We start from the raw sequence: 71,155 nt of genomic DNA, 5'->3' as shown, positions 1-71,155 counted from the left end.
GGAGAAGGTCTCAGAGACTTGACCAGGGAAGAGAATCCAGCTGGAAATTAATTGTGTTATTTTGTTTATATTCATTATATTCATTTCACTCATTATATTCATTTTCTATTCATTCATATATTCATTTTCATAGTAACCTTTTATTTACAGCAAGGGACATGCATTTCCATTTATAAAGTTTCCTTTCCCTTCTTATTTTTTTCAACTTTTACAAAAAATTTCAAACAGTAAAGATATAGGGGAATATCATAACCATAGAACTACTGCTTAGATTCAGTGATCGTCACCATTTTGCCACATGTGCCTGCCCTCTCTGGTTTCTTCTCCTTGAGCTGAGAGTACACTGCAGACATCATGACATTCTCCCCCTAAATTCTTTAATGTCTGTCCCCTAAGAGCATTTCCCTATATAACCATAAGACCATTAACAAATCTAATTAATAATTCCCTAATAGCATTTAAAGTCAATTTCCTCCACCTGTCTCCCAAAGGTCTTTGAGGCTCTCCCCACCCCCAAACTAGTATCCAATCACAATTTACACTTTGCATTTAGTTGTTATGGCCCTTTACTCTTTCTTTTTAATTCTAGAAGCTGTTATCTTCTGTCCCCATATCATTTGTTGCTATAAAGCTTTCCTATTTTAAACTATGTTTTATTTTTAAACATTTCTTTTTAGAGACAGGGGCTTGCTCTGTTGCCCAGGCTGGAGCACAGTGTGCAATCACAGCTCACTGCAGTCTCAAACTTCTGGGTTCACACGATCCTCCTGCCTCAACCTCCCCAGTAGTTAGGATGGCAGCTATGCCACCATGCTTGGCATTCAATTTTTTTTTTTTTTTGTAGAGACGAGGGTCTCACTATGTTTCCCAGGCTGGTCTCAAATCCTTGGACTCAAGCGATCCTCTCACCTCAGCTTCCCAAAGTGCTGGGGTTACAAGCGTGAGCCATCATGCCTGGCCTAAAGCTCTGCTACTGAATTTAAAAAGGTGAATGGAATTAGCCGGGTGCGGTGGAGAACGCCGGTAGTCCCAGCTACTTGGGGGGCTGAGGTGGGAGGATTACCTGAGTCCAAAAGGCGGGCGTTGCAGTGAGCCGAGAATGTGCCACTGCAGTCTGTAGTCCAGCCTGGGTGACAGAGCAAGACCCTCTCTCAAAAACAAATTTAAAAAAAAAAAAAAGGGAGTGGATTTAAAGGAAAAGTAATTAAGGGAATCACTACACAGGTGATACACAGATATAGAAAAATTATGCAGGTGATACATTAATAACTAAAACTTGGAAAACCATGGTTGAGGCAAAGTTGTCAAAAACGGGGGATCTCCCTCCAAACACATGTTTCATCTCGTGGAAAACTATCATCAAACAGCAGTAGTCTGATGGGCTTTCAAACTGGACAGACCAGGTGGGGATCCCTGGTCTCTCACCTCCTAGCCATGTGATCTCAGGAAAATACTTCACCTCTCTGCCTCTGTTTCTTCAGCCACAATCTCATGCAGTGTTACTGGGTGGGTAAAGTGCTGAGCAGAGTCCTGGGCTCACAGTAGGTGTTAATAAAACACCAGCAACCTCCTTGTCCTGGGGTTGGTTTCAGGTATTTGACCCAAACCTGCCTGTAACCCCTGACTGCCTACAGAAGCTGTTCCTACCTGGGTAGATGTGTTCCCTAGGCATGTCATGAAATCTCGCCAGGCCCCCGTTTCTTCAACTGCAAAAAGAGGTCATCATGACTCAGGGTGTCCTAACTATCCCAGTACACTGCCGGAGTTCCTACATTTAAGTGCTTGCTGTGGAGTAACAAAAGCTGTACCAACAAAAAATTTTTTTAGGAAAAAGATGATTCCTTATTGGTCTCCATGCTAGCTTTCCCACTCAACACTATAAAGCCATCAAAATGCAAGTGGGTTGTGAAGAAAGCATGTGAATCTGGCAAATCAATGCAGAATTTCATGGTGTCATTGAAAGTGCTGGACCTTCAGGCAAACACTGTTAATCAATGGGACTGGCAAAATTAGATCAGATTCCAGAAGAGAAAATACAGCTTCTACCTACCACTTATTTCAAAGGCAGATCAAGCTCTCTCAGGACTTAGAGATATCCTGGGGGAAAACTGAGAACTTTCACATATAGTTTCTGTTTTTAATATTGCTGTAAAAATAAAAAATCAAAAGCCATTTCTTTTAAAATGGAACCAAAGGATGCTATTTCTTTTTTCGCCACAGTGCATTTTTTTTTTTTTCCTGAGACGAGTCTCACTCTGTTGCTCACGTTAGAGTGCAGTGGTGCCATCTCAGCTCACTACAACCTCCGCCCCCTGGGCTCAAGTGATCCTATCTCAGTGTCCCGAGTAACTGGGACTACAGGCACACATCACCATGCCCAGCTAATTTTTGTATTTTTAGTAGAGATAGGGTTTTGCCACGTTGGCCAGGCTAGTCTTGAACTCCTGACCTCAGGTGATCTATCTACCTTGGCCTCCCAAAGTGCTGGGATCACAGGCATGAGCCACCACACATGGCCTATTGTTGGAAAACTTACATCCCAGAAAAATCACTGTTCTTTGCTTTTTCCAAAAGTGAGCATAACATTACACACTAAATTTTAAGTATAGACAAAAAAGAAACTCAAATTCTTAATCTCTAATTGAATTTTCCATTTTTAAATTGAATCCAACCGGGCTTCCCAAGAAATGCACACTGCAATGTAAGTCCCAGGTGAAGGAGACTCCCTTTAAGTGGTTTTCCCTAGAATCAGCTCTCTAGGAATAAGAAGGCCCTCTTGAACCTACCTCAGGGCCTGTGGTAGGAGTAAATGAGACAATGATCACTTTTAGGGTTCACGACATATAATAAACGTTCAATAAGGAACAACAGTGAGTACTATCATTATAGCAATATGATGATTAAAGTGAATGCTGGGAAGAAAGAAAAAAGGTAACAGTTTCTCTAGTCAGGAAAAGTCCCCCTCCGGGAATGCAGGGTCTGTATGGATTTGGGGCTCCTCTCTTCACTGGGCAGAGGTGAGAAAGGAGCCCCAGGTTGCAGATGGGGACCCGCCCCGCCACCTCTCCATAGGGCTGCAAGCTCATCCCTGCAGCAGGAGCTAACGTGTTCTTGGCTCTTCTAAGGCTGTGGGGACTAGACTGAGACGCTGCCAGCCTTCCTCTCCTATAGGTCCCCAGTCAGTTGTCCCAAATAAGCAGTTTGCTGGGATCACGGTGTTGAAATAACTTCCCTCCTCTTTCTTTCTGATAAGTGCAACTCACTCAACAATCAGAAATTTGGCGCGATCCCATAACGATTTAGGCCAGGAGCTGGATAACGGAGGGTAGGGTGTGAACGCCTGTGTTGGGGGTGGGAAAAACGTAGCCTGGCCACGTCGCGCAGAGTCGTAGTGAGGGGCTCCGGGGACGTCCCTCGTGGGGCTCCTCGTCCTCTTTGTCTTGTCGCCTTCCTAACGCCACCCTTTTGGGTTAACTGTTGCCCTCTCAAAAGACAGTCACAGGTCGGGCACTGCCCTCCCTTCCTAATCTGGAACCGAAGGAGAGGTGCCTGGACCCAGGACGGAAACTCAGGTGAGGACGTGGACTTCTTCCCCCAACACCTGTGTTCAGAAGGGGAAACAGGCTAAGAGTGCGGTCGGGCCTCAGGGATCTGGGCCTCAGATCCGTGGGAGCTCGGATTTCAAAGTCAGGCTTGGCGCCAGAAGGTTCCCTGCACCCTACCCTGTCCCGCCTCTTCTCCCAGTCACTTACCCGCCGCGGGGCTCAGCCTGGGGTCCCATCCGACCCCGCTGTCGGTGGGTGGGACTCAGGCGGCCGCCATAACAGGCGGTCTGCGCAGGCGGGGCCCCGCCCCCGCGTGCAACCATCTGACCGCAGCGCACCGTGGCTCCACCTACCTGCCCGGGCCGCGCATGCGTGCGGGGGTTGCCGGCAGTGTAGGCTTCACTGTGGTCGCAGGTGAGACGTGTTTGCTGAGGGGACCCGCCTAGGTGGGAACATCTCCTCACATGTGTGGCTAAACTCATTCCTCTAAAGGAGTTAAATAGAAGTTAAATAACTCGCCCAGCTACTAAATGGTAAAGCCTGGATTCACCCGGGGTGTGGGATCCAGAGCCTGTGCTATTTAACCAGCATGCTACTGCATTTATTATCACGAGTGTAATCGTTATCCATGCTCTTAGTACCCATTTGTTTGTTTGTTTGTTTATTTTTCTAAGATGGTCTTGCTCTGTCACCCAGGCTGGAGTGCAGTGGCGCAGTTTTAGCTCACTGCGGCCTTGAATGCCTGGGCTCAAGGAATCCTTCCGTTTCAGCCTCTCTAGTAGCTGGGACTACAGTTGCGTGGCACCTTTTTTTTTTTTTTTTCTGGTAGAGACTGTGTCTTGTTATGTTGCCCAGGCTGGCCTCGAACTCCTGGCTTCAAGCAGTCCTCCTGCATCGGCCTCCCAAAGCTCCTAAATTACAGGCATGAGCCACCACGCCCAGCCAGTACTCGTTGTTATTAATAGGTGGTAGTGATTTCATTAATTCATACGCTTATCAAGTTTCCAACACCAAGGGGGTGGAACAAAGTGGCAAACATAAGAATCCATGTTTGCTCGTTTTTTCTTGCCTGCAGAATTTCACAAAGCCTCTGAGTTGGTGACTGAGCACAGCCCTCCGAAGAATGCCCTGAAGAGGATGAGCAGGAGAGAGCACAGGTTCTCACATCTCTTGCCTGAGTCACTGCATTTTTAGAAAAAGTACAGTCAGTGATATTGGCCCTTTTCTCATGTGTTCAGTGACATCATGGAAGTCAGCCTGGCCACAATGGAGTAAGCCAGGGGATGGGCCGTAGGAAACGAGGGTACATAGGTAGCCAGGGTTAGAACTTTTGTGACATTGTAAGAACTTCGGATTTTATTGTGCGTGAGATGGGGAGCTGCCAGGGGTATACACCACACTGATGTGTTCACAGACGTGCCCAGACACACACAGTGGTGTCCACTCTCAGACATGTCAGTGAGCACACAAATACACAGGAACATGTGTAAAGTCCACATATGTAAAATCTATATCCCTGTGTGCTCATGTGTACACACATGCACACACATGGCCTCAGCTGGCAACCTTTGTCTAAATTACTTTTTTTTTGTCTTTGCAAAACAGAATTAAATCAACATCAATTTCACGGTTACTGATAATAAAACGTGGAGAGTTGATAGGGTGACTAAGCAACACAAATAAGACTTTTTTTTTTTTTTTTTAAGACACAGATTATGTTTCCTGAAATCCCCCAGGACAGTACACAGAGAGTCAGTTGGGTGTCTTGGGACCAGATTCTATTCATAGTTTTCTCTCTAGTTCACTGAGGGTTCTCTCAGTTATGCCCAGAGGATGTTGGGTGGTGGAGAGGGCACTAGGAAGGCATTGTTCTCATCCTTGGGAGTTTTGTCTTCAAATTTAAACCAGGGGGAATGACCCTTTAAAATAAAAAGTCAGATTGCATCCCTCCTCTTGTCAAACCTATAATATTTTATAGGGCATTAGTGCCCCTACAGAAGAGGCCCCAAACAGCTGCCTCACCCCTTCTATCACGTGAGGACACAGGAAAAAGACAGCCATCTATGACCAAGAATTGGACACAGAACCTGCCAGTGCCTTGATTTTGGACTTTCCAGCCCCTAGAACCATGAGAAATGAATGTGTTTGTTTATCAGCCACCCTATGGTATTCTGTTATAGCAGCCCACATGGCCCCAAAGGGTTATTATTTGTGCCACAAATTTTGAGGTGGTTTGCAACACAGTAATAGGTCACTAGATAAGGGGAAAGAAAGCCAGCCCTTCTTGGCAGGGCTGCAAAGAGATGGTAGCTGGGGGAGTGTGGGAGGGGGCCCTCTGTTCCTGAGCCTCAGTTATGAACAAGGCACACTGCTGGCCCATTCATCTTGTGGTTTTCCTTCATTCTCACACCCACTCCGAAGCTCAGAGAGGCGAAATGCCTTGCTCAGCGTTACCTAGCTAGTGAGATGCAGAGTCACATTTTCTTTCCCTCCCTGCCTCCCTCCCTCCCTACCTCCCTTCCTCCCTTCCTTCCTTCCTTCCTTCCTTCTTTTGACAGAGTCTCCCTTTGGCACCGAGGCTGAAGTGCAGTGACACCATCTCAGCTCACTGCTACCTCTGCCTCCCGGGTTCAAGCAATTCTCCTGCCTCAGCCTCCTGAGTAGCTGGGATTACAGGCACCCGCCACCACACCCAGCTAATTTTTGTATTTTTAGTAGGGACGGGGTTTCACCGTGTTGGCCAGGCTGGTCTCAAACTCCTGACCTCACGTGATCTGCCCTCTTTGGCCTCCCAAAGTGCTGGGATTACAGGCATGAGCCACCGCACCTGGCCTCAGAATCACATTTTCAGAATGTCCCAGTGAGCCCGTTGAGTGGAGCCTTAGGGTTAAATGCCCTTCCTGGTGTCCCAGGCAGGTCTTTTGCTGTGAGAGTCTCCCCCAGACTTAGCGAAGCAAGGGTTAAAGTGCATGCTTACACACGCTGGAGTGTCCATCACTCCTGCCACCTGGACTGATGACAAACCACGTGTGCAGCAGAGGGGAAGGCGGATGAACTGCCAGATGTGTGTTAAGAAACCAGCTTGCAGGAAATTGCTGTCGGGTGATTATTATTAGCTTAGTTATTCAGAACAGTCCTTTCTCCAAAGGTCGTGCATTTACCAAATGCTTGATGTGTTTTCCCAGTCAGCCCTAGAAAATTTTGTCCTCCTGGAGAGAGAGCTTGTCCTCCAGGACTACTGAAAGTGGGTGATTATTATTCTGCCCCCGCCTCCCATCAGCATATAACAGCAGCTGCTTTAAATGCACTGCGGTCTGTTTCCTGGTTCTGTGTGCAGAGGCAGGAGGTTGACCTTCAAGTAAGTGCACAGAGCTGAGTTCAAATCCCCAGCTCGGCCACTGATAATTATATTCATCCATTCAATACCTAATTTTGAAGAGCTTTTCATATGCTTGGTACTCAGCCAATTGCTTTACTTCTTTGAAACTTAATTTCCTAGTGTCTCGAATACTGATAATACCTTTCCTGGCGTGTTGTGAGAATGAGTGGCGTATCACCCATGGAGCGTTCCGCACAATAACCCGCTTCCATTTCTTGACATAATCTGACAGCATCTGTTATATTTTAAAGAACCCACCAATTTTACTCACTTCACCAAGTCGCATTGATAGATGGAAAAAAAAAAAAAAAACCAACAAAAAACAAAGTAAATTACAGTGCCATTCATATTGTATAAGATCAATTATGAATTTAAAAAAACCCTCACAATTATATGTTTTCTCAAGCTAGACAGAATGTGGTCTATCCATACCATTGTATTGTTATTCAGCCATAAAAGGAATGAAGCAAAATAAACAAAAAAGCTTTAAAAAATTAGCTGGGGATGGTAGTGCGTGCCTGTGTTCCCAGTTACTTGGGAGACAGAGGAGGGAAGATCACTTGAGCCCAGGAGGTTGAGGGTGCAGTGAGTGGTGTTTGCGTCACTGCTCTCCAGCCTGGGCGACAGAGAGACCCTGTATTTAAAAAGAAAAAAAGAAAAGAAAAAGGGAAAAGAAATAGGGCCATTGTAGATGCAAGTAGTTAAGGATCTTGAAATGAAATCATCCTGGATTTAGGGCAGGCCCTCAGTCCAGTGATGGCTGTCCTTATCAGAAGAGGAGAGGACGCAGAAAGAAGACAATGTGGAGACAGGCAGAGATTGGGGTGAGGCATGTAAGAGCCAAGGATCGCCCAGGATTGCCGGCAGCCTCCAGGTGGCAGGACCGAGGCGCAGAACAGATTCTCCCTCAGAGCCTCCAGAAGGACCCAGCCATGCTGGTACTTTGATTTTGGACTCATGGCCTCCAGAACTGTGCGGGAATGCAGGTCTGTTGGTTGAAGTCACCCAGTTTGTATATAGTTAAGAGACTAATACAAGGTTTTAGCTAATTTGTGCCTAAGGTCTTTTTATTTGCATTCCCCTTGGCTCAGAAAGCCCACCCTCAGCCCAGTTTCCATCGTCACAACTGGCTCCTTCTCGTCCAACATAGCTTAAATTATTTTTATTTTTAATTTTATAATTTTTTTTTTTTATTTTGTGAGAGTCTCACTGTCACCCAGGCTGGAGTGCAGTGACACGATCGTGGCTTACTGCAACCTCTGCCTCCTGGATTCAAACAATTCTCCTGCCTCAGCCTCCCAAGTAGCTGGAATTACAGGTGCCCGCCACCATGCCTGGCTAATTTTTGTATTTTTAGTAGAAATGGGGTTTCGCTATGTTGGCCAGGGTGGTCTCTGACTCCTGACCTCAGGTGATCCACCTACCTTGACCTCCCAGAGTACTGGGATTACAGGCGTGAGCCACTGTGCCTGACCCATAGCTTAAATATTATCTGCTCAGTTGGCCCTTCCCTGTCCATCCCATCATGTGTTGCCCCCTACTATCTGCCCAAGTAGCTCTCCTTTACACACCCTTTAATTTTCTTTCTTATTTCTTTTTTTTTTTAAAGTAGAAATGAAGTCTTGCTGTGTTGTCCAAGCTGGTCTCAAACTCCTGGGCTCAGTCAATCCTCCCACCTTGGCCTCCCAAGTTTCTGGGATGACAAGCATGAGCCACTGCAACTGGCAACTTATATTTTCTTTTTAGGTCTGTCACTCTCTGGAATGACCTTTTATTTATTTATTTATTTATTTTGAGACAGTGTCTCTCTGTCGCCCAGGCTGGAGTACAGTGATGCGATCTCAGCTCACTGCAACCTCTGCCTCCTGGGTTCAAGCGATTCTCCTGCCTCAGCCTCCTGAGTAGCTGGAAATACAGGCGCGTGCTACCACGCCTGGTTAATTTTTTTCATTTTTAGTAGAGACGGGGTTTCACCATGTTAGCCAGGATGGTCTTGATCTCCTGACCTCATGATCCGCCTGCCTCGGCTTCCCAAAGTGCTGGGATTACAGATGTGAGCCACCGCGCCTGGCCTATTTGTTGTATTTTATTTGAGCTACAATGTTAGCTGCTTGAGAGCAGAGCCTTGCCTGGCTGCTATAATGCCAGCACCTGGCACATCACAGGGGCTGGAGCTGGAGGTTGGGGTTATTTGCAGAATGAATGAGAGACTGAAGACATTTGGAACACTGCTGGGGGCACTGTTGGTCTGGGCTGTTGACATTCCACCCACTCAGCAGGGAGAGGAGAGTTTAGTGATCCATTAGACCTGGATCAAAGTGTTCCCTTGAGATGAGCTGAAGTAGTCACCCTGTTCCTTCTTGTGTCTGGCTTTGGGAGAAAAATAGATATTTTCAATTCTTACAAGCCCGCTCTGTTTATCTTCTTTCTAGGTTACCCCCAGGACCCTGGGGAGGCCACAAATGTGGTAGAGGATTGTGGGCAGTGTCTCTTCCTGACCAGTCTCTCCTCCCCGAAACCTAGCACTGACTGTAGAATCCCAGCAGACTGCAGTCCTCAGCCTCAAATATACAGAGCAACCAGAGTGTGAGATGAGGGGTGGGGAGGCTCAGGCACCTTTGCCCCCAGGGAAGGACTAGCCACTTTTCAACATGTCACTGTCCGACAGCCTTTGGGTCTGTCATTTTATTTCTGTTTCTATTTAATTAATTATTTATCCTATTTTATTTAAACTACATCTTGGCCAGGCGCAGTGGCTCACTCCTGCAATCCCAGCACTTTGGAAGGCCAAGGTGGGAGGATTTCATGAGGCCAGGAGTTTGAGACCAGCCTGGGCAACATAGTGAGATCCTCTCTCTACAAAAATTAAAAAAATTAGCTGAGCGTGGTGGCGTGCACCTGTAGTCCTAGCTACTGGGGAGGGTGAAGTGGGAGGATCACTTGAGCCTGGGAGATAAATGTGCAGTGAGCTGCAATTATGCCACTGCACCCCAGTCTGGGTGACAGAGTGAGACCTTGTCTCAATAAATAAATAAACAAACAAATGAACGAACGAATGAACAAACTACATCTGTTTCCTTCAAGTTAGTGGGCATTTGGTTACATCCCATCACCCAGGCTGGATTGCATGGCAAGATCATAGCTCACTGCAGTCTGGATCTCCGGGGCTCAAGCCATCCTCCCTCCTCAGCCTCCTGAGTAGCTGGATTAAAGGCATGTGCCACTGAAATGAGGTCTTACTATGTTCCCAAGGTTGATCTCAAATTCCTGGGCTCAAGTGATCCTCCTGCTGTGGCCTTCCAAAGTGCTAGGATTATAGGCCTGAGCCACTGCTCCTGGCCAGTTGGTTTTTTTCTAGCTGGTAAGAGGGCAGTGGCTCAGGAATATGAACTCGTGTCCTGGTCAGTAACTCCCAGATGAATGGAAGATACGCTCGACAGCTTACACATTTTCTCACTTTTTGTCCTCACAAGTCTGTGAGTGAGGTGTTGTTTTTTCCTATTTTATAGACGAGGTGCCGAGAGTAAGTTATGTGCCCAAGATCCCTTTTCCTTTTCTTTTCTTCCTTTGCCTTTTCTTTATTTCTTAAAACTTAAAAATAATAATAAACCTTATTTTTAGAGCGGTTTTACGTTCACAGCAAAACTGAGTGGAAAATACAGAGATTCCTTGTGCGTGGACCATATTCTCCCTGACCCCTGCCCTTAACCTCCCTCACTAGCAACATCCTCCCTCCCTACCCCCCAAAAGTGGTGCATGGATTACAATCTGTGAACCTACATTAATACATGATCATTGTAGTGGTCTGTTCTCACACTGTGAATAAAGACATACCTGAGACTGGGTAGTTTATAAAGGAAAGAGGTTTAGTTGACTCAGTTGCACATGGCTGGGGAGGCCTCATGATCATGGTGGAAGGCACGTGAGGAGCAAAGTCACATCTTACATGGCGGCAGGCAAGAGAGCTTGTGCAAGGGAACTCCCATTTATAAAACCATCAGATCTCATGAGACTTACTCACTACCACGAGAACAGTATGGGAGAAACTGCCCCCATGATTCAGTTATCTCCACCTGACCCCGCTTTTGACACATGGGGATTATTATAATTCAGGGTAAGAGTTGGTTGGGGATGCAGCCAAACCATGTCAATCATCTATCACCCAAGTCCATAGTTTATATTAGGGCTTACTCTTGGTGTTGTACCTTCTGTAGGTTTGGACCAAGGTGTAATGACGTGTAGCCACCATTAAAGTATCATAAAGAATAATTTCACTGCCTTACAAATCCTCTGCTCTGCCTGTTCATCCGTTCTTTCTCCCCAACCCTTGGCTACCACTGATCTTTTCACTGTCTCCATAGTTTTACCTTTGAATGTCATTCAGCTGAATGTCATACAATTGGAATCATCCTGTATGTACCCTCTTCAGGCTGACTTCTTTCACTTGGTAATATGCATTTAAAGTTTGTCCATATCTTTTCATGGCTTGATAGCTCATTTCTTTTTAGCACTGAATAATTTTCCACTGTTAGAGGTACTTCAGTTTTTATCCATTCACCTGCGGAAGAATATTTTGGTTGCTCCCAAATTCTGGCAATCTTGAGTAAAGCCTGCTAGAAACATCTATGTGCAGGTTTTTATGTGGACATAAATTTTCACTTCATTTGGGTAAATATCAAGGAGTATAATTGCTGAATCATATAATAAGAGTAGGTTTAGCTTTGTAAGAAACTCCCAAACTGTCTCCCAAAGTTGCTGTACCATTTTTCATTCATATGCTTGCCAGCATTTGGGGTTGTCAGTATTCTGGATTTGGCCATGCTAATAGGTCCCGTTGTTGTTTATAATTTGTAATTCCATAATGACATTCTTTAATTTTTTTTTTTTGAAACAGCGTTTTGTGCTGTCACCCAGGCTGAAGTGCAGTGGTACAATCATAGCTCACTGCAGCCTCCAACTCCAGGACTTAAGCCATCCTTTCACATCTTTCTCCTGAATAGGTGGGACTACAGGTGCATGCCTTCATGCCCGGCTAATTTTTTAAACTTTATTTTCAGTAGAGTCAGGGTCTCACTATGTTGTCCAGGTTGGTCTCAAGCTCCTGGGTTCAAGTGATCCTCCTACCTTGGCCTCCCAAAGTGCTGGGATTACAGGCATTAGCCTCCATACCTGCCCCGAATGACATTCTTAAAACATTTTTATTGTGATATATAGCATCCATATAACACATCTGTGCAACATATACAGTACACAAAATATAACAAATAGTTATAAAGGAAACACCCATGTAATTACCAACCAGTTCAAGATATAGATACTGCCAGAACCCAGAAGCTTCTGTTTATTTCCCCTTCACTCCCTTAGAAATACTCACCATCCTTTCTTCTGTGGTTCTCAGTCGTTTGCTTGTTTTTATAGTTTTACTGCCTAAGCATGCACCCTCACAACGTAGTTTAGCTTTGCTTGCTTTGAACTGTAAATAGAATCACACTGTATTGTATTCTTTGGTGTTTGATTTTTGTGTTTACTCAGTACTATGAGATGAATTGGCTGGGCGTGGTGGCTCACGCCTGTAATCCCAACACTTTGGGAGGCCAAGGTGAGTGGATCACGAGGTCAGGAGATCGAGACTATCCTCGCCAACATGGTGAAACCCTGTCTATACTAAAAATACAAAAATTAGCTGGGTGTGGTGGTGCACCTGTAGTCCCAGCTGCTTGGGAGACTGAGGCAGGAGAATGGCTTAAACCCGGGAGGCAGAGGTTGTAGTGAGCCAAGATCGCGCCACTGCACTATAGGCTGGAGACAAAGCGAGACTCTGTCTCAAAGAAACAAAAAATCAAAAACAAAAAGATAAAATCAAAAAACAAAAAGTAGCCGGGTGTGGTGGTTCACTCCTGTAATGCCAGCTATTCGGGAGGCTGAGGCAGGAGAATTGCTTGAACCTAGAAGGCAGAGGTTGCAGTGAGCCGAGTTCATGCCACCGTACTCCAGTCTGGGTGACAGAGTGAGGCTCCACCTCAAAAAAAACAAAACAAAACAAAATATATAAATATATATATATATGAGATGAAATATATGTAGATGAAATATATATGATGAAATATATATATGTATATGTATGATGAATCTATGCTGTGTCCCATATGGTTTGTTCATTTTCATGGCAGTATATTTCAAGGAATGAATGTAATATGATGGTTTATTCAAACCACTGAGATGGACATTGGGTTGATTCCATTTTAGCTATTTCATCGCTGTTCTTGCCACAGTATTAGGCTGGGTTGACCCCACATGGAGCAAAAATGACACAGTTAATTTGCTCAGGCAACTTCCACCTCTCTTTCAGTGGTATAGTAGCACACAGAGCAAATAGCATTCTAAACTCTACCCAGTCCTATCTGGGTGGAAATGACTCATGTAATTATAAAGCATTGAGGCATCTCAGATTATCCCACCGGGTCTCTTCTTTACAGAGAATGTCCAAACTAGCTCCAGAGAACATTCTGTGCTGAGTGTTAGTTACCTATTTCTTAGTGGCATCTTGAAATCTCCAGTGCGGGTGTGCAGGTGTGGTCTTGACATTTAGTAACATGGTGCCATGATGGATGACTATGGATCCATGATCATGATGGGATGGGTGGTTCTGCTCATAGAGAGGCTTTCTTGTTTGTTTCTGAGACTCCTCTGGGTGTCATAGCTGCATTGAGTAAAAACCTCTAAGAACATGTTGTGGTTTGAAATGCTGGACTTGGTGGATGGGGACTAGGCTGGAGGGTGAAGGAAAGAATGGAATCAGATCAGGACAGACCTCAGACAGCTTAAGGGAGGCTAGGGTCGAGAGTCTGGCCTCTGGATTTGAGCAAACCTGGATTCAACCCCACCTGTGAGACCCTGGGCAACGTCTCTGAAGGTCAGTTTCCTCATGGGTGAAATGGGACAGTCTTAGTCAATGCCTCCCTGACTGAAATGCCTTTCCTATCAGAACCATCCCCCAAGAACAAGAGTGGGGCTGCTGTTAGAGTTTCAGAACACAGACTGCCCTTTTCATTGTGTTCCTGGCCTTTGTGATTTTTCCCTTTCCCCTCCAACTTGCATTTTTCTCTTTTTCAGCTGATGATATACCACGAGCCTTCAGATCTAACAGATATGCTTTGATAAGATGGCTCGCCATTAGCTCCTTTCATCTTGGGAACGTTGTGCAAACCAAATCTAATCAATACAGGACATTGAGGGCTCGTGGAAGGTCCACATCTTCCAGAGCACTGCCTGGGGGCGAGATTGCATCACCTGAGTCCACACACCTGGCTAGACGTGTCTGCCCCATACCTACCCAGTGGTTCAGAACACAGTGCCCAAGGCCTGGGCTCCCGCTGCATCCTTACATACACCATCTCGAATTATCCTGGCTACCCTGAGAGGGAGATAGCAAGACTGGCCCCATCTTGCAGATCAGGAAGCTGAGGCTCAGAGATGCTAAGCCACTTACCTATGGTCACTCAGCTCCTAGGGGGCTGGCCCAGGTAGGTCTGATTCTGAAATAAATTACATGAGTCTTCTAACTTTCTGGGGTTAGATAGCCTTGGTGCAAATCTTGGCCCCGCCCCTTATTACCTGTCTTAAGTCAGATTGCCCCAGAACCGACTGAAAATGGGAATTGATATGCAAATGATTTATTGAGGAAGGCTCCCAGGAGAAACTGGAAGTTGAGTGAGGAAAGCAGACTAGGGAAGGGCAAGTTCAAGTTCAAGTGGGATTCTAGCCTCAGCCTGATTCTGTGGGTTTCTGGAGCATAAATTACATTTTAGCATTTGTCCTGCCTTGAAGCAAGTGTGGTAGTTTCCTAGACCTGTCTAAAAAATTACCACCACTGTGTGGCTTAAAACAACAGGAATTGGCCGGGCGCAGTGGCTCACGCCTGTAATCCCAGCACTTTGAGAGGCTGAGGCGAGTGGATCACCTGAGGTCAGGAGTTCAAGACCAGCCTGGCCAATGTGGTGAAACCCTGTCTCTACTAAAAATACAAACATTAGCCAGGCGTGGTGGCATATGCCTGTAATCCCAGCTACTTGGGAGGCTGAGACAGGAGAATCGCTTGAACCCAGGAGGTGGAGGTTGCAGTGAGCTGAGATCACACCACTGCGCTCCAGCCTGGGTAACAAAGCGAGACTCCATAAAAAAAAAAAAAAAAAAAAAAAAAAGAAAGAAAGAAAGAAAAAATCAACAGGAATTTATTCTCTCACGATTCTGGAGACCAGAAGTCTGAAATGAAGGTGTTGGCAGGGTCGGCTTCCTCTACGAGCTCTAGGGGAGGATCTGTTCCATGCCTTTCTTCCAGCTTCTGGTAGCCCTGCAATCCTGGGAGTCCCCTGGCTTGTAGACACATCCGTTCCATGTGTACCTCCATCATCATATGGCCTTCTCTTATCTTCTGTGTCTGTGTCTTTTTCTGTTCTTATAAAGACAGTTGCCATTGGCTCATTGACCTGGATAATCCAGGGCTATCTCATCTCAAGATCCTTAACTTAATTACATCTACGAAGACTATTTTTCCAAATAAGGCCAGAGGCACAGTTTCTGTGTGGACCTATTTTTGTTTATTTATTTATTTTTGTGAGATGGAGTCTCACACTGCCTCCTGGGCTGGAGTCCGATAGCGCTGTCTCACCTCACTGCAACCTCTGCCTCCCGGGTTTGCACAGTTCTCCTGCCTCAGCCTCTCGAGTAGCTGGGATTACAGGCACACACCACCACACCTGGCTAATTTTTTGTAGAGACGGGATTTTACCATGTTGGCCAGACTGGTGTCGAACCCTCCTCGTGATCTGCCCGCCTTGGCCTCCCAAAGTGCTGGGATTACAGGCATAAGCCACCATGCCCGGCCATGAGTGGCACCATTTAACCCACGAGAGCAAGGAAATTGGGCTTTCACACTCCTACTCTAGTCAGTGATTGGCTAAGGGGCACCATGGGAGGATGTGAACCCCCAGGCACTACCAGCTTTCTGCTAGTGTAGACAGAGTAATCCAGTACCTCCAGTCCCCTCGAGAAAGTCTGTTAGAAGAAGTCAAGCTTATAGACCCTGTGGATAGATGCAAAAAATGGTAATAGGGATTCAAAAATATGTTTGCATTATATAATGTTGAGTAAAAAACTACTCTAGGCTGGGTGCAGTGGCTCATGCCTATAATCCCAGCACTTTGGGAGGCCTAGGCAGGCAGATCACTTGAGGTTAGGAGTTCAAGACCAGCCTGGCCCATATGGTGAAACCCTGTCTCTACTAAAAATACAAAAATTAGCCAGGTGTGGTGGCGAGCACCTGTAATCTCAGCTACTTGGGAGGCTGAGGCATTAGCATCGCTTGAACCTGGGAGGCAGAGGTTGCAGTGAGCCAAGATTGCACCACTGCATTCCAGTCTGTGCAAAAGAGTGAGACTCTGTCGCAAAAAAACAACAAACAAGCAAGCAAACAAAAAAAACTACTCTATAATGTAGTGTCTTGATGCAACTGTTTTATTTTGCTTCTAGATCCATGGGGCAGGAATTTAGGAAGGGTTTGGCTGGGCTGTTTCTCTCTGATGCACATGGTATAGACCAGAATAGCTGGGGCTGTAGGATCCACTCGCGGGCTAGATTCTTCACTCATGTGTCTACTATATCGATGGCCCCTGGCCTCTCTCCCCACATGGCTGGTCATGCTCCAGGCCCTTTCCTGGAGGTGGTGTTCTCCTCACCACCCCTTGGCAGCAATCAGAAACTTGCCAGCCCTATGAGGGAGCCACCTTGGGAACAAATCCTCCAGTCCCAGTCAAGCCTTCAAGTGATGGCAGCCCTGGCTGACATCTTGACTGTAACCTCATGAGACCACCCAAGACTGTCTTGAATTTTTGACCCACAGAAGACAATGGACCGTCATTATAGTTATGATTTTATGCCAGTAAGTTTTGGGGTAATGTATTATGCAGCAATAGGTAGCTGATCCAGGAGACAAGCGACAGATGACAAAGAAACAGGCAGGTGGCCACAAAGATGGGCAAATGTTGACCACATTTTAGGTGCTTAAGAAATGCTTGCGATTGAATGAGTGATACATGCGTCTACTCTTTGGGTTGGTCCATGAGCCCTTCTCTGTATTCCACAGGTCATTGTCACAGTTTGGGCCACCTAGTTTCTCACCTGTATGTCTGCAGTCACCACCTACCTGGCATTTCTGATCCCAAACTCACTCCTTATAGTGTCTGATCCATTCCCTACTCTCCCCATGGCCATGTGACTGAGTCCTCACACCAGCTGGATGTATTTCTGTGTCTGTTTATATGGCTTGATTGGAAGCCCCTGAAACCAGCAATGGCTAATTTATGCTAAAAAATGTAATGATGTGTATCTCACACCAAATGGAAAGAAAAGCTGGAAAACCCAGCCTTGAAAAAGAAAGGGTCCAGAAAGGCTCGGGAAATTTAGGACAAAAGCAGAGACCTTCTTCAAGGCATTGTCTCAGAAACGAGTAAACCTTATGCCCCAAATACTTTCCATCATTATATTTCCTATTTATGATGCAAATTCCAGGGAGAAAGCATCTGGCCTACCTTGGCTGTAGGTGGGTGGGTCAACCTGATTGGCAGTCCCGCTAAGACCGTGCAGTGGGAAGGGATGGTTCCCCTAAGGAAAATTGGGGTACCATTACCTGAAGAAGGAAGAATAGGTGCTGGGCAGCTCCAATCCTCAGATGCCTACCTCACAGCCCCTGGTCACTCCTGGTGTGACTGCCACACTGGGCTGTTGCTTGCTTTCCAGAGACCATGCTCTACCTCTGGATCTCTGTATCTGAAATGCTCTCCCTCCTGACTTGCCCACTGATTAATTTCTGCACATCCTTCAAGCTCTCCATCCTTTGGATAGTTTTGTCCATTGCCTGAGCAGGCCAAATTAAGAGGACTCTGTTCTATGGGGGACCTGTGCTTGTTTCTATCAGCTGCCCGAGGAGGCTTGGTTTTCTTCCTCCTCATCTCTCCAGCCCCCAGGCATCTGCTGGCCATGGTGCAAGCTCAGGGAATATTCCTGAAGGAGGGCCAAGTTGCCAGCTTCCCTTTTGTATGACTTTGGTTGTTATTCCTGTTCTGTGGGGGGAATTTTAGCCACAGGCAAAAAGGGCAGCTTGTACAAAAACAAAATTTTTGACTTTTTCTTTCTCTCTTGGGAAAATGTGTGCAGACAGAGCAATGCTGTTGAGCTCTGTGGAGAAGAGGGGGAGAGAGCTGGCGTGGGCTGGGAGGGAGGGAGCCTGGGGGAGCTGGATGTGGGAGGCTAGGATGCCTGGGAGCAACAGGGGCTGAAAGACCTGTAATGGGATGTCCCGGGGAGGCAGCATGACGTGGGTACAAAAGCCTGGGCTCTGGAGTCTTGGATTCAAGCTCTGCCCCTTTCCCTAACAAGCTACATGACTTTGGACAAGTTATTGGTATCTGGGTTAAGGTCCTTGACTCACTGCACCAAATCACTCTCCAGAATCATAGCAGTTGTGTTAGTTTCTTGTTGCTGTGGGTCAAATCACCATAAACTTTGTCACTTGAAACAATGCACATTAATTATCTCACTGTTTCTGTGGGTCAGGAGCAGCTTGTCTGGGTCCTTTGCTTTTCCATCTTTCATGAGGCTGCAGTCAGGTTGTCAGCTGGGGCCAGGGTCTTATTTGAAAGCTCAACTGGGGAAGGAGCTTTCTGTACCTTTTGAATTTTCTGTACCTTTTGAATTCCAAGTCACTCAGGTTGTTGCTGAATTAAGTTCCTCCAGGCTGCTTACAGAGGATCTCAGTTCCTTGCTGGCCAGCCTCGGTTTCTATCCCTGTTGGCCTGTCCAACATGAAGTGAGCAAGCTTAGAAGGCACATAGACAGAGACCGCTAGCAAGATGACAATTCCAAGCCCATGTAACATAATCACAGAAATGAAATCTCATCAACTTTGCTGCATTCTACTCATAGAATCAAGTCACAGAGCTCAACTACATTCACAAAGAGGGGGTGAATACCAGGATGAGCGATCACGGGGGGTTACCACTTTTTTTTTTTTTTAAATGAATTATGCTCTTTGTGTCCTAGCTAAGAAATTCTTGCTAACTCAAGTCACACAGATTTTCTCCTTTTTTTTTTTTTTTTTTTTTTTTTAGCTCTATAGCTTTAGTTTTTACATTTAGGTCTGGCATCCATTTACGGTTAATTTTTCTATATGGTACAAGGTAAGAATAGACATTTATTTTTACATTTATTTTGATATCCAATGAGGTGACATAATTTTAGTCCTAAAGCACAAAATGGAAAACTCTACATGCAGGATGATGAAAATTCTAATAATCATATCTTACATGTGAGTACTTACTATGTAACAGGCTCTGGGTAAGTGTTTTACCTGCATTATTTTATTTACTTCTCACAATGACCCAAATGGAGGTGGAACTCGTTAAATATCCTCTCAACACCATGCAACTGATAAATTAGAAACCACTCTTGACTGACATGTAATGACCTGTGAGACGTTTTGTTATATTAACAAAGCAAAGCGTAGACTATACGCTTCACCTGTGTGAAGAGAAAGGTATGCACAGATACACACACACACACACACACACACACACCTCTCCAAAGCTATATTTGCCTGTGTAAAACAACTCTGGAAAGATAAAAAGAAATTGCTAAATGTGGTTGCCTCTGAGTAGCTGGGCTCAGGAGAGGGAAGGGGACTTTTCAAAGTATGACGTTCTGTACCTTTTGAATTTTAAAACACATGCATTTTACGACTTGTGTCAATATTACCGTATAAGGAATATATAAAATTAGGGAAAAATAGGAAGTGGTCTTCTTCCAAAGACTATACTCTTACTCACCATCCTGGCTTCCATTTCCATTCATATATATTTACATCTATTCATCCTTTTATAGTTTCATCTCTCTTTGCCTCTGTATTTTCAGCTGTTAACTAAGATGATAATAGTCCCTGCCTGGAAGGATGGCAGTGAGGATTGGGACCATGCACACAAACATTTAAAACAGGGCCCCTTGGCGAGGTGATGAAACAAGCCTATAATCCAGCACTTGGGAGGCCGGGCAAGGGTAGATCATGAGGTCAGGAGATGAGACCATCCTGCGAACGCGAGGTGAAACCCGTCTCTACTAAAATACAAAAGGCAGCGGGCAGGATAAGGCGAGCCTGTAGTCCCAGCTACCAGGAGGCTTCTGAGGCAGAGAATGGCGTAGACAGGAGGCCCAGAGCTTGCAGTGACTGAGATCAAGCACTGCACTCCAGCCTAAGAAGCGGCAAATGAGACTCCGACAAAAAATAAAAATAAAAATAAATAAATAAATAAAACAGGGCCCTGCACTCAGAATAAGCTCAGTAGATGCTATTATCTTTATTTTATTCATAGAAAAAGCATTATACAAAAGAAATCACATACAACCGTCAATAAATTCTCTAGTTTGAGAGATCTGGGCTGACTTTATTTTCATGGCACCTAGAAGTTTAAAAAGAGATTACATACTATTTTTTATAATAAGCATGTGTTTGCGGCTTGGTAGCAGTGGCTCAAGCCTGTAATCCCAGCACTTTGGGAGGCGAGGCAGGTGGATCCGAGGTCAGGAGATCAGAGACCATCTAGCTAGCTGCGGTGAAACCCGTCTCTACTAAAAATACAAAACTAGCCGGTAGCGGTGGCTGAGGCGCCTGTAGTCCCAGCTACTCAGGAGGGGCTAGGAGGCAGAGGAGAATGGTGTGAACCCAGGAGTGGGGCTTACGGTAAGGCTGGGGACCAAGCCATTGCACTCCAGCCTGGTGGCGAATGAGACCTCCGTCTCAAGCATGTTGCTCCTTCCCAGCCCTGGATGGCCCCAGGAGTCTCTACTCTGCACCGAGTTCTCTGGGGATTCTGGCTAAGGCTTTAAGTAATGAAACAAGGAGTTGGAAAGGCCCAGGGCTAGTCCCCTGGCCTGTGTCTAGACAGTTTACTTCCCTCGCCTGCTGTAGAAACGAGATGCTTCTTAATACTGGAAAATGTTTTTGAACAAAACCCCAGGCTCTGGGAGATCATAATATATCAGTGTGGGTTCATCAGTTGCAACAGATGGTGGTAGATGCTGATAATGGGGGGAGGCTATGCAGGGATGGGAAGCAGGTACACAGGAAGTCTGGGTATCTTTTGCTCAGTTTTTCTCTGAAACTAAAGTTTCTCTAAAACAAACAGTTTATGTATTTATTTATTTTTTAGATAGGGTCACACTATATTTCCCAGGCTGGTCTTGAACTCCTAGACTCAAGTGATCCTCCCAAGTAGCTGGGATTATAGAAGGCCATTATTTTAAGTGAAACAAAATTCAGAAACAGAACGTCAAATAGTGCATGTTCTTTCTCATAAGTGGGAGCTAACTAGTATGTACACATGGACATAAAGTATGGAATTACAGACATTGGAGACTTGGAAGATTGGAGGTGGAAGGGGAGTGGATGATGGCAAATTGCTTAATGGATCAAATGTTCATTACCTGGGTGATGAATATACTGAAAGCCAAGACTTCACCACTAGGCAATACATGCATGTAACAAAATTGCACTTGGATCCCTTACATTTATACAAATTTAAAAAAATCTGTTAAAAAACAAACAAGTGATGGGCGCTGTGGCTCATGCCTGTAATCCCAACACTGTGGGAGGCTGAGGTGAGCAGATCACCTGAGGTCAGGTGTTTGAGACCAGGCTGGCAAACATGGTGATACTCCGTCACTACTAAAACACAAAAATTAGTGGGGCATGGTGGCGCATGCCTGTAATCCCAGCTACTCAGGAGGCTGAGGCAGGAGAGTTGCTTGAACCCTGGAGGTGGAGGTTGCAGTGAGCCAAGATCGCACCACTGCACTCCAGCCTGGGCGACAGAGAGGGACTCCATCTCAAAAACAAACAAACAAACAACAACAACAAAAAACAAGGCCAGGTGAGATAGTGCACACCTGTAATCCCAGCAGTTTGGGAGGTCAAGGTGGAAGGATTGCTTGAGCCCAGGAGTTCAAGACCAGCCTGGGTAACATAGTGAGACCCTGTCTCTACAAAAGTATAAAAATTAGCCGGGTGTGGTTGTGAGCCTGTCGTCCCAGCTATTCAAGGGGCCTGAAATGGGAGGGTTGCTTGAGCCCTGGGGAGAGAAGTTACAGTGAGCCAAGATTACACCACTGCACTCCAGCCTGGGTAACAGAGTAAGACCTTGTCTCAAACATCAACAACAACAAAACAACAACAACAACAAAAACCCTCTCTAGGGTTAGGGAGAAGAAGGAAAGCAGGTAGAGGAGGATGGCTAATGTGCTTGGGTTAACAGGCATTAATAATGCCCATTTTTCAGACGGGAGGCTGATCTTCAAGAAACATCCCAAACATTAAAGTGAATTCTGGAATGGAGATCACCAGCTGAACTGTTGAAGTCCTTACTGAGCTACTGTTTTTGCCTTGACATTATAGAATTATAGGGGAACCTGGCCTGGTGTGTTTTGGGGACGTCACCTGCATAGATGTCACTCTGGCGGGCAGTGTATAGCACTGCCACCCTGGAATGCCCTATTTATCTTGCACAGCTTGTCTCGGTTCCCTCTCTTTCTGGAAGCCTTCTTCTCTGGCCTGCTCTTGACTTCTGCATTGCCTTTTGTAGCACAGTGGAAACCAGACCCAACTCCCACAGCTCAGATAAACCTGGTTTCCAATCCCAGCTGCTTTTGTGACTTTGCACGCCACATTACCTCCCTAGGCCTCAGTTTCCTCATCTCTAGTGCAGAAGTGATCGACAGTCCCTAACTTATTAGGGTTTGTGGAAGGCACAGTCATGGCCCACCAAAGATGTCCACATTTTCATCCCCCAAACCTGTGACTATGTTCCCTTATATGGCAATGGTGACTTTAAGGTGGGATTGAGTTAAGGATCTCGAGGTGGGGAAATTATTCTGGACTCTCTAGGTGGGCTTGGTGTAATCACAAGGTACCTTGTAAGAGGCAGGTAAGAGGGTCAGAAAAAGAAGATGGAAGGGTGGAAGCAGAGATCAGCTTTGCAGATGAGGGAGAAGCCACAAGCCAAGGAATGCAGGTGGCCTCTAAAAGTCAGAAATGGCAAGGAAACAGTTTCTCCCCTAGAGCCTCCAGATGAAGCAGAGCCCTGCCCACACCTTCACTTTAGCCCAGGGAGCCTGATTTCAGACTCCCAAGCTCTGGAATTCTAAGAATACATTTGTGTTATTTTAAGCCACAAAATTTGTGATAATCTGACACAGCAGCCATGAGAAACTAATATAGGGTTGCTGTGAAGATGAAATCTCACAGGTTATGCGGGAGAGTCACTGGGATGAAGGCAGGAGTGGGGGCTATGTGAACACACTGGCATAGGAAGCCCTTTTTTATTTCAGCACTCAGCAAATGGTGGTTATTATTAAATAGTATTATTTTGACTTATTTTTAGGACTACAGGTCTGACACATTGTTACATGTATTTCTTTCCTTTTCTGTTCTCTGCAGGACACTGTGAGCTCCCTGGAGGAGGCAGAGGACCTTGTCCTATTCCTGTTGTATCCTTAGTGCCTGGCATACAGTAGTTGCTCAACAAACAAGTGCTTTAAATACATGCACGGATTTTTAGACGTCTGTGTCTGACTTACCTAGGCCTGAACACGACGGAACAGGATGAGAAGAGCTCAGGAATGAAGGTGAGGATGATGATGGTGCAATGACGATGTTGGGGATGACGACAGTGATAGTCCTCACAACAGCACCACTTACTAGACATGAATGCCTGCTATGTGTCAGACACTGGTTGCATCCATCATCTTTCATTAACCCAACAATCCTGGGAGGCAGATATTGTTTCTGTCAGAGGTGCTGTGAGGTCTACAGTCAGCATGTGGGCTCTGGAGGCAGGCTGTGGCTGGGCTGAACCAAGATACCTTTCTTCTTATCTTTGGTGAGGGCTTGAGTAACCGTTTTATGTCTTTTCTGGGTCTCACTTTTCTTCTCTGTAATATGATGGGCAGATGCTATGGGTTCTCCCAGCTCTGTGGTTCTAGTGCTTTGCTTCTTCCTGGATCCCTACCAAGCCGCAGTAGGGAGAAGGACAAAATCTGTCTCTCAAAGGCTCTCGCTGCAGGCCTGGGCTGGGGGAGTGGGGTGCCAGTGGCCCCAGCAGCAAGCAGTTTCAAGACAAAATGACTGGGGAGACCTGACTGACTCCTGTCCCCACACCCACCATCCCCTGTGATGTTCAGAATCTCTGTCAGTGAATTTCTAGCATGGCCTTCATATGCCCTGGCCATGGATGACAGGCAGGGGTGGGTGGAGCTGGCTGGAGGCTGGCGCTGGGCATTGATGTGGCAATTCTGGCTTTAACAAACTGTAGAGATGCTGATTCCTGGCAAACACTAAATGTTTTCAGCATGGAGAAGAGGGGTAGGCTGCCTGCTGTCTGTGGCGCTGGGGCAGACAAAGGTGTCAGACCTAATTGTTCAGATGAACACCTGGGTAGCAACAACAGCCTTGAATTTGGAGCTAGGCCTGGGTTTAAATGCCAAGTCTATGCCTTATTAGTTGTGTGACCTCGCTGGGTCACACTCTGAGCTGCCGTATGGCGTTTCATAGGAGAAGGACTTGAGCTAATAGCTGGAGCTAATGTTTACCAGCTGTTTTTTCTGGGCTGCCTGGGACTCTGCTCAGGACTTGGCATGAATGATTTCAGGTCACGTCCTTATAATCTCGCAGTCAAGATTATCTTTATGCCTCGATCTCCTAGGCTCAAGTGATCCTCCCACCTCAGCCTCTTAAGTAGCTGGGACCACAGTTGCTCACCACCATGCCCAGCTTATTTTTAAATTTTTTACTTGTAGAGAGGGGGTCTCACTATGTTGCCCAGGCTGGTCTCAAACGCCGGGGCTCTAGCCATCCTCCATACCTTGGCCTTCCAAGATCCTAGGATTCTAGGTGTGAGCCACTGTGCCCAGCCTCTCAGATATTGTCTCATTTAATTTCGACGATAATTCTGTGATTTGGTATCATTATACTCATTCTTCTGATGAGGAAAATGAAGTTTGGAGAACTAAAACCATTGATCACTGTCCCTTGGCAAATAAGGGACGGAGGTGGCATTTGAAATGAAGTTTCTTTGATATTTCAATTCTTTCCGCTACATCTCTCATATTAAGCTATTGTCAGGCCATATGAGTTAATATTGACTGAGGCCAAGCCCCATGGCTCATGCCTGTAATCCCAGCACTTTGGGAGGTTGAGGCGAGTGGACCCCTTGAGGCCAGGAGTTTGAGACCAACCTGGCCAACAGGGTGAAACCCTGTCTCTACCAAAAATACAAAAATTAGGTGGGTGTGGTGGTGGGCACCTGTAATCCCAGCTACTTGGGAGGCTGAGGCAGGAGAATCACTTGAACCCGGGAGGCGGAGGTTGTAGTGAGCTGAGATCACGCCATTGCACTTCAGCTTGGGCAACAGAGTGAGACCCTATCTCAAAATAAATAAATAAATAAATAAATAAACAAATAAATATTGACTGAGTATCTCTTACATGTGAGTCTTGCTTTATGCTCTTGTTACTCAAATGCATGAAACCAATCCCACATTCAAAGCGTGGCTTTGAAGTTAGACAAGCTTGTGTTTGAATCCTGCCTCCTCTACTTGATAGCTGTGTGATACTGATTCACTTGCTCAACCTTTCTCTGAGCCTTGAGTGTTCCTATCTGTAACATGGTTGTGTTAGGCATACTTCTCTCCCAAAATTGATGTGAAGGTTCAAACAGGAACGTGCCTGATGTGCCTGCCTCATTATCACAATTCAGCACATATCAGCTATCGCTGGAATAGATTCCCAGAGAAGGGCTTTTACCAGCCCCTCTTACAGATGAGGAAACTGAGGCCCAGAAAGGAGAAGTAACCAGATCAGGACCTTTCAACCGGCTAGTGGCAGAGCTGGTGCTGGAACCCAGCTGTCCTGGTTCCTGGTCTAAATTCTTTCCCTTCAGCCATGTGATGCCTGGAAGAAGTTTCTCTCTGGCTGAGGATTTCTATTCCAATTTGGGAAGAAGTTTCCCCAAGGAAAGAGAGCTCAGACTTTAATATCTTGGTGTTATGCCAGGTGGGTAATGGCAAAATTAGACCAGTGGGTTACTGATCTCTTTTCATTCTAAGCTAATTACATCACCTAGGATATGGAGAGTGGCAGCTAGCTCTTCTAGATGTCCTTAATGGATGGATAAAGGCTTTATACTTAAATGGTTATGTAGAGGTCAGGTCCAGGGAGTCCAGTTCACCAGCAGAACATCATGACCTCATGAAACTTAATACAGAGAAGAGGTTCTCTCTAGTGCAGCAATCTTAATAACTGTACCACATCCTAGCTATATTTCTAAAGCCTTCAGCTGGTTCCTTACAGTTCCTTACAGCCACACAAAATAAGCTCCGTGCTTGCAAGAAGATACTTTTTGCAGGATTCATTTATTAAATCAACAAATTTCTATTACACACATATTGTGTCTCACATACTAACCCAAAAGCCATTGATACCCATTGGATAGCACCAGTGCAATCCCTCTCTGCATCAATTCACAATGCGTTCAGTTGCAAATAACAGACAACTCTAAGTTAATGGCTTAATAGATAAGGGTTTATTTTTTATCTTGTAACAAGAATTCTGGAGGTAGGCAAATCAAAGATGGGGCAATGATACTATTGGGTATTCATATGGTCACCCAATGGAGAGTTGCATTGTTCAATGATACTATTGGGTGCTCAGGTCTCTGTAACTTTCTGTTTTTGCCATCACAGATGGTTTATCCTCATGGTTGCAAAATAGCTGCTGCACTTCTAGACATCACATTTACATTCCAGATGGACAAAAAGCCTTCTTCTTCCAAGGTCTTGTCGTTTTTGCTTGGGGGAGCCATTTCCAATAGACTCTGTGTCTATCTCATTGGTCTGAACTATGTCACATGGCCACTACCGACTGGAAGGTGTCTAGAAATGTGAAAGAGAAGTGAATCTGAATGGTGTTGAGTGAGCCATCCTGTAGCATCCCTTATTGCCTGAATGAGGTTTATAGTCCAAAGGAACAGACGCGTAGCTAGCAAATAACTTCGTTGTTAAATATTCCTTAATTGCTATTAGGAAGGTCTCTTTGAAGTTGTAAGAGTGCTAGATAACATGTCTTAGGTTAGGTTTTTCGGAAGTAGACCCTGAGATAAGGATTTAAGGGCAAGTAATTTTTTTGTTTTTTTTGAGACGGAGTCTCGCTTCATCACCTAGGCCGCAGTGCAGTGACATGATCCTGGCTCACTGCAATCTCCACCTCTCAGTTTCAAGCGATTCTTCTGCCTTAGCCTCCCTCCCGAGTAGCTGAGACTACAGGCGTGTGCCACCTCACCCAGCTAATTTTTTGTAGAGATGGGGTTTTGTCATGTTGACCAGGCTGTTCTCGAACTCCTGGCCTCAAGTGATCCACCTGCCTCGGCCTCCCAAAGTGGTGGGATTACAGGCATGAGCTACCGTGCCTGGCTGAGGGTAAGTAATTTTATTTGGAGGGTTATCCTAGGATGCCCTGGTACAAGAGTGGGGAATTGAGATGCAGGAGGGAGAAGAAAAGTAAACCAATATAAGCTGTACTATTGAGCAGGACACCACTTTGGGGAGCTGCAACTCAGTCTCCTTGGGAACCTCTGGGAGCCAGAGTAGAACATGCTCAGAGCTTTCCCCTGCCCTAACGGATGAGATCACTGGGGGCTATTTATCCTCCATTCTATTCCCTTTCACACTTGTATTTCTCCTAGTGAAAGCCTTGTAGATCTAACCCTGTCTGTGTCAGCTTCTTAGAAAACCTGAACTAAGGCCGGGCGCGGTGGCTCAAGCCTGTAATCCCAGCACTTTGGGAGGCCGAGGCAGGTGGATCATGAGGTCAGGAGATCGAGACTATCCTGGCTAACATGGTGAAACCCCGTCTCTACTAAAAATACAAAAAACTAGCCGGGCGTGGTGGCGGGCGCCTGTAGTCTCAGCTACTTGGGAGGCTGAGGCGGGAGAATGGCGTGAACCCGGGAGGCGGAGCTTGCAGTGAGCCGAGATCACGCCACTGCAAAAAAAAAAAAAAAAAAAAAAAAAAAAAGAAAACCTGAACTAACAGACTGGGAGTGGGGACAGGCCTCAAGTAGCATTGCCTTAGCAAATGCGAAGCCATAAAGAAGCTGTGGGAAAATGAATGACATGTTCTGAGTTGTGTTTCATGATGACCATGCAGGCTCTTATAAGAATGGATAGTCATAGTGGTGGTGGGGCAATGGCAGACAACAGCAGAAGCAGGGGCACCAGTGTTCAAGTTATTAATAGGTGTGTAACAAGCTACCCCCCAATTCTCTGGCTTAAAACAACTGTTTTATTTTGTTCATGCTTTTCTGGTTTAGGAATTCAGGAAGGGCTCAGCTGGGGGGTTCATCTCTAATCCATGTGGCAGCAGATGGAGCTGCTGGGGCTAGAGGGTCTACTTCCAAGATGGCCTCTCCACTCATAAGCCTGGCACCTTGGTGCTCCCTGGCCCCATCCACCTGCTCTCTGGCATCTCATCCTCCAGCCTTTCCTCATGGCCCGGGCTTCTCACAGAAGGGTGGTCTCCAGGAATTTGCATCCTTACATGGTAGCCAACTTCCAAGAGATTGAAAATGGAGGCTCCCAGGCCAGTTAAGGGTAGTGCCTGGAACTGGCCCAGCATCATTTCTGCCAAATTCTATTGGTGAAAACAAGCACAGTCCTCCTCAGCTTTGAGGCAGTGGAGAAATACAGTCAGCATTTTGCTGGGGAGTGGCAAAGTCCACTGGAGAAGAGCCTGTGGCACGGGCAATATTGCTGCTACCATGTTTGGAAATGACAGTTGGTTATAACCAGGTAGGAGGTTTTGTAGCATCCAGGCAAAGAAACAAAGAAATATTAATGACATGGCTGTGAAGATGGAGAGTTGCAGATACATAATACATTTTGGAAGTAGAACTGATCGGAGGTGGTGATGTCTTGGTTGTGGGCCTTGCAGGTGAGAAGAGCGCTGAATGGCTTCCATGTTTCTGTGAAGGCAACAGAGGACATGATAGCTCTGTTTCCTGAGGTGGTAATGTCCTGAGATAGAGAAGGAGATCAAGAGTCCAGTTCTCAGGGCACTCATGGGTGGTCATCTGTTGAGTCAGACAGTTATGCCATCTTTGCAAAGTTATTGACCTTGGGCAAGTTGCTCAAACTCTGAACCTCAACTTCCGCATCTGTAAAATGGGCATACATCACCTCTCTGATTGAATAGTTGTGAGGACTTTGTGGGTGTGGCAATGACCTGGGGTGGATGCTTTTTTTTTTTTTTTTTGAGGCAGGGTCTCGCTCTGTCACCCAAGGTAGAGTTCTGTGGTGCAGTCTCTGCTCACTGCAACCTCCGCCCCCTAGGCTCAAGTGATCCTCCCACCTCAGCCTCCTGAGTAGCTGGGACCACAGGTGCACATCACCACTTCTGGCTATTTTTTTTTTTCGTATTTTTGGTAGAGACTGGGACTTGTCATGTTGCCCAGGCTGGTCTCAAACTCCTGAGCTCAAGTAATCCTCCTGCCTCGGCCTCCCAAAGTGCTGAGATTACAAGTGTGAGCTGAAGTGCCCGACCTTAGATGTTTAACTGATGCCTCAAGGTTTCCCTGCTGACCCATCTGGGCTCAGTCTGGGCTAGGACAAACTGTCCAGGTCAGAGAACTTCCTGGGAACTGGGAAAGGGGAAGGGAATTCATGGACTTATTGAACATCTACTATGTTTCAGACGCTTTTTATACATTATCTTATCAAATTCCTCTGCAACTCTATTTGTAAGATACATGTAGAAATAGGGAAACTGAGGCTCCAGGAAAAAGGGACTTACTCAAGTTCACATAATGGTGAGTAAAAGAGCTGGCAGCCAAATCCGGGTCTCATTAATTTTTTTAAAAATAGCATTTTTTCCCTATGATGCCTCAGTGCTTCATAATAAGAGGTAACCTTTCTTCCCTACATCCTGATACCTCCCTCCTTCTTCCTTTATTCTTTCTTTTAAAAATATATATTTTTTATTTTTTTAGGGACAGGGTCTCACTGTATTGCCCAGACTGGAGTACAGTGGCATGATCATAGCTCACTGCAGCCTCAAACTCTTGGACTAAAGTGATTCTCCCACCTCAGCCTCCCAAGTAGCTGGGACTATAGGTGTGCCATCACACCTAGCTAATTTTTTATTTTTATTATTTTTTTGACGGAGATAGAGTCTTGCTATGTTGCCCAGTCTGTTCTGGAACTCTTGGCCTCAAGTGATCCCCCCATCTCAGACTCCCAAAGCATTGGGATTACAGGCATGAGCCACTATGCCCAGCCCTTTCCTTCTCTTTCTTTTAAAATATTTCCTCTTTTCATTCTTAACGTGCATTTCCCTCCATACTTCTGAAAGTGCTTTCCACTTACCTTATTTTTTGAGACAGAGTCGCACTCTATCACACAGGCTGGAGTGCAGTGACGCGATCTCAGCTCACTCCAACCTCCAGCTCCTGGGTTCAAGCGATTCTCCTGCCTCAGCCTCCTGAGTAGCTGTGATTACAGGTGCCCGCCACCACGCCCAGATAATAGACAACTTCTCTGGGCTCAGACAGCCTGTCAGATGCTGATTTAAGACTCAAAACCAGCCTCTGCAATCCTTGCTGAACGTTGTGCTCCCCCATGCTGTAGTGAGCTAGCACGGTGCCTGGTGTAGCCTTAATCTTAAACGCCGTGGCTTGTTTGGATCTGGCCTTGGGAGCTTTCAGATTTTATCAAGCCTCTTCAGTTGACTGGCTGAGTAATGATATTACATGATGTTTGATGTGCTCCTCTCCTCCTCAGAATCATAAAAAAAAAAATTACTTTCTGTTCCTTTTAGAATGACTGAGCATGATTCAGGTGGAGTACATTAAAACCCTCGGGGAAAATACATCGAAACCTATAAGGTTATCTTTGCCCAGGAACCTGGAAGAAGGTCTCCTTATATAGATGAGGAACATGGGACCCAGTGAAGTGACAGGCCCATGGTGGGTGCAGGGGGCAACCCCGGTTTTGGCCTGCCATGGTCCGTTCTCTTGGTTCTGATAATGGCACCTTGGTTTTTCTTTCAGGAGTCTGCTAGGTTTGCTGGATATAATAGAAGCCATCTGGTTAAATTTTAACTTCAGATAACACAAAAGTTTTTTTTTCTTTTTTCTTTTTTTTTTTTGAGATGGAGTCTCGCTGTGTCTCCCAGACTAGAGTGCACTGGCGCGATCTCGGCTCACTGCAAGCTTCGCCTCCCGGGTTCACACCATTCTCCTGCCTCAGCCTCCCGAGTAGCTGGGACTACAGGTGCCCGCCACCATGCCTGGCTAATTTTTTGTATTTTTAGTAGAGACGGGGTTTCACTGAGTTAGCCAGGATGGTCTCGATCTCCTGACCTCATGATCCACCCGCCTCAGCCTCCCAAAGTCCTGGAATTACAGGTGTGAGCCACCATGCACGGCCCAAAAGTTTTTCTAGTATACCTCAAGTATTACGTGGGACATATGCTGAAAAATTATTCACTGTTTATTTAAAATTAAAATTTAACTGGATTTCCTGTATTTTTATTTGTCACATTTAGCAATCATAACACCTTTCAGCTCAAATGGCTTAAACAACACTTTTATTTTAAAGTCAAGGGTACATGTGCAGGTTTGTTATACAGGTAAACTCATGTGACAGGGGTTTGTTATACAGAGTGTTTCATCATCCAGGTATTAAGCCTAGTATCTATTAGTTATTTTTTTTCTGGTCCTCTCCCTCCTCCCACTGTCCACCTTCAGGTAGGCCCCAGTGTTGTTGTTCCCTTCTATGTGTCCGTGTGTTCTTATCATTTAGCTCCCACTTGTAAGTGAGAACATGCAATATTGGGTTTTCTGTTCCTGTATTAATATACTAAGGATAATGGCTTCCAGCTCCATCCATATTCATGCAAAGGACATAATATCGTTCTTTTTTATGGCGGCATAGTATTGCATGGTGTAGTGTGCCACATTTTCTTTATATCCAATCTACCATTGATGGGCATTTAAGTTGATTCTGTATCTTTGCTATCATAGTTGAACTCAAGTATTTAGGGTGGGACTGACTTCTCCCACTCTGGCTCCAGGAGTGGACGGGTGACTGAGGCTTGGCCAATTAGCACATCTGGTCCCTTTGAGTGACAGAGATTGATTCAGAGATGGGCATATGACCAAAAACAGGCCAATGAGATTGAATTCTGGGGATCTGGCACTTTTGAGAGAGAGATTATTTCTTTTTCTTGGAGTTGCTAAGCTGTGAAACTGGCTCCTATGATTGAACAAATGAGAGCCTGCTTGAAAAGTGAAGTCAACCAAGAGGAAAACAATTGAGAGATGGCAAGGAGAAGAGAAAGAGGGAAGAGATTGAACCTCAAAGACATTGTAAGGGCTCCTGGGATCAGCCTCAACTGAATTTTACCTGCATCTCTCAAGTTGATGGTGAGGACTATTTGGATGATGGTGGAAGTAAAGATAATAGTAGAAGTGTGATGGAGGTGACAGCAAAATTATCAGTGATGATGGTTTTGGAAAAGATCTATTTTCATCAAGATAGTGGTGGAGGGGTGATGAAACAGAATGGTCTGCAGAATCAAGGGAGGGTATATTCTTGCTGGTGATAGCTCTGCCAGGGTGCTGATGCCCTTGATAATGAAGATGAGGATGACAGCGATACAGATTAAGGTGGTATTGGCAAGGAAGAATAAAGTAACAAGGAAAAGGATAATTCTCAACCCCAGCCTATCACCAAACCCTACCAGTTCTACTCCCTCAACTTTTTTTTTTTTTTTTTTTGAGATGGAGTCTCACTCTGTCGCCCAGCCTGGAGTGCAGTGGCCACATCTCAGCTCACTGCAAGCTCCGCCTCATGGGTTTGCGCCATTCTCCTGCCTCAGCCTCCCGAGTAGCTGGGACTACAGAGCCAGCCACCTACGTAGCCAGTTTTTTAATATTTTTTAGTAGGGGCGGGGTTTCACCGCGTCATTAGCCAGGATAGTCTCGATCTCCTGACCTTTCATTGATGATCCGGCCCGTCTACGGCCTCAGAGTGCTGGGATTACAGGCTTGAGCCACCGCGCCCGGCCCTCCCTCAACTTTTAAAAACTCTACACTTTACTCTCTGTTCACTGCTGCCCCCACCCTAGCCCAAGTCAGCAGGATCTTGCTGCTTCTTCTACGATGTCCTCCTAACTGGCCTTCTTGTTCCCTTTCTTGTCTCTCTATATTCTATATTCCACACTACAGCAAGCATAGTGATATTTTTTATATCATTTTACTTTCGTGCTGAAAACGGTTCAGTAGTTTGGACTAAAATCGAAACTCTATCGTGGATCTCAAGACCTGTGTGACCTGACCACTTCTCATACCCTCCATCTGATTTCCCTCTGCTTGCTCTTCCCTTACTACATTCTAGCGTGATAGCCCTTCTTTCGACTTCTCTAGAATGCACGAAACCCCTCATATAAGCCATTCTCTAGACATGGATACTTTTATATCCTTCATGTCTCAGTGTCAATGTCACTTCCTCAGAGAAGCCCAGTGAGATCTCCCCTCTGGTACTTTCTCTCATAGCACCCTGTCTTAAGCACACTTTGATGATTCTCTTCCAACCTGACCAGCACCTGTCAACTTTTGGACCTTGACACAATGGCCCTTAAGAATGGATCACAGGGCCAGGCACGGTGGCTGAAGCCTGTAATCCCAGCACTTTGGGAGGCCGAGATGGGAGGATCACAAGGTCAGGAGATAGAGACCATCCTGGCTAACACGGTGAAACCCTGTCTCTACTAAAAAATACAAAAAACTAGCCGGGCGAGGTGGCGGGCGCCTGTAGTCCCAGCTTCTTGGGAGGCTGAGGCAGGAGAATGGCGTAAACCCGGGAGGCGGAGCTTGCAGTGAGCTGAGATCCAGCCACTGCACTCCACACTCCAGCCTGGGCAACAGAGCGAGACTCCATCTCAAAAAAAAAAAAAAAAAAAAGAATGGATCACAGGAGTGCCAAGATTTTGATTCCTCAGCCATAAGGTCAGCCTTGAGGGGCCTTTAGTAGCTGTAACTCCTGAGGATTGGTCATCCCCAGTATCTAGAAGCCTCTTCTATTAATGAGCCATGCAAATATAGGTATTTTCTCTGTGTCCCCTGTGTGTAAAAGGCTGGGAAACCTGAACCCTATATTTCTTAAGGGCAGGACTTCTTTTTGGATTGTTCACGCCTATATTCTTAACACGGTGCCGGATCCAGACACATAGAAGGTACCAGAAGTATTTCTTTACGAGATAAAAGGACATGAGTTAAGTGAAAAGAATGGATAGATCGTCCGTAAATAAAGTAATAAATAAAAGAAAAGAAATGCGTCGTAGTAAAATAATGTATAAAAATGTCGTCGTAATAAATAGTAATATGTCATAATATCGTAATAAAATGCGTAATAATCGTAATAATAATAAATAAATTAAATATAAGTAAAATGAATTGAAATGCATGATAAAGTAGTAATAACAACAATAAATGCTCTGCTCATTAGTAATAAATAATAAATAAGTAAATGGTAAATTATTAGTAATAATAATAAAATGAAGTATTATCCATAAATGTCGTAAAAATGAAATATTAGTAATCACAAATGCTCATTAATAAAGTAAAAATAAATAAAATGTGTCAAATAAAATGTCAAAATAAGGTGATGGTAGTGATGTGGTGGTGATGCTGGTGGTGGTGGTGGTGATGATGGTGGTGGTGTTGGTGATGCTGCTGGTGGTGATGGTGGTGATGCTTATGATGGTGATGGTGATGATGATGGTGATGATAATGATGATGGTGGTGGCGTTGGTGGGGATGATGGTGATGGTGGTGGTGGTGGTGATGGTGTTGCTGTCCATGGTGATGGTGGTGGTGGTGATGATGGTGATGAAGATGATGGTGATGGTGTTGCTGTCTGTGGTGATGGTGGTAGTGGTGTTGGTGATGCTGCTGGTGGTGATGATGATGGTGATGGTAGTGATGATGGTGGTGGCGTGGTGGGGATGATGGTGTGGTGATGGTGGTGGTGATGGTGTTGCTGTCCATGGTGATGGTGGTGGTGGTGATGGTGGTGATGGTGGTATGGTGATGGTGTTGCTGTCTGTGGTGATGGGTGGTGGTGGTGTTGGTGATGCTGCTGGTGGGTGATGATGATGGTGATGGTAGTGATGATGGTGGTGGCGTGGTGGGGATGATGGTGGTGGTGGTGGTGATGGTGTTGCTGTCCATGGTGATGGTGGTGGTGGTGATGGTGGTGATGATGATGATGGTGATGGTAGTGATTATGGTTGTGGTGGTGGTGCTGCTGATGGTGATGGTGGTGGTGATGGTGTTGCTGTCCGTGGTGGTGATGATGGTGGTGGTGTTGGTGATGCTGCCGGTGGTGATGGTGGTGGTGATGATGGTGATGTGGTGGTTGGTGGTGATGATGGTGTTGGTGGGTGGTGCTGGTGTTGGTGATGGTGGTGGTGATGCTGCGGTGGTGATGGTGGTGGTGATGATGGTGATGTGGTGGTGATGGTGTTGGTGGTGGTGCTGATGTTGGTGATGGTGGTGGGTGATGATGGTGATGTGGTGGTGATGGTGTTGGTGGTGGTGGTGATGTTGGTGATGGTGGTGGTGATGCTGCCGGTGGTGATGGTGGTGGTGATGGTGTTGGTGGTGATGATGGTGGCAGTGGTGGTGATGGTGTTGGTGGTAGTGGTGATGGTATTGGTGATGGTGGTTATGATGGTGATGGTGGTGGTGGTGGTGATGGTGATGGTGGTGGTGATGGTGGCAGTGGTGGTGGCTATGATAATGAAGAAAGACTTTGGGGGTATAAATGATAGATTCTGAGGACCTGGACTACCTCAGTGCTTTAGAGAACTTTTATGAAAAACTGATGTGCCTTTTCCCATTCTAGTTAGCCCAGACTACACTTGAAGGTGGATTTTGGAGGAAGGGTGCTTGGAGCTGGAGGGACTCTTGGAGATGATTTGCAAATCCTGGCAGGACTGTGAGGCCTGCCACACCCCTCCTTCCTACTGCCCCAGGTGGTCCCAAGGCCGCCTTCCCTTCCACACCCGTAGCCTCCAGCGCTCCAAGGCTGGGGACCGCCCCCGTCTGTGCTGCGTGCGCACTCCGAGCTTGTCCTCGGCGGCGAGAAGGAGGGCGCAGAGGGTCAGCTGCGACCCGGCCAGAGCAGGACCTGCGGGAAGACCCTGGAGAGCAGGGCTGGGAGTGGGGAGCTGGCAGTGTGGGGCCAAGAAAAAGGGTTAGGGCGGAAAGCCAGAGTCAGAGGCAGAGAGGGTAGCAGAGAGGGGAGCATCTCGGGTCGGGAGAAGGGTTCGTGGAGAGTGAGGCAGGGGAATGGAGGGAGTAGGGGTCTGGGGAAAGTGAGGATTTTGAAGTGAGAGAGTCCGCTTGGACTGGGCGTGGAGGGCTGAGGTTGGAGTGGGGCTGGGGGACAAGGTGGGTTAAGGTGCTGGTGGGGAAGGACTAGGGCTTCCAGGAGGGTCTGAAGGCGGAGGTGGAGGTCGGACAGCACACAGGTGAGGGGGTCTGCAGGTAGAGCTGGCATTGGAGGGCTGGGAACGTGGACGGGGGCTGAGCGGGCGCGCGTGCAGATCGGAGCCGGCAGGTGAGGCTCTGAGGGTGGATCCAGGGTCTGAGCTAGGGCCAGGGGTCCAAAGGAAAGGCTTTCAGATCTGAGCTCGGCGGCTCCGGCGGTGGAGCTGGGAGCCCGAGGTGGCCTACTGGTGACGGGGGCGGGCACAGAGGGGTCGCGCCTCGGCCGCAGGAACCCGCGGCTGCTGGTCCTGGGCTCGGCGATGCGGGTGCACCTGGGCGGGCTGGCCGGCGCGGCTGCGCTGACCGGGGCGCTCAGCTTTGTGCTTCTGGCGGCCGCCATCGGCACGGACTTCTGGTACATCATTGACACCGAGAGACTGGAGAGGAGCGGCCCGGGGGCGCAGGACCTGCTGGGGTCCATCAATCGCAGCCAGCTGGAGCCTCTGAGCTCCCACTCCGGTCTCTGGCGGACCTGCCGGGGTAAGGGTGCACCCCGGGGCTGGGAGCTGTGGCTGCGAACTCCCCCTGCGCGGTGCCCTGCTCGCTTGGGACCTGTTGCTTGGCGCGCTCTCCTCCCCCAAGTTCCTAGAATGCAATGTCTAGAGACTCGGGGGGAAGGTGAGCAGAAGGCCGGGACTGTGAAAGCCCTTCCGAGAGGCGCCCGCCTGCGATCCCAACTGCTCTAGTTCTCCCCATGCCCTCCCCGGGTGGGGCACTTAGGGTGAGCATGGGGGCAAAGCCGCAGACGGGGGTTCTGCGCAGAACTCCGGGGTCCTGCGCCCATGGATTCCTCCGTCCTATCCAGTCCAGAGCCCGTGCACACCGCTGATGAACCCCTTCTGGCTGGAGAACGTGACAGTCAGCGAATCCAGCCGGCAACTTCTCAGTGAGTCCGGGGAGGGTGAGGATGGAGGAAGCGCCCCAGTCCTAGCCGTGGGTTCTGGAGCCTTTCCCCAAACAGCTGGGCTTCAGAGCTTGCGGAGGGGGTGGCTGGGGTGGCCTCTGACAGTCCGGCCTGAGAATGCAGTGGGCATAAGACCCAGGGTTGGGGTCTCTCCTGATCCATCTGTGACGTTTTATGGTTTAGGGTTCATTCAGCTGACGTTGACTAATGGCGTTCTTTGCACCGTTTTGATTGATGGTTAAGACACAGGCCATCCCCTTAAGGAGCTCACAATGGTGCTGGGGACAAATGTGGAGATGCGCAGTTAGAGTTCAGAGTGAAGAGCAGCGTGATGAGGGGAAGGTGGGAAGACCCTGCAGAGACCTAAATTAGCCTGGGGAGGTGAATGGTGAAAAGAGAGGTCTCATTCCACAGATTCCATGCCAGCGTTGTTTGTATCCACATTTCCTAGAACAAGGACTTTGCAGTAGTGGGGTACGATAAAAATTTGCATATAAATATGTGATTGGAGCCAGGCAATTAGGAGGTGGGAACAGCCCCTCCTCCCAGGGCCATTGTGTCCCTGTTATTCAGAGTTGGTTCTTAGTACCCAGCTCAGCGCCTGGAACTCAGTAAAAGTTGTGAGGACTGAAAGCAAGAAAGGAAATGGGATGAACGAGCATTTGTGGAGGGAGGGAAGTAAACGTAACAGTTCAATTCATTCAGGCTTGCGATAAGCCAGACATGGAGCGAACTGCTTTTCATCTATGTCTTCATTTGATTCCTACAGCCACACCCTATGAAGTTATCAGTATCTTCATTTCTGCCTTCATTTTTCCAATGAGGAGGCCCAGAGAGGTTCTGTAGGACGATCTGATGAGGAAATGAAGACTGACTTTTGTAGGCTTTGGAAATGTGGGCAGGTTTTTTTTGAGACAGGGTCTTGCTCTGTCACCCAGGCTGGAGTACAGTGGCACAATCTTGGCTCACTGCAACCTCCTCCTCCCAGGTTCAAGCAATTTTCCTACCTCAGCCTCCCGAGTAGCTGAAACTACAGGTGCTTGCCACCACGCCCGGCTAATTTTTTGTATTTCTAGTACAAATGGGGTTTCATCATGTTGGCCGGGCTGGTCTCGAACTCCTGACCTCAAGTGATCTGCCCATCTCAGCCTTCCAAAGTGCTAGGATTACAGGTGTGAGCCACTACATTGGTACCAGGTTTTTTTTTTTGTTTTTTTTGTTTTTTTTAATTAAAAAAGATATTTATTTATTTATTTATTTTAAATAGTGATAGGGTCTTACTATGTTTCCCAGGCTGGTCTTGAACTCCTGGCCTCAAGTGATGTTCCTGCCTTGGCTTCCCAAAGTGTTGGGATTTCAGCTGTGAGCCACTGTGCCTGACCTTCTCCCTCGACCCAACCCTACCCAGAGACAGGGTCTTGTTCTGTTGCCCAGGCTGGAATGCAGTGGCATGATCATAGCTCACTGCAGCCTCAAACTCCTAAGCTCAAGCGATCTTCCTGCCTCAGTCTCTCAAAGTGCTGAGATTATAGGCATGAGCAGTTTTTGATAGACTTATTGAGGCTGGGGATACAAAAATAGACAAGTGCCTAGCATGGCCCACAAGGCCTGGTAGGTCCCTCTCCAGCCCCATTCTCCCTTTTACTCCTTTCTCTCCAGCTGGGCTGGCCTTGGTCAGTTCTTGGAACATGCCAAGTTTCCTCCTGCCACAAAGATTTTGCACAGGCTATTCCTTCTACCTGGAATCTCCCTGCTTTTATCCCACCACCTTGACTTGGCTAACTCCCACTCATAGTGCAGGTTGTATGACTTTTTTGGGGGGGGTTTAAATCTGACTCCTTCGTTAGATTGAAAGCTTCATGGGGACAAGGACCATGTCTATCTTGCCACTGCTGAATTCCCAATATTTAGCATAGAACCTGGCACATAGTAGCCCATGAGTCAAAGTTTGCTGAACAAACATGTTAGTGAGTGCAAATTATATTATGCTGTAGGTGGAGCTCAATATATGTATTTATTGTATGAATGTATGGGTTTATGGTGAACTGAAACTGTTTCTCTAAAGTCCAGAGGCATGCTGGAAATATTGAACAACTGGATCTCTGCAAAATTAAAAGAAATAAAGCCCAGGTTTGTAGCATTTGCCAATTTCTGTGGTGCAAATACTTCCACCATGGCCAATTTCAAGATACCAGCATGATGTTACCTGGCTCACAAAATTCTCAAAATCTTAATCGGCTCTCGTGAGTTGATGAGTCAGCTCCTGCACACTGCTGTGTAAAGTCCCACCAAAGGAGACATACCCTAGACACCTGGAATGTGTGGGAGTTGACGAAAGGTGAAAGTACTGCATGCTCTGTCCTGAGCCCCAAACTGCACAACGGGGAACTTTGAGTGTCTTTGAAGCACTGTTTCAAGAATTATAAGAATTTGGCCAGGTGTGGTGGCTCATGTCTGTAATCCCAGCACTTTGGGAGGCCGAGGCAGATCATCTGAGGTCAGGAGTTCGAGACTAGCCTGGCCAACAGGATGAAACCCCATCTCTGCTAAAAATATAAAAATTAGCCTGGTTTGGTGGCACATGCCTGTAGTCCCAGCTACTCAGGAGGCTGAGTCACAAGAATCGCTTGAACCTGGGAGGCAGAGATTGCAGTGAGCTGAGATTGCGCCACTGCATTCCAGCCTGGGCAACAGAGTGAGACTCTGTCTCAAAACAACAACAACGACAACAGAAAACGAATTATAAGAATTATTGTCATGGAAGTGAGGGAAATGGGGGTCACGTCCCAGCTAAAACCCTCATAGAGGCCTTCTGTGATCCTGGGATAGGTGTCTTAACCTCTCTGGGCCTCAGTGTTCACATCCATCAAAATGAGATGTGGATACCATCAAGGGATATGGTTAGAATTCCATGAGAGGGGATAAAAATGGATGAACAAAATGGACCTTGCCTAGGACCAGTCATAAAGGAATGACCAGACTTGTCAGCAAGGAGTGACTTGACATAAAGGTTCCAGACATATGGTAAGTGCTTAGTAAGCATGAACTCTTCCTTTGCCCTTCCTTCCAGCCTCCTTCTAGAGGTAGTAACATCTATGGAGTGCTGATCCTTTGCCAAGCTGGGTGTGGGCATTCAGCTGACTTATTACATCCGTGGGTCAGTTGGACAGCTAACCACAGTAGGCACTGGGCTGGCTTCCTCTTCAAACTTGACAATGCAACAACTCTGCTTGTTCCAGGATTTTGAGAAACAGCATAACTCACATGCACAGTCTATTCACTCGTTCATCCTCAGTCCTAGGGCTAACCGGCAGTTTCACCGCCAAGTAGGCACGTGACCATGGGCGTTTCCTTATTTCGTTATACCTCTCTGAGCCTCAGTTCCCTCCTGTGCAAAATGAGGATAACTGTCATCTCTTTTTCTAAGGTTATTGTGAGGCTAAAACAGGAGAGTGTATTTAAAGAGCCTAATGTGGTGCCTGGCCTCCGTAAGTGTGCTATAAGTGGTAGCTGCTATTATTTCCATTATATCATCCAGGAAAAAGGACAAGCTGCCCCTTCATACCATGTACTCCTTGCAGATCACCCCCAGAAAGAGCTTTTTTTTTTTCCTCCGCATAATCTCTTTTTCTTCCAAAATGAATTTTGAGTTTGGTCCAAGCTCTTCTATTACATGAAGACATTTCATTCCTTTAAGGACCTGCTGCAGAGGCCATAGAGGAGAAGCTAGCTGACAAGCAGCATGTTCGACGAGCAGCATGTTCTCTTAAGTTCAGCCTCCTAGACAAATCCTTGTGGGGGAAGAAATCTTGATTTTTCCTCTAAGAAAACCCTCAGAGAGAGACCACTTCAGTGCCAAGTAATTCGCTGTAATCACCTGGCAGATGGAGGGCTGTGAGGGAAGTCCCACGATCTAACTTGCCTTCTGATATGGTTTGGCGGTGTCCCCACCCAAATCTCACCTTGAATTGTAGCTCCCTTACTTCCCACGTGTTATGGGAGGGATCTGGTGGGAGGTAATTGAATCATGGGAGCAGGTCTTTCTCCTGCTGTTCTTGTGAGAGTGAATAAGTCTCATGAGAGCTGATGGTTTTATAAAGGGGGTTCCCCTGCACAAGCTCTCCTGCCTGCCACCATATAAGACGTGACTTTGCTCCTCATTCACCTTCAGCCAGGATTGTGAGGCCTCCCCAGCTGTGTGGAACTGTGAGTTCATTAAACCTCTTTCTTTTATAAATTACCCAGTCTCAGGTATGTCTTTTTTTTTGTTTGTTTTTTGAGATGGGGTTTTGCTCTTGTTGCCTAGGCTGGAGTGCAATGGTACGATCTTGGCTCACTGCAACCTCCACCTCCTGGGTTTAAGTGATTCTCCTGCCTCAGTCTCCTGAGTAGCTGGGATTACGGGTGCCCACCACCACACCTGGCTATTTTTTTGGTATTTTTAGTAGAGACGGGGTTTCATCATGTTGGCCAGGCTGGTCTTGAACTCCTGACCTCAGGTGATCTGCCTGCCTCGGCCTCCCAAAGTACTGGGATTACAGGGTGGGCCACTATGCCCAGCCAGGTATGTCTTTATTAGCAGCATGAGAACAGAGTAACACATCTCCTTAATTCTACTTAGCCACCTTGGGAGAGTGGAGTTGAGCAGAAATATCAACTCCATAAACAGGTACATCCCATAACCTCCACTCTTTCAGCCACAGAGAGAAGTGTTCAATGAAAAAGGTTCCTTGTCAGCAAAATCCACTTTGCTGAATGAAGTGTTTTGCCTTCCAGATTAGCTCTGGGGAAGTCATGGATTTGTTTCTTGGGCTAGGGACTGGAATTATTTTTGGTAGAAAGGAGGTCTTCAAATTCAGCACAGTGTAGATGAAAGAGCTATGGTTTAGAATGAACCAGGCTAGCTGTATCAGCCAGGATCTTTTTGGTGGCAAGTGACAGAAACTCAAATCTTACGGGCTTCAATGAGAAAAGAAATTACTGGTTCAGGTAACTGAAAAGCTCATGTCTGCTGGAATCCACTGTTAAACTCAATTTCTTTCCTCTTTGTTTTGGGCTTTGCTTTCTTCTGTTTAGAGTTCTGCTTTCAGCTAAATCCTCTCCCACCTTAGCAACCGTAGTAAGAGAGACGTTTTGTTTCTCAAGAATTCCACCAAACTTCCAGCTAGGTTTTCTACTGGACCACATTGGGTCACATGCTCAGTCCTGAGCCAATCCCTGGAGCCAAGGGGATGGAATATGCTGATTGGCCAGGCTGAGTCATGTGCCCACTTGTAACCCGGGTGGGTTGGGATCAGCTCCATAGATAGGGGTGGGAAGGTGGAGAGGAGTGGTCACATGCTCACAGGCAGATCAAGTTGCTATTGTTAGGTGTAGGGGTGGTCAAAACCCACATGTGCCTATATCACTGGGGTTCAAATCCTGGCCCTACTTCTTGCTGGCTGTGGGACTTTTTTTTTTTTTTTGAGACAGAGTCTTGCTCTGTTGCCCAGGCTGGAGTGCAGTAGCATGATCATAGCTCACTGCAGCCTCCACCTCCCAGGCTCAAACAGTTCTCCTGCCTCAGCCTCCCAAGTAGCTGGGACCACAGATGTTCACCATTACACCCGACTAATTTTTGTATTTTTTTTTGTAGAGGTGGGGGTCTTACTATGCTGCCCAGGCTGGACTGGAGCTCTTGGGCTCAAGCGATCCTCCTGCCTTGGCCTCCCAAAGTGCTGGGATAACAGGCCTGAACCACTGTGCTCGGCCAGCTGTGTGACTTCTGATGAGTCACCTGCATCCACAAATGGGCTGTTCTAAGATGAAATGAGATCACATAAACAAAGCAGCCAGCACTGGGCCTTGCGCATAGTAGGAGCTCAGTTAATGCCTCCTCTTCCTGCTCTAATTCATATTGCCATCCTGAGCCTCAAGCTTTTCATCTATGAAATAGAGCGAATCATTGCAGACCCACCAGACACATTTATTTGCTCAGTACATACTGATTTCATCCCCAGTACTGGGCCAGCTGCCTGGTGTAGAACATGGTGAGACAGTTGCTGTGTGCCGGACACTATTCTGAGCTCTTGGTTTGTATCTACTTATTTAATCTTCACAGCAGCCCAAGAGGCACTATTATTATCATCCATATTTTGCAGATGAGACATAGAGAAGTTAGGTATGGTATTTAAGTTTGCACAGTAACTGGAACTTCTAGGCTTTGAACCCTAGCAGTTTCTCTCTCTCTCTCTTTCTTTCCCTTTCTCCCTCTCTCTCTTTCTCTCTCTCTGTCTCTCTTTCTCTCTCTTTCTTTTGTCTGTCTGTCTCGCTCTGTTGCCCAGGCTGGAGTGCAGTGCTGAGATCTCGGCTCACTGCAGCTTCCACCTCCTGAATTCAAGCAATTATCCTGAGCCTCCTGCTTCAGCCTTCTGAGTAGCTGGGACTACAGATGCGCACCACCATGCCCGGATACTTTTTGTATTTCTGTAATTTTAGTAGAGATGGGGTTTCACCATGTTGGCCAGGCTGGTCTCCAACTCCTGACCTCAAGTGATCCGCCCACCTCGGCCTCCCAAAGTGCTGGGATTACAGGCATGAACCACCACACCCAGCCTACCTAGCAGTTTGTTTCTACTCCGTTGAAGCAATGCAACACTGATTATAGTTTCAGTGTAATGTGTGTATATTAAGACTAGAGGTCATGGTAGCCCAGAGGAGCTCCTAGCCTGTTTCTGGGGTTCAGAGTCCTGCTATCCAACATTGCCTCTTTCAGACAGGAAACCAGAGACCTGCATTACGGGAAGAAACAGCAGATTCAGAGTCATGAGGCAGGACTGAGCTTGGTATGTTCCAGAAATAGTGTTTCTGGAGGCTGATGTGGAAAGTGCTTCTTCAGGGCACTTCCTGTTTTTTTTTTTTCTATGTCTTACCTCAGTTGTGTCTCCTAAGAGCCGGTGAGAGAGGCCAGGCTGGCCAGATGAGGACACCAGACCCAGAGAGGTCAGACGCCTTGTCCAACACAGCACGCTAGTGGTGGAAGCTGAACTGAGAGGAAGTGGTCTGGCCTGGCTGTCCTCTGAGGCGACCAGGTTGGAAAATCACAAGATTTGATTTCCAGTTTCTCTGGGTGCTGGGCTGTTGCAGTGACATGGAAAATTAAAACCAGCCCACCCACGATGCCTGGTGCAAATTGCAAGAGTGGAGGAGGTGAGGGACAGAGCAAGGATTGGGAACATAAGTGCATGAAGAGGCTGCCTGAGCCCAGGAGGGAGGAACTCTCGGTGTGATTTACTCATAGCTGTGCTGCAGGCAGGCAGGGAGGGAGCAGGTGCCTGTGGATCTTCGCTCCTCTGGGCACATGGGACTGGGCTTCAGGCTGCCTTTCTGAGGTGCCCATTAAAAAGTCAAGGCCACATTTTAAACTAAAAAAAGTTCATATTTAAAGCAAGTCCACTTCTGGCTGGGCCCGGTGGCTCACACCTGTAATCTCAGCACTTTGGGAGGGCAAGGTGGTGGATCACTTGAGGCCAGGAGTTTGAGAGCAGCCTGGCCAACGTGGCAAAACCCTGTCTCTACTAAAAATACAAAAATTAGCCAGGCATGGTGGCGTGTGCCTGTAGTCCCAGCTACTTGGGAGTCTGAGGCACAAGAATTGCTTGAGCCCAAGAGTCAGAGGTTTCAGTGGGCCGAGATCACACAATTGCATTCCAGCCTGGGCAACAGAGTGAGACTCTGTCTCTCTCTCACACACATAAGTCCACTTATTAGTATTGGCCATGTGAGGCTTCTAGGAAGTTCACCATACCAGTTTGAAACTGAAAAACAAGAGATGTACAGCCTCAGTGTCCACAGATGGAGAAATGGCTAGACATTTATAGGTGTATATTCATGTTATGAAATATTATGTAGCCTGTAAAAAGAATCTACTAATGCATATTAGTATTAATATTATATAGCCTATAAAAAGAAAATATTAAGATGTATTGTGGAATGAAAAAAGCAAGTTACAGAGTGTTATGGGCAGTAGGATGTCATTTATTATCCCCTCTCAAAGAAACTCCCCAATATTACACCTTTTCTGCGGGTATATAACAAAATTGTAAGATGCACGTTCATGTGCCATTAAGATAGACAAATATACTGCCAATTATGATTGTGAGGTGCTGTGGATGGTCAAACATACTCTGTTTTCAGATCTGTTAAAGTATGATAAAGGCTGGGTGTGGTGGCTCACACCTGTAATCCCAGCACTTTGGGAGGCTGAGGCAGATGGATCACTTGAGCTCCAGAGTTCTAGACCAGCCGGGGCAACATGGTGAAACTCTGTCTCTACCAAAAATACAAAAAATTAGCTGGACGTGGTGGCATGCACCTGTGGTCCCAGCTACTTGGGAGACTGAAGTCGGAGGTTGCTTGAGCCTGGGAGATGGAGGTTGCAGTGAGCCGAGTGCCCATGGCACTTCAGCCTGGGTGTTAGAGTGAGACCCTGTCTCAGAAACAAACAACAAAAAAAGTATGATGAAGTGTGCATTGTAGAATTTGAGGAATATGTGAATATATAGAAAAATTATAAATGTATAAAAACAGGGAAGATGCACACTGAGTCATTTACAGGGGTCACTCTGCAAAGGAGAGGAAGACACAGGGCTTGGAGTGGTGACCAAAAGGGTCTTGTTTTAATTTTTTCTTTTTTTAAATTTCTTTTGAGATGGAGTCTCGCTCTGTTGCCCAGCCTGGAGTGCAGTGGTGTGATCTCACCTCACTGCAGCCTCCGCCTCCCAGGTTCAAGTGATTCTCCTGCCTCAGCCTCCCGAGTAGCTGGGATTACAGGTGCATGTCACCACATCCGGCTATTTTTTGTGTTTTTACAAGAGACAAGTTTTCGCCATGTTGGCCAGGCTGATCGCAAACTCCTGGGCTCAAGTGATCTGCCTGCCTTGGCCTCCCAAAGTGCTGGGATTACAGGCATGCATCATACTGGGCCTTGTTTCAATTTTTTCTAAGAAGAATGTTATCACGTGCTGATGTAAAGCAAGCTCCAAGAGGGCTGCCTCTGTGGTTGGATTTCTCATTAGTGTGGCTCGTAGGGTTATTTTTGATCCCGGCTCACCTCTCCAGCTGCAAGAGCTGAGATATTGCTACTTTGGATGTCTCCTGCTTCTGGATGTTGGCATTTTCTGTCCCCTCTTTTGGGAATCCCTCTCCTACCTCTCAGCCCAGTTAACGCCTCACCATCTTGCCTCCAGGTCTCAGCTGAGACCTCTCCCCACTCAGGAAGGCTTTCTTAACTTCTCAAGCTCGAGTACGTGTCCACGTCTGCAGTCCCATGACCGCTTTGTCTACTTCCTTTGTAATCTCATTCCAGCTCTGGCACTTCATGGCCATTAGATCTTGGGGTATTTGATATAAGTTCCCTGAACCTCAATTTTCCCACCTGTGAAATGGGAATTAAAAACTCCTACCTGGTAGAGTCTAAATTGAAGATGAGAAAGAGACAATTATTCTCATATTCGGTAACCATGGCTCTAGAAGGTCAGAGTCCAATTGACAGGTGAGGAAAACGAGACTTTTGAGCGATGCTGTGGTTTGCTTGGGTAAGAGGCAGAGTCAGGATTTGAACCCACGTCTTTGCTTGGAGACTCCTGCTCTTTCCATATCCTAACAATACCTCTTGGAGGTAGTTCCATCCTCCAGGACAGACTCAAGGAGATATACATATATATATATAATATATATTTATATATATATATATTTTAAAGCCACTTCCTTACCAGGCATAACAGGACTGCATAGCTCTGAGCTCTTTCTGAAGTCTCAAAGTCACACTGACAAGGTTAGAAAATAAAGGCGGTGATATTTCTTCCTTGTAGTAAGTGGATCCTGAGACCTTCTTCTTTTGCCAGAGCTTTGGATGTTCCTGGGGTAAGAGACATCCCTCCAGTCTGCGTAAGAGCACTGACCACCCCGGGGCTTCCCGACCTCGCAAACATCATGGAAAACTGCTTTCCCCCTTGAGCAGCTCTTCCAACAGCATGATAATGGAGCAGTCACAAACACTTCTTTTGTTTTTGGTGTGAACATCTTTGCTGATTTTTGGGCTTGCTTTTCTCTTGACTTGCAACAAAGCATTTCGCATCTAAAATATCTCTGCACTTGAGCACACACGTTTACCATTGATGAAACAATGCCCTGCCAATATTTTATTTTATTTTCTTGAGATGGAGTCTCACTCTGTCACCCAGGTTAGAGTGCAGTGGTACAATCTAGGCTCACTGTGACCTCCGCCTTCGAGGTTCAAGCGATTCTCCTGCTTCAGCCTCCCAAGTAGCTGGGATTACAGGCCTGTGCCACCATGCCCAGCTAATTTTTGTATTTTTAGTAGAAAGGGGGTTTCACCATGTTGCTCAGGCTGGTCTTGAACTTCTGACCTCAGGTGATCCGCCTGTCTCAGCCTCTCAAAGTGCTGGGGTTACAGGTGTGGGCCGCCATGCCCAGCCAATATTTTAATATTACTAGTAATTCCATGTAATAATCATAGCTATCATCTACTGAGTACCCACTGTATGCCATCCAAGACGCGGTACTGTGTGGATGGCATCACTCCTAAAAAGATACGCTCATGTACTAAGCCCCAGTACCTGCGTATGTGATTTATTCAGAAAGAGCATCTTTGCAGGTGTAATTCAGACTCTCGAGATGAGATAACCTTGGACTAACTTGGTGGGCCCTAAATCCTATGACAAGTGTCCTTATAAGAAGAGGAGAAGGTGGCCATGTGTGGATGGAGGCAGGGATTGGAGTGATGTAGCCACGAGCCAGGGAGCCTCACAGATTGCCAGCAGTTCCCAGGACATGAGAGAGGCGAGGAAGGATTCTCTCCTAGAACCATCAAAGGGAACATGGTCCTGCTGATATGTTGATTTTGTGCTTTTGGCCTCCAGAACTGTAAGAGACCAACTTCCTGTTGCTTGGAAGCCACCCAGTTTGCCTTCATGTGTTACAGCGGCCACAGGAAACGAATACCACCACCTGATCCAAGAACAAGGTCTCGCTGCCACTGCCCCCCTGTTTTTCTGCATCATCACACTTACTTCCTTTGTGAGACATCACAACCTGCAATGGTCTTTGTTTCCTTGCTTCCTGGCTACTCTGTCTCCTGTGCCCATCTGTGAACTCCATCAGGGCGGTGGCCTTGTTCAATGTGGTGTCCCCAGGCCCTAGGACAGAGCTTGGCCCTCACTGGGGACCCTGAGGCATTTGTTTCTGAATGAATGCATGTGCTCAGGGTTGAGTGCAGTGCTTTTGAAAACACTGCCGGTGTCTCATGCCTATAATGCCAGCACTTTGGGAGGCCGGGGTGGGTGGATCACTTGAGGTCAGGAGTTCAAGAGCAGCCTGACCAATATAGTGAAATGCTGTCTCTACTAACAAATACAAAAATTATCTAGGAGTGATGGCGGGTGCCTGTAGTCCCAGCTCCTCAGGAGGCGGAGACAGGAGAATTGCTTGAACCCAGGAAGTGGAGGCTGCAGTGATCTGAGATGGAATCACTGCATTCCAGCCTGGGTGACAGAGCAAGACTCCATCTCAAAAAAAAAAAAAAAAAAAAAAGAAAAGAAAGAAAGAAAGAAAAAGAAAACATTGCCAATCTGGAAAACAAAAAAAAAAAAAAAAAATGGAGGTAAGTTTTAGGTCTTAATTTTTTTTTTCTTTTCTTTTTCTTTTTTTTTTTTTGTGAGATGGAGCCTTGCTCTGTCGCCCAGGCTGGAGTGCAGTGGCATGATCTCGGCTCACTGCAAACTCCGCCTGCCGGGTTCACGCCATTCTCCTGCCTCAGCCTCCCAAGTAGCTGGGACTACAGGCGCCTGCCACCTCGCCCGGCTAGTTTTTTGTATTTTTTTAGTTGAGATGGGGTTTCACTGTGTTAGCCAGAATGATCTCGATCTCCTGACCTCGTGATCCACCCGCCTCGGCCTCCCAAAGTGCTGGGGTTACAGGTGTGAGCCACCGCACCCGGCCAGGTCTTAAATATTTTTTGCAAATGAGGAAATGAGGGCTCAGAGAGGTAAAGGGACTTACCTAAGGTCACAGGGTTAGTAAGAGTATCTGGCTGACCTCAGACCGAAGAGCCTTCTCTCCCAAGACCATCAACAGGGAATGACGGAACTGAGGCGGAAATCCAAGGTTCAGGAAGTTTGCATTTGAGTCCAACGCAGTAGCTGCCCCCGCATCATTCCTCTCTAGCTGTTAAAGGCAGACACCTTTAACAGCTTCAGGGTCTGTGGGAGAAGGAAAGGGCCAATTAGGTCTGCAGAGCAGAGGGAAGGGAAGTGGCTCTGGATGAGGGCTTAAGCCCCAGTCATCTGCTGTGGTCCTTATGTCAAGATGAATATGGTCCATTTCCGTTTTTCAGATGAGAAAATCGAAGCTCAATGGGGCAGCTTGTCTGAAGTCACATGGCTAGTAAGAACCACACTCAGGTCTGACTCTAAATACTCCACACTTTCCTCTAAAATTCACTGCCTTAAATGGAGGGCCTGTGATCACGTGGACTTAGCCTGGCATCTCTGAACTAACACATGGCTGTCTGAGTCTCTTAAGGCACCACTTTCGCCTGACATTACAGCAATTTATGTCTACATCTGAACTTCCTTTCTGAATTATAAGTTCCAAGGAGGTGGGATTTATGTCTGATTCAACTTTGTACCTCTGCAATACCCATCCCAAAATAATGTACCTATTAGATGCTCAGCAAATGCTCAGTTTCCTTCCTTCCTCCCTCCCTCCCTCCCTCCCTCCCTCCCTTCCTTCCTTCCTTCTCTCATTCTTTAACTCAGCCATCCATTGTACAGGGAGCATGCGCTACCTTCTAGGTTCTGGGTTGCAAGTTATTGGGCATTCAGCATGTGCAAGAATACATCACAAGAAAGACATTTTCCAGGTCCTGCTGGCCTTTGATTCCTGCCACCTCTGTCCTGCTCCATCATATCCTCCCCGCTCGCCAGTGCTTGGGAGAGCCCCTGGCCCCTGCCAATGCCCTCCAGCCAGAGACCACTGGGGACACCCCTGCCGTTCAAGTTGGGGTTGATTACTTATTGCAGCAAAGGAGAACACACACCATGGGGAGCCGTGGGGTGTCTCAGTAAGAGGTTGCTAGGAAGGACTTAGGGGATTCGGGCTTTGATGGGGTGGCTTTGGAGGGTCTGAGGAGTTGGAGGTTTGCTCTGGACTGGGTAATATCAGGAAGCGGAGACAATTCTGTGGCTGAATATCTCAGTCTTATCTACAGGGAGGCGGACTAGCTGTGTTGAGCAAGTAGCGACACTCATATCAGCTGGGAGAAGGAGGTGTGGATATTCTGTGGGTGGCACAGAGACCTTGTTTTCACCTCTGCTTAGGCAGCCTGTGGAGTGCCCTTGCTAGGCCTCATTGTGTTGTGGTCTCAGATGACCTCGTCTGATGTCAGAGTTCTACGATATTATATCCAGCAGAATACCGAAGTCTAGCTATGAGTGCCACGCCAGTTCCCAGAAGCTGGAAACTGTTTCTTTATTTTTATTTTTATTTATTTATTTATTTATTTTTATTTTTTAGTAGAGACGGGGTTTCACCATGTTAGCCAGGGTGGTCTTGAACTCCTGACCTCGTGATCCACCCGGCTCAGCCTCCCAAAGTGCTGGGATTACAGGCATGAGCCACCGTGCCCAGCCTGGAAACTGTTTCTTTCTTTCTCTCCATCACAGGGGTTCATTAGAGGCTTGTTGATGAACGGGAATCAGGGCTCATGACCTTAGATCTTGTGTTTGGTTGTAACAGGTTTTCCATATCACCAAAAGGTGTGCAAGATTTCACGCACGTTATTTCATTTAGATAGCCCAATATCAAGCTGAGAATAACAATTAACACTTTTATTAGGTTTATGATGTGACAAGTACTATTCTAAGAAGTTTGTCCATTTTATCTCATCCTCAGTACACAATCGTGTGAAGTGCATACTCTTAGTATTCCCATTTAGTTGATGAGAAAACTGAGGCTTGAAAGTTATAAAGTAACTTGCCTACAGCCCCTCAGCTAGAAGTGATAGGGCTGACATTGAAACCCTGGTGAGCATAGGTGGCAGGTGTTGCATCAGTGTTTACTGAAACAATAAACGGAGAAGTGGGGTGACCAGTTGTCCTGGTTTATCCTGCCTGGTCCCTGTAGACACCTATGGTCATGGTAGATAATTTAATACCGTTGATGATTGTTTGATTCTCAAAAGTGTGGTTTGGATGGTCAATCATACGGGTGCTCCCATCAACGTGCCTGTAAGAGAGGAACTATCTGTGACTTATTTGTCTTCAGTGCTCAGTGTGGAGCTAGACTCACAGCAGACACTCTTAATATGTTTGCTGACTTTAATAAGTTGTAGGAGATCAGTGGGCAAGTATTTTTACTCTTGTTTTGCCGACGAGGCTCAGAGTGGTCCAGTCATCTGTCCAAAGTCACACAGCTTGTATGGCACAGACTCTTATTCAGTGGTCTTTTGACTCTAACCCCTCACTCTGAAACTACATATCCACCATGTCCCAAATAACCCAGCCCCAACAAAATTGGTGATGATGATTATTTTTATCATATTCACATTCCAGAGGGGAATATCTTCCCCAGGCGCATTCAGAGATGTGGCTAGCGATGGGAACATTTGCAAGTAGAACAGAACTTGGAATCAATATTATGTTCTAAAACCACAATTCTGGGGAAAAAAAACATAGCGAAGAATAGGGCACACACACAAAGAAAGCTAAACCAAATTTCAGCAGGAGATTTTACAAGTCTCTCCTGGGTAACTTGTTCTTACCCAGACATTTAATTGAATGTGGACATCAAGGCAGCTTGCAGCATGACTGCGGAACTCACATGGGGCCGCACCGGCTGCATCAGCTCTGGGAAACCTCATTAATTTCTGAATGAGAAATGATTTCCTTTCTCGGCCACAGTCTGATACGATGGTGTGCGGGGGATGGATTTTAAAGGACTAGGTTTTTCCATGAAATGTGGTACTTCCCTGCCCAAGATTTTTCCCTGAAAAAGATAGAAAGAAAGGAAGAAAGACCATAGGTCTCATCCCCTGTAATCACATTTCATCCCAGGACAGCCCTGGGAGGAAGTTCAGTCTTGTTTTCTTGACTCACCAAAGTTAGTGCCACTTGAGGGACTAAAGACAAAATGATTTGGTCACAGTGGAGGTCACAGACCAAATTATTATTCTCATCATCTTTATTATTGCTAGAGTTATGATTTATTTAGTGCCTGCTCTATGGGACACAAGACTACACATCTTACTACATCGCCCCATGTTGCCCTATGGTCTTTACAAGTATTATTCTCATGATAATTCTGTGAGCCGTATACTTTTACCTCCATTTCATAAGAAGTGGAAATGGAGGTTCTGAGTAATTACATGACATGCCTAGGACCCCACAGTCAGCCTGAATTCGAATGCAAATAATCTGGCTCTGAAGTCTATATTTTTCATCGCCATGAGGTCATCTCTTAGGCTTCCTCAGTTTTTTTCTTATTGCCTAGAAACTGCCATATTTTTCCTGCCTGAGAGCCACACTATCTAGCTCAAAATTCACTCATTCACTCACTCATTCATTCAATATGTTGGTCAACACACATCTCTTCAGCACTTACCATGTCCCAGAACAGAACCTCTGCTAGAAACTCAGGGACACAACTGTGCACAAGAAAATAAGATCAAATAAGATCCTCCTTGCCAAGGAACTCATGTCCTGTCAGGTGAGACATAAAAGTGACTCAGATGCCCTCAATACTAGGTAATAAATGCCTGTCCCTATGGGGTACTGAGGGGGCACAGAGGAAGGGCAGTTGACTGGATGGACAGTGGTGAATACAGAGTAAGGAAAGACTTCCCGGAACAAACGATGCTTAGCCTGTACTAAAGGATGAGAAGAAAGTATTTATTTTCATACCTATCCTATTGCCAAAAGGATTTAAAGATGCTTGGCATCCAGCTCATAGTAAACAACCAGTACACATTTGGTAAATGAAAGATGGATTAAAAAAATAACTTTGCACTTGTTTCCCTTTTTTCTTTGGCTGCTGGGAAGCTCAGAGCCAAAGTAGTGGTAGAGGTATACACCCTGAAACATTAGACTTCCTCCTGTCCTCTTGCTCTTCCTCCATTCAGCCCCCACCATGGGTCTTGACTTTCATGTCATTCATTCTTTTCTACTTGCTGATTTTATAGATTATATTAATATTTGTGTTTGACTGTTTGGGCTTGGGAGTTCTCTAGAGTTGGTCCCAGATCTTATTAAAGAGGAGGCAAGAGAAATACATTCAATGCAGGACTGTTCTCCAGGTGGACCGTTCGGCTTTGCAATCCAGGGGCAGCATCTCCCCCTTCACTTTGGTTATCCCACACATCACGTGGTCTTCATGCCCTGAGAATAACAGTGTCCCCTTTACTTCTCTCAATGCTCAAAGCCCTTCATCCACAGAGTCCCTGCTCCCCCATCCCATCCAAAAAGCTTGCATGATGCAATCAAGGTGCTGGCAAAAACTTTAAACAAAACAAAACCCAAAAAGCTTGCACGAGGCTCCTCCTTGTGGCGACAAATATGTTCTTGTAGAGAACTGGGCGGGCACTCTGGTCAGTGAAGGATCCTTATCCTTGGGAGAAGGATAACTTCTAAATGATCAGCAAGTACTGTCCCCAAATGCCATGCTAAAGACCACAGTGACTTTTAGATCTCTTAAGGTCCCATGGCTGTGGAGGCAGAGCCAAGCACAAACCACTGCCAGCCATCCCCCAATCCCAAGTACTCCCTACACCCAGCTCTTGTAATGAATAATTAATGATGTGTGTGAGCATCTGCACTGTGGTTCCCCTCTTGTTAGAAACCAGCTCTGGCCAGGCACAGTGGCTCATACCTGTCATGCCAGCACTTTGGGAGGCCAAGGTAGAAGGATTGCTTGAGCCCAGGAGTTTGAGACCAGTCTGGGCGACATGTCAAGACCTCATCTTTACCAAAAATCAAAAAATTAGCCGGGTGTGGTGGTGCACACCTGCAGTCCCAGCTACTCGGGCAGCTGAGGTGAAAGGTTCCCTTAAGCCCAGGAGGTTGAGGCTGCAGTGAGCCATGGTCATGCCATTGTACTCCAGCCTGGGTGACAGAGCAAGACCCTGTCTCAAAAACAAAACAAACAATAACAAACAACAACAAAAAGAACAACGAAGCACACAGCCTTGCACACGATGTGCCTCAACCACTGTTGCCATGGTCATCACCATCATGAGAAACAGTAGAAGTAATAGTCACAGGGGCAGTGACAGTGTGGATTTTTCCCAGCTCTAGTAGGTGCTTGGAAAGTGTTTGTTGATTGAATGAAGGATGTTAGTAACTCTCCTCTGCCTGGTATCCTCTCTATCTCTTCTAAGCCATGCATGGGACGTTTGTGATTCTGCTGCCGCTCAGCCTGATCCTGATGGTTTTTGGGGGGATGACAGGGTTTCTGAGCTTCCTCCTCCGAGCCTACCTCCTCCTTCTGCTCACTGGAACTCTCTTCCTCTTTGGAGGTAGGTGCCCACCCTGCCTGGCGCTCTGGCTTGTGGTCTGGGGGTTGGGCGGTGGCTGCTGTGTATGAACCCTCAGCAAAGGAGGGGGATCCCAGGACCTCGTGGGGTTCATTTTCCCCTTCTGGGATATCAGTTGGAAGAGATGAGTGGTTTCCAGTCCAGAATCACTTCGTCTCTGGTTCCAAGACAGGAGCAGTGCAGAGAGAGCAGCTTCCAAGAATCGCTTTTATTGTTTCACCAAAGAAGCCGCGTATATTACCTTTGCCCGAACTCTTGATGGCTTCAAGCTTTAGGGCTGTGAGCTGGCAAGAGACCCTCGCTCCAGCCACCCTCAAGCTCCCCTGCTGATCAGCCGTTCTCATCGATACTGCTTTGATTGACTGAAAAACGGGCAGGACCAGGCTCAGAAAGACAAACACCTCATGGTCTCCTTTCTATGGAGAATCCAGAAGAGTCAAATTCACAGAAACAGAGAATGGAACAGGCTGGTGGGGCAGGGGAGTGGGGGGAGATGTTGGTCAAAGAACACACAATTTCAGTTCAAAAGGAGGAAGTCCAGTGATCTATTGGGCATCACGGTCACATCACGTTAACAACAGCCTATTGTGTTCTTGAAAATCGCTGAGAGTAGATTTTAGTTCTCACCGCACACAAAAGAAATGCTAAGTATGTGAGGCCGTGCCTGTGTTGAATAGCTTGACTGAGCCATTCCACAGTGTACACACGCATATCAAACCCTTGTGCCGTGCACCGTAAATACATGCAATTTTTACTTGTCAAGTAAATAGCAGCACACACGAAAACAAGATGAAACAAAACAACAGGTGGACAGACAGTGGCTAGGTTCGCACTATTGGTTGGTTCAGTGGACCAGAGGTTTTGAAAAATGGGACCTTGGCCGGGTGCGGTGGTTCACGCCTGTAATCCCAGCACTTTGGGTGGCCGAGGTGGGATCATGAGGTCAGGAGATCAAAACCATCCTGGCTAACACGATGAAACCCTGTCTATACTAAAAATATAAAAAATTAGCTGGGTGTGGTGGTGGGTGCCTGTAGTCCCAGCTACTCGGGAGGCTGAGGCAGGAGAATGGTGTCAACCTGGGAGAGTTTGCAGTGAGCGAGATCATGCCACTGCACTCCAGCCCTGGAGTGTGAGACTCCGTCTCAAAAAAAAGTGGGACCTGGCACATGGCTGGCTGCCTTATGGCTCCCTGTATCCCTGTGTATTTGAAATGTTCCTTAAAAAAAGAAAAAAAAGCAGTGATGACATGCACCCTTGGAATCCACAGAGGGAAAAAAGCAAAAAGGATGTCTGGAGGTGAAAATATTGCAAAGCTCTCATTTCCTCTAACCACTCACTATTATTATTAATACTAGCATTCATAGTTCACCCAATGACAAATTCTCAAAACCAGCACTGCCTGGTAGAAGTTTCTGTGATGGTGGAGAAGTTCCCTAGTCCGTGCTGAGCATTGGGAGCTGCAAACCAGGCCAGGGCAGCGAGTGCTGATGGGGGACTGAGCTGTTAACTTTATTTAAATTAATTAAATTTAAATAGCCATGTGTAACTGGCCAGTAGCTATTGTACTGGACCATGTGGCTCAAATCTAATATCTGTGGAAAACCACCATGGGCCAGGCACCATTCTAGGTGCTGGGGAATTGAAAATGAGCAAAACCAACACGAGCATGTCTGCCCTCTGGAAACTCATGGGAGACAGATGTTAGTTAAATAATTACACAAACACGCCTGCAATCCCAGCACTTTGGGAGGCTGAGACAGGCAGATCACTTGAGGTCAGGAGTTTGAGACCAGCCTGGCCAATACCATGAAACCCTGTCCCTACTGAAAATACAAAAATTAGCCAGGCGTGGTGGCAGCACCTGTAGTCCCAGCTACTCAGGAGGCTGAGACAGGAGAATAGCTTGAACCTGGGAGGCGGAGGTTGCAGCGCAGCAAGCTGAGATTGCACCACTGCACCACCGCACTGGGCGAGAGAGCAAGACTCTGTCTCAGCCTCCTGAGTAGCTGGGACTACAGGTGCTGGACACAAACGAATGCAAAGTTGCAGTTGTGACCTGGGCAGTGATGGGCAGCTGTATGTGCTGTGGAATCACTGCTCAGGCAAGTCCAGGAATCGAAGCCTGAGCTGCGATGTGCGGGGAGGGTAGGAGTTGTCCGTGACAGGCAGAGAAGCAGGGGTGAATGCATCTAGTGGGGAGACCAGCAGGCGCAAAGGTCCTGCGGCAGGAAGGAACGAGGATGCTGGACATCGGGCAGCGTGGCTGGGCAGGGCGAGGAGGAGGAGGGGAGTGCTGGGGCGGGGTGGGGGTTGATCTGCTCTCCCTTTGCCCTCCCTGCAGCCATGGTGACCCTCGCTGGGATCAGCGTCTACATAGCATATTCAGCTGCCGCCTTCCGGGAGGCGCTGTGTCTCCTGCAGGAGAAGGCCCTCCTGGACCAGGTGGACATCCACTTCGGCTGGTCCCTGGCCCTGGGTTGGATCAGCTTCATCGCGGAGCTGCTCACTGGGGGGGCCTTCCTGGCAGCAGCCCGTGAGCTCAGCCTGAGACGGAGGCAGGACCAGGCCATATGAGCCTGGGTGCTGGGTCATGAAGGGGAGGAAGGGGTTTGGTCCCGGAGCTTCATGGACCCATCTTCATGGGCTGCGGCCTCCTCTTCCTCAAAGGCCACTTGGGGAGGCCAGGCACCCCCCTGTCCCCCACAAGTCCCCGCGGACTAAGCTCGGGGCCTGGCTGTTATCCTAGTGCCTGTGTGCTCATGTCCGTGTGTGTCCGTGTGTGTCCGTGTGGCCTGGAGGAGCCTGAGGGAGTGCCAAACCTCTTTACAAGAAATAAAAACGATGCTTTAATCACACACAGAGTTTTACAGATTGCAAAGTCCTTGCGCCCCCTCCGACTTCATTTCCTTCTCACCCATGTCCCTTGGATCAGCTCCTTGGTGGACCTGAGAAAGGGAGAGGGTGCCCTACCTCCTGGGCCCTGTAGTGCATTGAGCTCTCTGGGGAGCTTTGGCCTGGAGTTCCTTTTGCTCTAAAATAACTCTGGCATGACATTGGCTTTCTGCAGGGTCGGGTTAGGTCTGCAATATGAAGCTGCAAGACTCCCAAGAGGCTGGCCAATTGATAGAGCGCTCTTCAAGACTAATCATACCTTTTCCGTCCTTCCCCAGAAAAATCCAATCCTCCTTTCATCCTGGTGTTCTGCCCCTGGGAATGGGCGCCACCTCCAGGTCCTCTGGGGCAGTGCTGTTCCCATTTAGCGTGCCCGAGACTCTATGGGCTTGTTGGTACTCACGGGCTGATGCCACCCCCAGGGTGTCTGAGCCAGGAGGACTGGGTGAAGCCCAAGAACTCACATTTCTTTCTTTCTTTCTTTTTTTTTTTTTTGAGATGGAGTCTTGCTCTGTCACCCAGGCTGGAGTGCAGCGGCGCAATCTCGGCTCACCGCAAGCTCTGCCTCCCGGGTTCACGCCATTCTCCTGCCTCAGCCTCCTGGAGTAGCTGGGACTACAGGCGCCCGCCACCGCGCCCGGCTAATTTTCTGTATTTTTAGTAGAGACGGGGTTTCACTGTGTTAGCCAGGATGGTCTCGATTTTTCTGACCTCGTGATCCGCCCACCTCAGCCTCCCAAAGTGTTGGGATTACAGGCGTGAGCCACTGCGCCCAGCAGGAACTCACATTTCTAACTAGCTTCCAGGCGACACTGAGGCTTCTGGCCCAGAGCCACACTTTGCATAAATGCTGAGGTGGGGTGTTTGTTAAGTGACAGAGAAGGGTTGTCACCTTGCTGCTCTTAGAATCACCTGGGTGATTCCCAAAATCCTGCTGCTCTGGCTACATCCTTGATCTGATCTTCTCTAGGGATAGTGTCCAGCCATCAGTGTTTTTTAAGAGCTCTCCAGGCTATTCTAACCCAAAACCATAGCTGAGATTCTGTTCCTGTAAGATTCCAAGTCATGAGATGTAGGGAACGGCCCGGGGAGCCTTTGGCTTAGGAAACTCTGGGAGGTGCTGACGGTTTGGGGAATACTGATTTGGATTAAAAGATGACAACACCATTATCAACAATATGACATCATCATCACCATGACATCAGCATTGTCGTCATCATAGCTGACACCCACTGAGTACTTTCTATGCACCTGTGCTTTTCTCAATGCCAGTCGGTCAGTCAGTCATTCAACAAACACCCAAAGGAAGACCAGTACACACCAGCAACTAGGGGGCAGTGACTCCTCCAGACCCAGCCCTTGCTGTCTGGGGTGCCACATGGTTGAGGAGAGAGAGGCATATGCAATATGTAGCCCGGGATGACGACTAGGAGATAAGCAAACAGGGTACAGATGAGGAAACTGAGGCACCAGCAGGTTAACATAGCTGGACTAAGGGGTTAAGGAGAGAAAGGGATGCAACTGGGAGTAAAATTCAGAACTGCCTGATCCCAAGATGGTCCTCCCTGGAGTCCCACCAACGCCTGCACTTCTTTACTGGCTGTCTGCTCCTGGGTTCAGGACGTGGCTGCGACATCCCTGTCTCATCTGGAAAGGCGCAAATGAGTGGCTTGCTCACATGGCCCCATGGGGCTAAATAAGCGCTATTGGAAAATCAGTTGCTAGGCTGAGAAACTTTTTGCAAAGTGAGGGCAACCATGCTACCGAAAGGGCGGTCTCTGCTTCCATCTGCTGGTCATATTGTGGAACTGCTCCAGAGGCAAGATTTGATTCCCAAATTCAAAAAACACGTGTTCAGCACTCCTAGCGCCCAGGTGCTGGATTAAATACTGCGGCGCCAGGGTCCTCAGCTGGGGCGATTCTCTCCCCCACGTGACATTTGGCAATGTTTGGAGACAGTTTTGGTTGTTCTTAGTGCGTGTGGGGAGTGGTATTATTGGCATCTCCAGTGGGAAGAGGCCAGGGATGCTTCTCAATGTCCTATGATGCTCAGGACATCTGGTCCCACACGTCCACCTCGGGACATGCTGAGACACTCTGCTAAGCGAGCAACAATGAACAATAACAAACCAAAACGTGCACTCCAGGATCTGACAACGTCAAAGAATCTCATTCATACGGCCGGGCGCGATGGCTCAAGCCTGTAATCCCAGCACTTTGGGAGCTGGCCCAGTAGGATCGAGTTCAGGAGGTCGAGACCATCCTGGCTAACACGGTGGAAACCCGTCTCACTAAAATACAAAAATTAGCGAGGCTGAGGTGGCGCGGTGCCTCCAGCTACTGGGAGGCTGAGGCAGGAGATAAGTGAACCGGGGAGGCCCGGGGCTTACAGTGAGCTGAGATCGGCCACTGCACTCAGCCTGGAGCAACAGAGCCAGACTTCCCTCTCAAAAGAATCTCATTCATTCCCCATCCATTCATGCATTCCATAAATGCCTGCCAGATACCTACTATGTGTCAGAGACTGTTCCAGGGCCTGGCGACACATGAATGGGGGTGGCCAAGAAGAGCTCCACCCTTCCTAGCTCACATGGGAACAGACGATAAACACATGAACCAATAATCTATCTGAGAGATTCAGACAGTGATTAGTGTTATGAAGAAAACAAAACAGGGCGATGAGGCTGGGTGCCATGGCTCACACCTGTGATCCCAGCACTTTGGGAGGCCAAGGCAGCAGGTCACCTGAGGTCAGGAGTTCGAAACTAGCCTGGCCAACATGGTGAAACCCCATCTCTACTAAAAATAAAAAAAAATAAAAAATAAAAAATAAATTGCCGGGTGTGCTAGCACGCGCCTGTAATCCCAGCTACTCGGGAGGCTGAGGCGGGAGAATCACTTGAACCCAGGAAGCGGAGGTTACAGTGAGCCAAGATTGCACCACTGCACTCACTCCAGCCTGGGCGACAGAGCAAGACTCTGTCTCAAAAAATACAAAAAACAAAAAACAAAAAACAAAACAAAACAGAAAAAACAGGGTGATGGGATGAAAGGTGTCTGGGAGAAATGCAACTGCAGGGAGGACAATCAGAAAGGGCCTCTTGGAGGAGGTGGCATTGTACTGAGACCCGCATGAAGAACCTACCTGCAGTTAGTGAAACTGTAGACCAGGCAGGTGACAGCACACGCAGAGGCCCTGAGGTGGGAGGAAGCTTCTGTGTTTGAGGGAAAGAAACAGGAGGTGAAGGTAGAGGCAGGAAGGGAGAAGGCAGTGGGCGGTGCCCATGGCCTGTGGTAAGGAGGCGCTGATGATTAAGTGGGGTTGGGATGCTGTTCTGTTCTGTTCTGTTCTATCTTGATCCATTCTGATCTGTTCTATTCTATTCTGATCCTTTTTTTTTTTTTTTTTTTTTGAGACTGAGTCTAGCTCTGTCACCCAGGCTGGGGTGCAGTGGCGCAATCTCGGCTCACTGCAACCTCCACCTACCAGGTTCAAGTGATTCTCCTGCCTCAGCCCTCCGAGCAGCTGGGACTACAGGCGCGCACCACCATGCACCACGCCTGGCTAATTTTTTGTATTTTTAGTAGAGACGGGGTTTCACCGTGTTAGCCAGGATGGTCTCAATCTCCTGAGCTCATGATCCACCTACCTCGGCCTCCCAAAGTGCTGGGATTACAGACGTGAGCCACCGTGCCCGGCCCGATCCATTCTGTTTTGATCTGTCCTGCTCTATTCTAATCCATTTGGATCGGTTCTGTTCTATTCTGATCCATTTTGTTCTGATCTGTTCTGTTCCATCCTGTCTTGTCCTCTCCTCTTCTATTTTTCGGTTCCACTTGGACTCTATCTTGAGGGCAATGTGCCTTTAAGACAGTGGTTCTCAAACCTGGCTTTATATTAGCATCACGTGGGGGTCTTATAAAAAAACAACCAGTTGCTAACACTTGGGCCCCAATGGAGCCAAATGCAATCAGACACTCGAGGGCAGACCTGGGCATTGTTATGTTCACAAAGTTCCCCAGGTGATTCTGCTGTGCAGGGGAGGTGAGAACCATTGCTGTAAGACCCTTAGGTCTGTTGTGTGAATGGACTGGCCTGCAGGGGTGGGAGTGGATGCACGAAGTCCAGGGAGGGGCCTCCCAGGGCCAGATGAGAGGAGAAAGAACTCGGAGCAGGTGGAGGTGTGGTCGGATCCAGGTGCTGGACTAACCAGGGGGTTAGAGGAGGGGATTTATATTCATGAGAAGGTAAAAAGGAGGAGGAAGAGGGAGTAGGGTGCCTGTCCCTTTGCTGGGGAGGCTCAACCCGGATTTCTCCTCTCAGGTCCAGACCTGGCTGGAACCCCTGGCAAACAACTGGCTGCTCTCTTTCTCTCAGAGGGGGTGCTCTATCTGGCACTGAAGATCCATTCATTTATTCACTCGCTCATTTATTCACTCGTCATCTACCCATCCATTCATTTACTCACTAATTTCTTCACTTATTTATATATTCATGCACACATTCAGTCTTTGTTCATTCATAAGTTCACTCGCTTATACCTGTCCCATGCTTCATTCATTCACTCACTTATTTGTTCATTTATTCATACATTTTCCCATTAATCCATTCACTCCTCCAACCGTGCATCCATCCGCCCATCCATCATTATCCATTTGCTCACTCACTCACTCATTCACTTATTCATTCATTCACTTGCTCATTCATATGTTCATTGACTCATTCATTCAACAGTGACTTATTTGATGCCTGATGTACCAGTGCTGTTTGAAACACCAAGGATTTAACAGTGAACAAAAGTGACTCAAAACCTGCCTTTTGAAGCTGACATTCCATGGCCTGTGCATGTGTGTGTATGAGTGCACGGGTATGACACACAGTAAACATGGCTGGTGGAATGTGGGGTATACTTCCTGGTAAGAAGTTCTAGGCCGGGCGCGGTGGCTCAAGCCTGTAATCCCAGCACTTTGGGAGGCCGAGGCGGGTGGATCACGAGGTCAGGAGATCGAGACCATCCTGGCTAACATGGTGAAACCCCGTCTCTACTAAAAATACAAAAAACTAGCCGGGCGTGGTGGCGGGCACCTGTAGTCCCAGCTACTCGGAGGCTGAGGCGGGAGAATGGCGTGAACCCGGGAGGTGGAGCTTGCAGTGAGCCGAGATCGCGCCACTGCACTCCAGCCTGGGCGACAGAGCGAGACTCCGTCTCAAAAAAAAAAAAAAAAAAAGAAGAAGTTCTATAAAGCAGATAGGGAGAAGGTAGCAGGGAAGAGTGTGTTGTACAATGAATATAATGTACTGTCTAGTCTTTTGAGAGACCAGCAACTCTTTCTCCTAATTTTGCCTTGATTGATTAGCTCAATAAGTGTTGCCCAAGCCTGTGCTGTAGGTAAGGGAAGGGGAGTCTCCCTAGGGCTGGACAGACAGGGGCAGAGTGTAAACCCAGTGATATGGTTTGACTGTGTCCCCACCCAAATCTCATGTTGAATTGTAGCTCCCAGAATTCCCACATGTCGTGGGAGGGACCCTGTGGGAGATAATCGAATCATAGGGGCAGTTTCTCCCATACTGTTCTCATGGTAGCGAGTAAGTCTTATGAAACCTGAAGGTTTTTTAAGAGTTTCCCTTTTTGCTTGGCTCTCATTCTCTCTCTCGCCTGTGGCGACATAAGACGTGCCTTTCAACCTCTGCCATGATCGTGACGCCTTCCCAGCCATTTAGGACTGTGAGTCCATTCAACCTCTTTTTCTTAATAATTTACCCAGTCTCAGGTACATCTTTACCAGCAGTGTGAGAACAGACTAATACACCCAGCCTCAGTCTCCAATGTTGACTTTGGTGCCTTCTCCTGCAGGTGAATGTTGGGACTGATGGGGGATCCCAGACATAGTGAGGGCCCCCTGGAAACTTGCCAAGCATGTTCTCCTGCCCTGACTGGCAGACAGGAACCTGAGGTTCACCGAAGGAGAAGGCTTGCTCTGGTAGAGGCTGATAGTGAGAGAAACCGGGATGAGACTCGAACTCCGGCCTCAGAATCTCCCTTTCACATCTCGGGCTGCCTCCCTCCCTTTCTCCCTTGAGAATAGACAACCTGCCTTTTGGAGCCTGCAGGAAGTGCCTCCTCTGTGCCCAGCCCCTAGTCGCTGAGGATGGGCCACCCTGGCTTGCAAACCTTTGTTAACATGGCAGAGCACTTTACAGTTTCCAGGGCAAGTTCCAAGGCTCATGTGACCCTTGCCAGTGTCCTCCAAGGAGAGGATGCCCACCCTTGCTCCCATTGATGGACAAGCCAACAGAAACTCAGGGAGGTCAAGGATGCATCCAAGATCATTGGTCAGGTCGGGCATGGTGGCTCACACCTGTAATCCCAACAATTTGGAAGGCCGGACAGGAGGATCGCTTGAGTCCAGGAGTTTGAGAGCAGCCTAAGCAACATAGCAAGACCCCATCTCTACAAAAAAAAAAAGCCGGGTTTGGTGGTATGCACCTGTAGTCCCAGCTACTCAGGAGGCTGAGGGGTGGGGAACTGAGCCTAGGAAGTCGAGGCTGCAGTGAGCTGTGATGGCACCACTGCACTCCAGCCTGGGTAACAGAGTGAAATGCTGTCTCAAACGACAATAATAACCACAACAAGATCGTTAGCCAGAAGTTTGCAGAACGGAGACTCAAAGCCAGGTCTTCTGAGTGCCCAGCTAAGCCGCCCACTTCTGCCTCCCATTCAGCCACCCCAGGCTCCCAACTTCCCACCCTTGGGGCCTAAAGAGCCCCACAGGGAACTCAGTCCTTGTCCTGGTGCTGCAGCTTCTGTCTCATGGAAACCTGGGCCTCACACACACGCAGCTCCTCCATCATGAGCAGCACGAAGTCAGCAGCATCGCACCTGCAGGGCTCAGGCACCTTCTCCTTGTGAGGGTGGCATGGGGCTTCTGTTAGAACATCTGCGTCTGTCCCATATTCATTTCTATTTCCTCAATGAAATGCTTCTTTTAACAGAGTACTCAGAGCCCCACAAGAGGAACAACGCTTTGATGACTGATAAAATATTCATGCATTGAAAAAGCTGACTCCCCCATCCCCTTCCACCTTTGTTCCTTGGTGGAGTTTGCTCCCTCCTGCACCCACTGGATTGCTGGGTCCTTGCTTGGAAGTAGCAGCAGGCCGAGGATTCACTTGTAATGCTTGAAGTAGCCATTGGTTTTTCTCCACACCTGGGACGTTGGTCCTGATGTGTGTGATGGAAGCAGCTAGTATCAGAACTGGGTGGAATGAAGGCTGGATTCGGTGGCTCACGCCTGTAATCTCAGAGTTTTGGGAGGCTGAGGTGGGCGGATCACTTCAGGTCAGGAGCTGGGGACCAGCCTGGCCAACGCAGTGAAACCCCGTCTCTACTAAAAATACAAAAATCATCTGGGCATGGTGGCACATGCCTGTAGTCTCAGCTACCCGGGAGGCTGAGGCAGGGAAATCACTTGAACCTGGGAGGCGGAGGTTGCAGTGAGCCGAGATCGCACCACTGTGCTCCAGCCTGGGTGACAGAGTGAACTCCATCTCAAAAAAAAAAAAAAAAAACAAGAGGCCAGGTGCCGTGGCTCATGCCTGTAATCCCAGCACTTTGGGAGGCTGAGGCAAGGTCAGGAGATCAAGCCCATCCTGGCTAACACAGTGAAACCCTGTCTCTACTAAAAATACAAAAAAAATTAGCTAGGCATGGTGGCACGTGCCTGTAGTCCCAGCTACTTGGGAGGCTAAGGCAGGAGAATCACTGGAACCCAGGAGGCAGAGGTTGCAGTGAGCCGAGATCATGCCATTGCACTCCAGCCTGGGTGACAGAGTAAACTCCATCTCAAAAAAAAAAGAACTGGGTGTAATCATATCAGCATCTGATCTTCCACCTTTTGTCAATGGGACCCTGAGAGGCAGGGGAGTGACATACTCAGGAGTGAGTGTTATGGTGCCTACCTAAAAGAGAGGGACTATTTGTGGGATCAACATGTGCCCCAAAACATCATGTTGAAATTATAACTTCAGTACCTGTAAATGTGACCTTACTTACGGAAAGGGGTCTTTACAGGTGTAATTACTATAGTTAAGATGAAGTTATATTGGATTGGGGTGGGCCCTAAATCCAATGGCTGGTGTCTTTTTAAGAAGACCAGGTGAGGGTGAAGAGATGCACAGAGAGAAGGTCACGTGAAGGCAGAGGCAGGGGTTGGAGTGATGCTGCCACAAGCCAAGGAGCACCTGGAGCCACCAGGAGCTGCAATAGGCAAGGAAGGATCCTCCACTGGAGTCCTCAGAGGGTGCATGGCCCACCTGACACCTTGATTTTGAACTTTGTTGTTTTTTCTTTTTCTTTTTGAGACAGAGTCTCACTCTGTTGCCCAGGCTGGAGTGAAGTGGCGTATGCTCACTGCAACCTCTGCTTCTCAGGTTCAAGTGATTCTCCTGCCTCAGCCTCCCCAGTAGCTGGGATTACAGGCATGCACCACACATCCGGCTAATTTCTGTATTTTTAGTAGAGACGGGGTTTCACCATGTTGGTCAGGCTGGTCTTGAACTCCTGACCTCAGGTGATCCACCTGCCTCAGCCTCCCAAAGTGCTGGGATGACAGGCGTGAGCCACCGTGCCTGGGCTGATTTTGAACTCTGGACCTTCAGAATTGTGAGAGAATACATTGCTGTTGTTTTAAGCCACCTAATTTGTGATGGTTTGTTAGGGCAGCTCTAAGAAGTCACTAAAGTCACGATATCACGAGATTATTTTAAAGATCAAAGTGTTAATAACAGCTCACATTACCAAGTGATGACGGTGCTTTATCTTCTTCAGTCTTCCCACGATATCTGTGAGGTAGGTGCTGTTATTATCTTTCCCAAAATGAGGAAATTGAGGCTCAGAGGCAGGAAATAAGCCCTGGGTAAGTTGGTTCTGGAAAAGGGACCAAGCTGCCGACCAACACCTGTGCTCTTAAGGGCCACACATATTTCTTTGTAGCTGCCTAACAAATCACCCAAGATGTAGTGGCTAAAACCAGTGACCCTTGTATATTACTTGTGGTCTTTGAGAGTTGGGAATTGCGGAAGGACTCAGCTGGGCGATTGTGGTTTGGCTTCTCTCATGCAGTAGCTGGAGCTGGAACAGCAGGCAGTGGAGCAGCTAGGGGCAGGCTGAGTGCTTCTCTCTTTACATCATCTCAGGGCCTTTCCATATGGCTCTCCACATGGGCTAGACTGGGCTTCCTGACAATATGGTAGTATTAGGGCTGTTGGGAGGCTTATATGGCAGTTCCTGGGCCCAGGGCTAGTGCTCTCATGGGCAAGGTGGAAGTTGCGTTACCTTTTGTGACCTAGCCTCAGAAGTCATATAGCATCCTTTCTGCCACAGTCACAGCGTGTTCTGATTCACAAGGAGGGAACAACCTCCTACTCAACCTCCCTGGGAGGAGTAGCAAGGTCATATTCTAACAAGGGCGCGGGGGATTGGAGAGCTGCTAGAGCCACCTTTACACAGTACAATCCGCTACCCTCTCCGAGTGTAGCCTGTTTTCTGAAGCCTCACGGACTCATTGTTTCTACCATGGGATCTCAGACACCTCGGATTTTGCTCTGGTCCCCAGCAAAATCCAACTATTTATTTGCGTCCTTAGCAAGAACAGAGGCTGGAGGGGTCAGCAGGGGCCACATTATGGAAGGCCACAGGGAGGAACATTGAGATCAATGTGGAGGGTTTTAAAAAATTGTGATAAAATACACATGACATAAAATTTACATTTCAATCATTTTAAAGTGCACAGGGGTCAGGCGTGGTGGCTCACACCTATAATCCCAGCACTGTGGGAGGCTGAGGTGGGCAGATCACCTGAGCTCAGGAGTTCAAGACCAGCCTGGCCAACATGGTGAAACCCCATCTCTACTAAAAAAATTAGCTGGGTGTGGTGGCAGGCACCTGTAATCCCTATTTAGGAGTCTGGGGCAGGAGAATCGCTTGAACCCGGGAGGCGGACGTTGCAGTGAGCCAAGATCATGCCATTGCCCTCCAGCCTGAGCAAGAAGAGCGAAACTCCATCTCAAAACAACAACAACAAAAGAGAAAGTGCACACAACTCAGTAGCATTTAGTACATGCACAATGTCATGAAACCATTGCCACTGTCTAGTTCTAGAATATTTTCATCAGCAAAGGATGAAAAGGATGAATGTCTTCACCCCTTTTCAACCCAAAAGTAAACCCAGTGGGGAGTTCTATGGAGGAGGCGATACTTTTGTGCCCTAGAAGGATCTCTGTCTAGAAGTTGAGTGATGGGCTGGAGCAGCGGGGGCTGGTATAACTGCAGGGACAAAGGCCGGCAGAGAGGCTGATACTTGTGTAGGTGAGAGAATGTGGGGAGAGCTGACGAGAAGGAGAGAAGAATTCAGACTTGGCATTTACAAGGTAGAATTGATGGACTGGGCGAGTGATAGATGCAGGAAGAAGAGACCGGGTTCCCAGATGAAATATGAGTGTGGATGGTATTATGAGTCACAGAGCTGGAAAATGCCAGGAGGCATGTCGACAGGTTGTGTTGAAGGAGGGGAGTAGATAGTAAATTCATTCTGGAAGACAGCGCTTGAGACACTGTGGGGACATCCAAGAGGGACACGTCCAAGAGGCAGTTGGAGATACTTCTTAGGGTTAGGTCAACCAGGCTTTCCCAACTTTGGTACTAGTGACATTTGAGGCCAGATATTCTTTGTTCTTGGCAGCTGCCTTCTGCATTGTAGGCAGCTTGGCAGAATTCCTGGATTCCAGCCAGTAGATGCCCACTGCACCCCCTCTTTGCAATTATTACAACCAAAAACATCTCCAGATATTGCCACGTGTGCCTGGAGGACACGATCGTCCTGGTTGAGAATTACCTGGTCAGAGGCATGGGGAGTCATCGACGTGAAAACAATGGTGAGATAGGGAGCAGGTGCAACTGGACCCAGACCAGATTGAAGACTGGTAGAAGCGGGGAAGAGGCATCAAAAGACACATCCACCAGCACCACGACAGTTTACCATTGCCATGACAACACCTGCAAGTTACTGCCCCTTGCCATGGCAACACCCCCTCCCCCACCCAGAAGTTACTGCTCATTTTCTAGCTGATTCTGAAAGGCTGCTCCTTAATTAGCATATCATTAAAAGTGGGTATAAGGACTGCAAAACTGCCGTGAGCTGCTCCTCTCACCACACTGCCTGTGAGGTGTCCCTGCTCTTGTAGGAGCAGTCACGGAGCTGCAAGCCTGCTGCATCCTCAGTGCAGCTGTTTTCTTGTACCACGGGCTTGCTCTTGAATTCCTTCCTGGGCTAAGCCAAGAACCTGCCCTGCATCAGTAGTGCAAACCTTCGGGATGTATGAGGCGCTCAGAGAGTCAGTGTGACATGTGAAGAGAGAAGAGCTCAGGAAATGTGCATGATAGACACCAACTCACATGGGCGAAACCAGAGGAGACCACAAAGGTTGCTGAGAAGGAGAGACCTGGGAGGAGAGGGGAGGGAAACCCCATGAGTGGGCAGGTCCTGGTACCGAAGGCTGCCTCACCTTCTGACTTCCAGCCATCTATGAGACCACATTTCCACGTTTACTTCTGGGGGTCTGCAGAGCATGGGGGCTCAAGGCACAGGCTCTATGGGCACTCGAATACCCAGCTGTGGTACCAAGGACAAGCAGCTTAAGCTCCTCGTCCCTCAACTTCCTCATCCTTAGGACAGCACTAACATCAGTGCCTACCCTCAGGGTTGTTGCGTAAGTTCAGCAGGCAAAGTGCGTAGAACAGGACTTCTCATCTGTGAGTGCTAAGCCAGTGTCAGCTGCTCTTCTGATTCTTATTTGACTCATTTCCAGGCCTTTTGAACCTGGCCTCACTCCTTGGGCTTAAATTAACTCCATCTTTTTTTTTTTTTTTTTTTTTTTTTTTTTTGAGACGGAGTCTCGCTCTGTCGCCCGGGCTGGAGTGCAGTGGCGGGATCTCAGCTCACTGCAAGCTCCGCCTCCCGGGTTTACGCCATTCTCCTGCCTCAGCCTCCCGAGTAGCTGGGATTACAGGCGCCTACGACCGCGCCCGGCTGGTTTTTTGTATTTTTTAGTAGAGACGGGGTTTCACCATGTTAGCCAGGATGGTCTCGATCTCCTGACCTCGTGATCCACCCGTCTCGGCCTCCCAAAGTGCTGGGATTACAGGCTTGAGCCACCGCGCCCGGCCAACTCCATCATTCTTACATTCAGCAAATATTTTTCGAAGACTTAGTATGCACCAGCAGACACTGTGCGTGGGGAGCAAAAGAGAAGCATAGCCCACCCCACAGAAAGCATGGTTGGGGGTGGAGGATCAATCAAGTGCCACATGTATGATTCCAAACGGAGACAAGTGTTATGAAGGGGCTATGAGAGGCCAAGAAGGAGACCCTCTCTCTGGTCAGCAATGGTGCCTTGTTTTTATTATTATTATTATTAGAGACAGAGTTTGGTGCAATCATAGATCACCGCAGTCTCGAACGCCTGGTCTCAAGCGATGTTCCTGCCTCAGCCTCCCAAAGGGCTGGAATTGCAAGCTTGAGCCTCTCTGTCCGCCCCTACCCATTTTTCCCCCTAAATCACATGACCTCATCTGTTTGCAGGGCCCAGGCAGTCAATAAAGGGGAAAAAGAAGGGAAACCCTTTCAAATGCATCGCTTATTGTTCTGGAGAAAGTAGTACAGTGAAGCAGTCTTAGGGAGGCCAAGGTGGGCGGATCACTTGAGCTCAGGAGTTCAAGACCAGCCTGGGCAACACGGTGAAACCCTGTCTCTACAAAAAACACAAAAATTAACTGGGTGTGGTGGCGCATGCCTGTAATCCCAGCTATTCAGGAGGCTGAGGCATGAGAATCGCTTGAACCTGGGAGGCAGAGGTTGCAGTGAGCTGAGATCGCACCACTGCACTCCAGCCTGGGTGACTGAGACAGATCCTGTCTCAAAAAAAAAAAAAAAAAAAAAAAAAAAAAAAAATTGCCATAGTGGTGTGGGCCCGTAATTCCAGCTACTTGGGAGGCTAAGGTGGAAGGATAATGAACTTGAAAAGCTGAGATTGCAGTGAGCTCAGATAGTGCCACTGCACTCCAGCCTGGGTGACAGAGCAAG

At 47.5% G+C, this 71,155-nt stretch overlaps 2 protein-coding genes across 5 annotated transcripts in view; one reads left to right on the top strand and one right to left on the bottom strand.

Moving 5' to 3' along the window:
* The window catches only part of METTL22 (methyltransferase like 22), a 24,389-nt gene extending 20,502 nt beyond the window's left edge, over positions 1-3,887 (bottom strand). For 3 of the 4 annotated variants that reach the window (XM_003916508.4, XM_009195954.3, XM_021931736.2), the window contains exons 1-2: positions 3,753-3,887; positions 1-40 (exon numbers count right to left, since the gene is read on the bottom strand). The exon at positions 1-40 is cut by the window's left edge and continues 263 nt beyond it. The gene's annotated coding sequence lies outside the window, so the exon portion shown is untranslated. Of the gene's footprint in view, positions 41-2,050; positions 2,172-3,752 lie in introns of those variants that run through there. The other variant, XM_017953168.3, reaches the window with a different exon arrangement.
* Positions 3,888-35,775: 31,888 nt separating this feature from the next.
* On the top strand, positions 35,776-57,978 carry TMEM114 (transmembrane protein 114). Its single transcript, XM_031658487.1, has 4 exons — positions 35,776-37,109; positions 37,435-37,515; positions 54,965-55,102; positions 57,465-57,978. The coding sequence occupies exons 1-4, from the start codon at positions 36,890-36,892 to the stop codon at positions 57,695-57,697; spliced, it is 672 nt and encodes a 223-aa protein (XP_031514347.1). The 5' UTR covers positions 35,776-36,889; the 3' UTR covers positions 57,698-57,978.
* Positions 57,979-71,155: the final 13,177 nt, after the last annotated feature.

This window comes from Papio anubis, chromosome 18 (genome assembly GCF_008728515.1).
Source record: "Papio anubis isolate 15944 chromosome 18, Panubis1.0, whole genome shotgun sequence".
Classification (NCBI taxonomy): domain Eukaryota; kingdom Metazoa; phylum Chordata; class Mammalia; order Primates; family Cercopithecidae; genus Papio; species Papio anubis.
Note: the sequence above shows the minus strand (reverse complement) of the source record. Positions and strands in the feature narration are given on the sequence as shown.

Coding starts and splice junctions, on each gene's coding strand:
- TMEM114 (XM_031658487.1), top strand. CDS start 36,890: ATGCGGGTGCACCTGGGCGGGCTGGCCGGCGCGGCTGCGCTGACCGGG. Junction 37,110..37,434: donor TCTCTGGCGGACCTGCCGGG/GTAAGGGTGCAC, acceptor CGTCCTATCCAG/TCCAGAGCCCGTGCACACCG. Junction 37,516..54,964: donor ATCCAGCCGGCAACTTCTCA/GTGAGTCCGGGG, acceptor ATCTCTTCTAAG/CCATGCATGGGACGTTTGTG.